This window comes from Dipteris shenzhenensis, chromosome 19 (genome assembly GCF_047967505.1).
Source record: "Dipteris shenzhenensis isolate YYH24624 ecotype China chromosome 19, Dip_SZ_1.0, whole genome shotgun sequence".
NCBI lineage: Eukaryota > Viridiplantae > Streptophyta > Polypodiopsida > Gleicheniales > Dipteridaceae > Dipteris > Dipteris shenzhenensis.
Window position 1 is genome coordinate 22,231,453 of NC_141614.1, and position 72,089 is coordinate 22,303,541.

The 72,089-nt window shown below is 41.5% G+C and overlaps 2 protein-coding genes across 2 annotated transcripts; both read right to left on the reverse strand.

Annotated features, from left to right (window-relative positions):
* Positions 1–6,853: 6,853 nt before the first annotated feature.
* LOC147890238 (tetraspanin-8-like) lies at positions 6,854–8,138 on the reverse strand. The gene is made up of 2 exons (XM_087390131.1): positions 7,556–8,138; positions 6,854–7,168 (listed from the first exon to the last, which is right to left on the reverse strand). Exons 1-2 carry the CDS (start codon positions 8,090–8,092, stop codon positions 6,893–6,895), a joined length of 813 nt encoding a protein of 270 aa, XP_087246257.1. The 5' UTR covers positions 8,093–8,138; the 3' UTR covers positions 6,854–6,892.
* A 12,207-nt stretch (positions 8,139–20,345) lies between these two features.
* Positions 20,346–59,732, reverse strand: LOC147890239 (receptor-like serine/threonine-protein kinase ALE2). The gene is made up of 8 exons (XM_087390448.1): positions 58,079–59,732; positions 53,845–54,711; positions 53,493–53,588; positions 52,981–53,352; positions 52,565–52,837; positions 22,423–22,812; positions 21,954–22,197; positions 20,346–21,803 (listed from the first exon to the last, which is right to left on the reverse strand). Exons 1-8 carry the CDS (start codon positions 58,164–58,166, stop codon positions 21,071–21,073), a joined length of 3,063 nt encoding a protein of 1,020 aa, XP_087246574.1. The 5' UTR covers positions 58,167–59,732; the 3' UTR covers positions 20,346–21,070.
* Between the last annotated feature and the right edge of the window lie 12,357 nt (positions 59,733–72,089).

Here is a 72,089-nt window from a genome sequence, read left to right on the forward strand (position 1 = left end):
TTTTCTTTAATGTTGATGGTTGAGACCATGCCACCATTTCTTACTGCCTCTGGAGAATATTTCACGCTTGACACATTCTCGGTAGTGATCACCAAAAAATACTTTGATTTGCACTCCATAAAATACCAAGCATGTTCAAGATATTTGAAAGACACCTTGGAACCAAAACTCGAAGCCATAGTTTTCTGCAAAGCAATCAAAAACAAAAAATGAGAATTATAATGATTTTCAAACTCAAAATATTAAAAATTTTGCTAATAAAATTTTAAAAGTTCAAATAAATTTTTTAAAATATATTTTTATATTTCTAAATACTATTTTTTTATCTAATATTTTTTTACATAAATAATTTAATTCAAAATATTTTATAAACATAGATAAGAAAATTTAATTTAAATTTTCTAAAATTTTATTTAATTTTTTGTAAATTTTATTTTATTTATTTAAATTGGTTTATATATATATTTATATATTAAATTTTTAATTTAATTTTTAAAATTTTTTAATTTATTTATTTAATTTTAATAGAATCTATTTTATTTAATTTTATTTTTTAATTTTATTTTATTTATTTATTTAAAATTTAATTTATTTTATTTTTTCATCTTTTTCTTAATTTTATTTATTTATTTAATTTTTTTTTTAATTTAAATTAATTTTATTTTATTTTATTTTTTGAATTTTTTGAATTTATCTTATTTTATTTTATTTATTTAAATTATTTTTTATTTTTATTTTTTTTTGTAAAGGCCCAAAGGCCCTTCGAGTAAGGCCCCAAGGCCCTTTTTATAAAAAATTTCATCCCTTTTTTTTTTTGGTTAATGGAGGCCCAAAGGGCTCCCTTAAGGAAGGGTTAATCCCCTTCCCTAAGGCCCCAAGGGCCTCCTGTTGTGCATGCAATGGGAGGCCCTTAGGGCCTTAGGGGAGGGAATTAACCCCCCTCCCTAACCTATTGCACGCGCAACAAGTTAAGGGGGGGATAATCCCCCCTCCTCCCTCCTCTCCTACTTGCCTCCTCGCCTCCCGCCTTCGCCCCCCCCTCCCCGCCTTTGCCTCCTACCTCCCCCCTCTCGTTAAGAAAATATGAATCAGTGTGCTTTTAGCCTATGTGCTTGTCTCTAATCAGTAGGATACTTTGACTAGGTAGACTTATAATTACTTAAAGTAAAGCCTTTGCAAAGGATCGTACCTAGTATTGGATATAAACAAAACATTTTGGAAAGCATATAATATATAGTCTATATATATCTAAACTAAACACTTTGGAATGCATATTTTATATAGTCTATATACCTTAAATCTTACACCCTAAATCTTAAATCCTAAAGTTCCCTAAATCTTAGGTTATACAATCTAAGCTCTTAAACTTATATAACAGTTCTAATTTCTAAACCATAAACCCTAAACCTTAAACCCTAACCCCTATAGCTTAAATTCTTAAACCTAATTTCCAGATCCTGAACCCTAGATTCTAGACTCTAAGCTCATGACCTTATATACTAAACCCTAAATCCTAAATCTTAAAACAATAATCATAAACCCTAAACCCTAAATGCAAAATCCTAAATCCTTAACCCTAAACCCTAGATCTTAAACCCTAAACCCTAAATCCTAAGCCCTTAGCCCTAAACCCTAAACCCTAAAACCATAATCATAAACCCAAAACTCTAAACACTAAATCTTAAATCCTATGCCCTAAATCCTTAACCCTAGATACTAAACCCTAAACCCTAACCCTAAAATACAACCAAAATTTAATGATTTTTTTCAATTTGTGCTATAGGTTTGATATATCCCCCAACCTGTTGCAAGTGGAACAAGTTGATGGTGCACCCAACCTGTTGCAAAAATCAAGGAATTTTCTTGATTTGTGGAACAGGTTGGATATATCCCCCAACCTGTTGCTCAACCTGTTGCTCAAGCAACAGGTTGGGAGTGCAATATCCAACATGTTGCACAAATCAAAAAAATTCATTAAATTTTGGTTGTATTTTAGGGTTTAGGTTTTAGGATTTAGGATTAGGGTTTAGGATTTAGAGTTTTGGGTTTAGGGTTTAGGGTTTAGGGTTTAGAATTTAGTGTTTAGGAGTTTAGGGTTTAAGTTTTAGGGATTAAATGTTTAAAGTTTAGGATTTACGGTGGTTAAGATATTTTGGTATTAATTGTTTAAAGTTTAGGATGTAGGGTTTAGGTTTAATGCTTTCTCTGCTAGTTTTAATATAAAAGTTATTAAGTAATAATAAGCTCAATAATTATTTATTGTGTCTTTTTTTGAGTTGTTAATCTATTTTTGTACATAAAACAGGTATTCACCCTAACAGAGGGTATGGATGTGGTGTTATATAAGAAGAATGAAGTGGTGGCTTTTGGACGAATTCATAGTCTTGATCCTATGAATGTGTGTCATTTCCAACATTGTGGTGAGAGAAGATGTGTAGTGATAATCATCAACATTGTAAATCCTGAAGTACATTTAAAATATCCACATGGAGACTTTGAAACATTGGGAGATATCTTACAATGTGACATATTTGATATGCAAGCATATAGAACGCTCTGGGACCAAGACAAAATTGTTCCAAAGACATACTTTCAAGATATCAAGAAAACTTATTTTGAGGGGAAAAAAGTAGAGATGTTATCTTGCTCCAAAGAAGTTTTAGCAATTGGCAACTTTAAGGGCTATGCTTAGAGTTTTCTCTATATAGTGAAGATAATTAAGTTGACTAGTGCAGATGTCATTCAAAATGCAATGGATAGTTCTTCACATCTAGACGTCCATAATACTACATCTCATCTACAAGCTCATAGTACTTGTAAATGGGGGTTAGCTTTCTTAAAATCAAGTTTACCCACGACAGTTTCCTTCAATATCATGGAAGACACAACATAATATTATCAGAAGAAAAGGACTATAACACAAATGGGATTCAAATTGATAAGAAGCTATAGTAGTGATCAAGAGTATCATAGTGGCATGCTCACAGGTCCTGAGGACCTTATAGTAACAGATGTTGATGCAGAAAAGGTTTTTTGTGTTGGAAGTGACTCAAATATACTCACTGGTATAGAAGACTTGTCCTGTGTTCCAAGTGACTCGAACAGGCTCACTGGTATAGAAGACTTGTCCTGTGTTCCAAGTGACTCGAACAGGCTCACTGGTATAGAAGACTTGTCCTATGTTGCAAGTGACTCAAACATGCTTACTGATATAGAAGACTTGTCTTGTGTTGAGAATAATAAGATAGGACCATAAAGAAAAATACTCAAAGATCGATGGGATAAGAGATGCAGTAACAAGAATTTATGATATTAGTGACAATGATCATGATGTTACCACTCGAATGCAGGGCAAAGGGGGCTGAGAATCTGAGACTTGTCATGTTGTTCGTAATACTATTGCTAGCATGCCAGAGAATATAGATGGGAGAATCTTGAGTTACAAAGGAGAAAGAGTTCAACCATAAAAGTCAAGAGGCATTGGTAACAAATTGACATCAATGAACATGTCTACCAGATTGCCATTTCCAAGAATTATAAGGCATCAAATAATTCTCAAGCCCACACAGCATTTGATTATAGAGATGAAGATTCAAGGGAAATGGATTTGATGGTCTTACAACTAGAAAATGCAAGACACTATTTACAAAAAGAAAGTATGTGAGTGTGAAGAGGCGAAGAATCATGGCATCAATACTAGAACCAAAGAGACATGTAATGTTATCCGAGGAGAATATGGAAATGATGCCTATGCGAGTTTGTTGCAAGAGACTTTGCATTAGAAAAGTTGGGAAAGATGCTTGTGCAGCCACGCCATGGTATTTGGAGTAAGACAATGCCTAATAGACATAACTATCTTCTTCAAGAGTTTTCATGCTTTCTTCATCAAGGCACTGATCAAGATTTGAGCACAAGACACTGTAAACCTAGATTGAAACGCATGGTTAATAGGAGACCCATTTGCAATTGAGGATATCAATGGTTACAAGGACTATCATATGGCACATATTGGACCATCTGGGCAGAGGTGAGAGAAAAAGTGGTTCATACAATTCATGATAGCCTCATCTTCAACAAACAATGCTAGATGGACGTGTCGAATGTCAACAACATCTTTCTTTGGGAATGACAAAGAAGGTCGTCCTAGAAACTGTCAATAAAACTTTACAAGACAAAGACGAGAGAATGATTTCACGATCAACCTTGTACAAAATTTGGCGTAGAGCGCAGAGAGGAAGCTATTTCACATGTCGATAAGTCCATGTGCATCACCATTGATGGCATGGACCAGAATACAACAACTTTCATATTTGTATATGACCCATTTAGTGCTCTAAAAGACCCAATTTTTTAGCTCAGTAAGTGAAGTTGAGTGGAGAGGATATGCTCCAATAAAAATTCCAAACTAGGAGAGAAAGTCCAAAAATTTTGAATAGTGTGTTCATAGTATTTTCATAAACTTATGGGTGTGGGGCCACTCTAGGTCGATGAGTTTTCCCAGAGAGATTCTCTAAGGGATTTGATAGAGCACTTTCATAAACATGGGTGTGGGCCCATTGTGGGTCAATGAGAGAGAACATTGGGATAATAGGTCGCCTCCCCAATTGTGATCCCCAATAGAGGATGGCATATAATGTTAGACAGATAGAGAGGGTAGAATGTGCATAGAATGAGGGCAGCTACCATGCAAGCTATAGACTAGATGTCACATGGATAGAATACATAGCTTTTTTATTGTTTGAGATGAAGGAAAGCCATAAGGGCCACCTTGGGTAGTAATGGATGGCAACGCCCCTAGAGTAAAGGGTGTATGGTGAGTGTATGGCACTACACGATTGTATGTAATACTAGTTAGAAAGAACAAGAAAGTACAATGTAGACCAGGTTGGTAGGTGCAACACGCAATTGCATCAAGTACCATGGCCTAATGTAGATAGATGGGTAGTTGTACTAGTTCAATTTGGCAACTGTGGCATATAATTGCATCAGGAAGGGTTGTGCACAACTAGATGGGTTGAAGATGGGTTGGGCATAGCCATAGGCCTATAGAAAGAGCATTATCTAGGCCATAAAAATATTCTCTAAATAAGCCTTCTTACAAGTTGATTTAGGACAACAAATAATCTGAGCTAATGAAAAACTTAAGGCTACTATTTCCAACTTCTATAGCATGTTGTAAAATGCACCTTCGTGTTTATAATGAAAATGTTACGATCCTCACAATTGCATAGATCTCCATCCGATTTGTGACACGGCTTCTTCTTTTTTGGTTTGATATATGACTTATTGAGGGGCATGCATGGAAAAATATTATGTTATGTCTTGGTAGTTCCTAATATGCTTATGAGCTTTTCATTAGTACTTCTAACAATCTAACCGCACAAATTCATCGAAGGTATTGCATGGCCATCAAAGTTGTGATTTTGTAGATAATTTTCTATACATATATCATGCATATCTCTCTTATAAAATTTCACACTCCATCACACAAAAAATTGTAGAATGAAATCTTGGAGTTGAGAACCTTCCAACATCCTATACCATTTAATTTGCATGATGCATCCAATACTTAATTCCTTTATAAGGAGGGGTGTTTAATCTAGGATAGAATAAAAATAAGTGACAATTTTACAGGAGAGCTCTAAGCATCTCATGTCTTTGAGTTTCTCGCATGTAGCCATTGGCATGTGTATGATAACCATGTATAAACCTATTCCTTGTAAGTTGCTTTCCTATGGCACTCCCATATTTGATTACCATCTACAAAACTCTCTCTTTCAATATGCCTATCAAGCACTTGCTATAATACTTTTTGAAAGCTTCTTACCTTTACATGTATTTCTCATTTGAGGGTCTTGAAACTTGTAGTTACATGCATATTGATGGCGATCATAGTTGGTGAGAAGTTTGCCTCTCTTCGTGGCATAAATCTTCAACTCATTTCCAAGGGGGTAAGGACCTTACACTCCTCCGCATTCCCATTTTTGTACCACTTTATGGGCGGAGGTTTGTGGGGAGAGGTTATATGCCTCCCTCCTTCCACTTTTTGATTTGAATATGGGCCAAGGTGTGCCTTGTAAGAAGGCATGGGAAGGTACAATACCAAATAGCGATTTTGAGTCTGTGTCTGTGTGTGTGTGTGTGCGGGAGTGTTTTAGTTTCTAAAAACTTGCCTTTTTCATTAAAAGAAGAGGGAGCTGTCCTTTGGTTTACATACTACTGGCTTGTTCCAATTATCTCCTTCCCAACTGTGGGATGAGCGGTTTGAAGCTTCCAAGTATCCTTTTAATTATCCTTGGGAGGTTGTGTTCATTGTCTTGAAAGTTAAATTGTTTGAGCATTACAAGTGTGAGTTGAGAGAAGTTTGTCAACATATGCACTTCATCTATAAAATCAAAGTATGGAAGTAACTCGACATGCTTTTTCAATAAAAAGATACATATAATTAGGACTTTGGATGCAAGAACAAAAATGTAAGAAAAGAAGAAGTGTTGAGATATGCATTCTCAATAGAAAGATACAAGTATATTTGAATTTGGATGCAAAACCAAAATGTGATAGAATAAGAAGAATGCTTAGGAGAACCATGTAGAGAAAGAGTGTAGTAGAAGAATTTTGTTTTGAAGAAAAAATGTTACATGGGAGGTCACAAAACTTGCACTTTTTTAGCAACTATATCTATAAATTGTATGAAAATCTCGAGATTTATGAAATTCTAGGAGGTTTTTGAACATTTTCAAAATATATTTTCTTTGAGCGTGTTCTCCAAGCAATGTTGAGATATCCCTAAGCTTTGAAAGGCATTTGTAAGGGATCACCATATCTCTGAGCTTTGAAAGCAAAGCAAGCAAGAGACCATACATCTCTGAGGGATTTGTAAGGCATATATTCTCTAAGCTTTGAAAGCAAAGCAAGCAAAGAGACCATACATTACAATCATGATCATCACCATCACTACGTACAGTATGCCTGCCGTCCTCCAATGCTCCATGGAAGATTGGATTTCTCCTGCCTTGCACGATTTGCAATCGTAGCATAGCTCCGTTGGAAGTTCTTTCCACAGTTTGCAGTCGTACGGCAGCGCTCTGATCAACGTTGCCTTCACTGGCGGTGTATAACTGCCCAAGTACGTAATGTTGCACACACTGGGCGGTAAGCAGCATCCTATCTGTACATCAAACGGCACGCAGAATCATGAATCCGTTTAAGAAATTACTTCACAGGCCATCTAGACCTGGTTCCGGATTGGATGAGCGAAAGTTGCCAGGCAGATCGTGTAGCAAGCTTTTGATGTTACGAAGCATGTGAGCGACAAAAGACAATGTTCACAGAAGCAACGCAGATATTGTATATGGGCGGGTAATGGAAATAGGCGATCAACTCGACTAGCCACGCTTCCGGATTGGACAAGAGCGAAAAACCATAAATTGCCAATCAGATCGTGCAAGGTTATGAGAAATTGGCAAGGATATTTGCTGAGAGCAACATGACAACGTTCACAGACGCAGATATTGTATATGAGCGGGTATTAACATCGCACAAGAGCACTCCCGACCTGTACTGGAGTCAACTTTGATCGATCTATCAGATAATTTTGATTAGTTCCGAAAGCGGGGAACACTCCCGCGCCGCAAATTTTTGGAGATTGTTGCAAACAATTCTTGACCTTGCTCCAGTAGTCCTTATCCTCCACACGATGCCGCATCCACTTCGGGTAATCTTGCAGTCTGTATTCTTTGTAGTTCTGTCCTTTCACCTTATGGCCCGTTGCAGGATTGGTGATTTCGAGTGCGAATATAGAAAAGCAGAATAGCAGGACAACAAGGCAAATTACTATCACGAGGTGCACCCATGTGGTCCACTCCAATTTGTAGCACGAGGCCACTATGCCAGCAAAAGATAAGACGAGGAGCAGAACGCCAATCGCTATGACAGGTCTCTCGAGGAAGGTCGCGCAATCAGTCTTGTTCTTGTTGGCCAGCCAGAAGCCAGTAACAAGGACGGGGACGGAAAGCAAGAGGCCAATGAAGTTCTGTATGAAAAGAAAAACTCTGTTGAACCCAAGATCATGGGTGGGTATTCCCTCCTCCATTCAGAGAAAGCTCTATGATGGCAAGCTGCAATTGTCTGTACGCTTGAGCAAGCTCGCTGATAAAAGTAAACAAGAGAAGGTCCAATTAGCTGAAGGTCTTTGCTACAGCAATGATCCAAGTGAAGTTGTTCGCCTGATTGAATTGAAGGCAGACATCGCTGGATAGATCGCTTGATTGCTTAAGGAATCATGTTGCTTGCAGGGTGGATTAATGCATGCAGCAAGCAAGCATTTCTCGCAATCTAGTCGATTACATTGTAATAGAACCTAAGAGGACTGCAATTGTAAATCTTCATTCCTGTGGATTGCTGATTGTTATTCATATGTTCGCCATAGCTGGATTGCTTGAGGAATCTTGTTGCTTGTAAACAGCATTACATTCTGCACTAAGCAAAGCTGCATTAGACTATGGCAACTGTGGCTTGTTTGAGGAATCTTGTTGCTTGTAGACTGAATTAAGTTTGCAAGCAAAGCTGCATTAAGCTCTAGCAATTACTGATATACTTTAAGAGCTGTGGCTTGTACACAAGTACAGTTTACATTAATTGCTCGAGATTTCCCTTCCCCTTGGCCTTCCGTACCTTGTTTTTCTCTTGGGCAAGGCACTCCATTGCCACATTGGACCATAATTCTTAAATGTTCACATAAAATATTTCAATTGCAAAATGCTCTTATTAAACTACAATTTTAAATCTTGTAAGTAAGGAGAAATGGGGTGGCGCTACTTTCCATCTTTTCTTCAACCATGTGAAAATGGAAATTTTCCATGGATCTCATTTCTAAACTTGGGTTCTTTGTGAATGCTATTTATATAAGCCAACTTTATCATGAGCGGCTTGACTAGTGCACACCCTATTCTATCCTCCAACTTTAATTTCATTGTCCGAAATGGCACACCCTATTCTAGCATCCAACTTTAATTTCATTGTCCGAAATGTTTTGGCTAGTACATATGCCATTTTAGGTAGGGGTGTCCATGAAGATCTGTGGTATGGTAACATTCCCTCACGTGCACGGAAATGTTGGAAGGACTATTGTTAGCATTTTATGTGGCTCAATGGATAAGGAAATGCGACGCTAATCCATGTGGATCTCAACAATGGGTGACATCCCAAAGGCTTGTTTCCTATCAAGCTCACTTACAAGATGGCATGTGCATTTATCAAAGCGGGTTTCTCTATTAAAATGTTAATATATTTTATAAACAAAACTTATATCTAAGGTGTTTAAAATCTGCCTTTAAAAATATATAAAGCTGATAGCATTTTATTAGTTACTTTTGGACTATGATAAAATTTTTGTTTTGAAAATGGACTATGCAAATGTAAATGAGAACCATATTCATATAATTGCAAACATGATCAAATCAACCCTAGGGTGGTCACTTTAGATAAAAATCCATAAAACATGTGTAAGCTAGCACACATTTAAAATAGCCTTATATTTAAAATTTTACGTTTTTTGGTGTAATACCCCTCTTCCTTAAGTATACTTGTTGTAATTCTAAATTTAAAGGTACATATGCATGTACCATAATTATATTTAAAGATAAGTTTTTTTAAGCTCGATAAATGGTCCGTAAATCCCCCAAGTTAAAAAATCTCCTTCCATTATTGAACCTACTACATGTTGTATAGAGTAATCGCCCTAAGAAGTCAATCCATAACTTCCTGATTTAATTAATGCATACTTAGTCTCCCAATGTTACATATCATCTAATCACATATTCAATACATGTCAAAATATCTTTAAACACATATTACAACGAGATCACAAGGCTCCATGTGTTAAAGTATTACTTCTTGATTTAATTAATGCATAATCGGTCTCCCAATGTTACATATCATTTAATCACAGATTCAATACACGTAAAAATATCCTTGAAGACATATTAGAAGGGGATTACAAGGCTCCATGTGTTAGAATATTTAATAGCATAACTTGAATCACACGAAAAGATACTACTATGATGGGTCACAAATTAGATTAAATCAATTATATGGCAAAGCTAAATTGCATGAAAAATGCTATACAATGATTTACAACTAACTAGATAATTCTACCTTTTTTAAACACTTCATGTAATATGAGTTGAGATTTGGGATTACAAAATGGCCTTATAAGGAATGGATTAGGGGAGGTTATATGACTAATGTGGTAGTTTCCTAATGAGGCTTAATTAGGCCCTCACTAAGGGAGTTAAGGCCATGATTGCACATAGCACTTTTGCACATCACCATGAACGGGGGCACAGCTCCCACCAAATGTTACATTTTGAGTCAAGATTCCCTATACAATGCATCTCTCATGAATGCTCCTCCCTCCTTCCACTCCTTCCTTGCTCCCACCCCTCTCCCACCAATCTATTCTTCCTCTTATTAGCTTGCTCCTCCTCCGTCCTCCCTCTACCATAGCACTCTTGCCCCTAGCTTGGCTTCATCCACAAAGAGACCCCTCCATTTCATAATATGATAATTGTTTTTGTACTATTGGAGATGCCAATGTTTGATCACTCGGTTATGATAAATTAGTTTTAACAAAGTCTCTCTTTATTTAAAGTACATTAACATTGTTATTTTTTAAAAGATTTTTTCACAAATGGGTTATTCTCTGTATTTTGGCCACTTCATATCTGTGAATCGACTTTTGCATGTCATTGTTATTAAGAATCAAAACTTGTTTACGGATTCATTCATCTCTCTTGTAATCCCTTTTCCTTGAACAATCTCACCTACCACATGATCATCTTTCTTGAAGTTCTTAAGGAGTGGCATATCAAGGTCCATGCATGCAAGGAAATCTTTGATATATACCAATAACTCTTGTACCAACCAATCATCTACCATGCTTTCCTTAGGCCTTGCTTTCTACTCCACAAATCCCTTTCAACATTAACTTTTCAATGAAAAACATCAAACAACCTTGGGGGAGTCATTATATGTAAACCCTATATGTCATGTGTGTTCAAGGTCTATGTTTAAATACCTTATTTGTGAATATCTTGTGACTAAAAGACACCTGTAAAAAATTAGTAACTTTTTTTCAAAATGTTCTTTTATGATACCCCTCTGTAAAAATGTGTCTATTAGAAACATGATTTTTAAATGCACTATTGTTTAGTGCATGTGATAGTCACAGTTTTTCTGTGTGACCCCCTCAAGGCAACGACCATGGATGATTTGTACAATTATAAATACCTCATCCACAACATACACAAGTAGGTGCACCTACATTGTGAGGAAAAGCAAGCACACTCCTTCAATGAATTCCACCCTTGCTTATTCAATCCTAGATCAGCATACTTCTTTTAAAGAGATCCATTTTTTTCACATGCCAAAATATGATTGGATTGCAATGTCACCCAACATCACTCATCAAATGCATGCTATATCCCAAAAGGATGTTTGATGCTCGATAGCAACCATAGCTCTTGAGGCCACTGATCTTAACTATATGCACAAACGTGTGTTACTTTCAAATAAATTATGTGTAATCATCAATACATGATGACTAGGTAACAAATAAAAAAGAAAGCATAGCTGTAAGGATTTACGACTATCATTGACTCTTGGTACTACATTCTAGTGCCTTAATTTGTTGCATGTCCCCTTGCTTTGCCCTAGGTATGCAAGGAAATTGCATGTTCTAGATAACAAGTCGGGGCTTTTCTCTTTAGCAAATCAATGCAAATGGAATGCAATCTGTAGGTGTCAGATAGGGAAAATAGGGAAACACACAACTTAGAAATTCAATTGCCAGAGAGAAAGAGAGAGAAATGAATGCACAAGGAATTGGAGATAAACTTATCTTGTACTGCTTAGCCAAAATGTCGATCAAATACAAATGGCTCAGATGCCGCCCTCTATGTGAGTTTTTGAAGAATGGCATTGGTACCAATCTCCATGTGACTTACACCAGTGAGAATAGCACAAGTGCAATTATCTACAAGCAAACACACATGGATTAGAATGGCACCGGCGCCATGCTTACCAATGTGAGTTTCCAAAGAATAGCACTAGTTCCATTATCCATGTCACTGACATCAATGAGCTTAGCACTAGTGCCATTCTCCATGTGATAATGCCACTATCCATGTCCACATATGGGTAACAAATATGTTCTTGTTGCCAATTATTATGCCACTAAGTGGGTTGAAGCCCTGGGGCACCAAGTCAATATGTAATATGTTACTACCCTCATCAAAATCTAGGGTATGGGGGGACAAAGTCCATATTTAATAGGCATCGATTTCCTTTAAAATTTTCAAATATGCAAGGGAAAAATATGAAAATTTCATGTCCCCCCTCACATTATGAAAAATATGCAAGACTTTAATATTTGTACATATTTTTCATAATGTGACTCGGCCCAAGGGGGGGTGTCTTTTGGATGAGGGGGGTAAAACAAAACAAACACTAAAATCTAAAAACCCATCTCCTTTCAAATTAATGTAAATTTTTCATGTGTTACCCAAATTTCAAGGTGTAAAGACATATTTCAAGCTCTTTTAGTGTAGAACACAACCATGTTAATTTGAATAATTACTACTCATGTCATATTATTAAATTCATCTCATACTCAAGATTTTGATAGGTTTTCTTACTAAAGGGAGTTGGCACCCCAGGGTTGAAGCTAAAGCTCTTCGGAACCTCTTTAGGACAATCATTCTGATGCTCATTCACCATCTTGTGAAGAATAATTTTGAGTAATTTATATGTTTCTTTGTCTTGTCAATGACCATCTGCACACATATAGTATGTTGTTGATATCTTGTGCTAAATGAGGAATTCATGATGTCAGCATTAAATGGATAAAGTGAATCCCTTAGTTGAACATGGTCTCAATGGGACACTCGTATCTACAAATGATATCCTCATACAAGAGTTGTGCAATGCTCAGGGTTGTGTTATCCCTCAAAGGCTTGTGGTTTGGCCCACTTGGTGACATAATATGTCATCACCATGATGTTTTTTTTTTTGAGATTCACAACCACCCTGAATGGACTGACAAAACTCAATACCCATTTTTGGAATGGTTCCCATTGGTAGGCCAACCATAATGGTGTCTGGTCTTGGAAGGTTTAGCCACTAATGGGATCTAGTCTAGCAAGGTTGGCCATCCAACTCATTCACACATGCATCACAATGTTTGCAATGTTTTGCAACTATAGCATGTATGGTGCTCCACCATAGTCCCACACTTAGGACCTTATGTACTATGACTTACATTGGAGAAATGACCACCTTCCACACCTTGATGGGCTTTCATCCATGACGATTTCTCTTTTGTGCAAAAGACACATCGTCTCAGTAAAGGACCATGCTCCCCTTTTTTGGTATAAGTAGCTTCCATGATTTGAGGTCAATCCTAGACATTGAACTATGCTTACATATTCGGGTAATGTCTAGTTTTTTCCATTTATTTTCTCGAGCCTAGCTGAGCTTATCGACTCTCATTGTACAAGCCTTCATAGTTTGTCATAGACAATCTTGTGTGGCCTTATGCATCAATTTTTGGTTCTTGAGGGATCTTTCAAACCTATTATCAAATTCTTTGGATTCATTAATGAGTGGATTCTCTCTCTCTTTGAGCTATCAAGTTCCTTGTTCATACTCTTTCACAATGGCCTCCACTTATCTAAGTATATCCATTAGTTTTTAAAGGTATATGCCTAGTTCTCTGCCTTTGATTCATCCTCATCATCATCTTCTTCCATCTTCTCATACCCAAAGGACCCCTTAGGAGGCACTTCTGTATCTTTAAATGGGGGAAGGGATTCTGGAAGGAGACCAAAATCTCTATAAGAAGCAAGATTCATAATCAATATCTAGAAATTGACATGGGGATTATGGAGCTAGAGATACCATAGGTAATTGAGTGTCTTCTTAATTGAATCAAGGAGAAGATCTCACATCTTGATCAAAAGGTTGAGGAGATGGGGATATCCTATCGAATGCAATTAGAGGTGCCTTGAAGAGGTTCAAGAAGATGCCCTTCTCTGGCTCAACCTTCTTCACTTAGGAATTGGTAGGGGGACTCGAGCTTCAAAATCATCGAAGTCAATGAAATCTATTACCTTTCTAAATTCTAGCACTCCTTGTGTAGGTTGCTTTGGAGTAGCCTATTCACCCTATTGCCACTCCCTTGCTAGGTCACTTGCATCATCTTGCTAACTATCTAGGGAGTCTAGCTATATAATCAATACCAATTGACTGGGACAAACCTTTTTTATTATTCAATGTCAATGACGATTCTCTCCATAGAGAGCTATTCCACCCTATCACAAGTCTTATTCAATAGAAGGATAGGTCAATGATGATTCTCTCCATAGAGCACTATTCCACCCTATCACAAACCTTATCCCCAATAGGAGGATTGAGATATGTTGAGACTCCTCCTGGGCCCAATCAACTACCTCATAGAAGGTGAAGATATTGTCCAAGATATTGTACTCCTAAAAATACCTCGATGGCATGTCATGAATGACATCCTCAAGGTGAGGTTGCAACCACAAGCTCAATACCATGGCTAAGATCTTGTAAGCAGTGTCCAGCAAGGTAATCGGTCTCTATTGGCAAATGTTCAACCTATCCCCCCCTTCACAATCAAACAAATCCAACCTTAACTCAAGGACTCTGGAAGGGAGATCGAGTTGAACATCACCTAAAAATCCAATCAAAGAGGGGTTGTGGGAGTGCCCCCAAAAGCACCTAAAGAAGCACAGTGTTAATCCATCCTTCCTAGGGCACTTTCGAGGCGAGAGGTCTTTAGGCCCTCCACATACTCCTCATCAATCAAAGGTGCCTCCACCTGTCTGCATGTCCTCTACAAGAGCACTGTTACAATAGGTGCTCTCGAGCTACAAGGATAGAGAGGCTACCCCTTGAACTATAAGAATGGCTAACAGAAGTCTCAAGTCATCTCTAAGATCCCTTGCAAGTCTGAGCACATCTGTCTCTGCTCACATCTCGCCTCCACTAGAGCCCTATTGAACAGGGGACAGTGGTCTTGAAAAACTACTTTGTCATTCTATTTCCCATTTAACCCACCATGCTTGTAAAGAATGTTACGAGAAATTAACTCAACTTATCTCAATGGCCTGGAGGTCGAGCCTTGCACTCTCATAGTGGTCTGCCAACCCCTATGAAGTTGGGTCCTACTCTCTAAATGGCTCTATGGAAGCAAGACCCTGTCTCCATGATCTCTTGTGCTCCTAAAGAGAGTATCGCTTAAATTCCTAGGACTCAATCTCCTAACTACTCCTCTGAAATGTATATGCCACCCAGATAGCCCAACCGGGCCTCAACACAATCTGTTGCATCTCCTCCGCTTTACTTTAAGCATCAAGGATTTGTAACCCTTCAGTCAAAGTCCACATTGGGGCTACTCTAGCTTAAGCATAATCGAGGAGTGGTCTAACATCATCATGCCTACCAAGATACCTCTGGCTCCCTCCAATTCCCCACATAGAAATTGTCTCAAGAGGCTCTAAACCATCATGCCTCCACTATCCGAAGGGGAAGTGAAGTCTACTGGAACCTTGAGAACCCCATCCCTCTCGGTCACGGCCAGTGATCGTAAAGATGAACTTATCCCTAGTGTTCCTCTCAGTCGTGGGCATGCCTAATGTTAAAGTCACCTCCAACAACATCTAGAAGGCTCTCAGTAAGCTACCTCCAAAAAGAAGGGCATTACTGTTTGTAAGTAAGGGCATACACATTTTAGATCTCAATCCTATAGTCTCCCAATCGTAAACTGATTCACATTGCCTGCCTTGTGATAAGCTCAGCCAAATCAAACACATTTGGGGACAATGCCTGGGAGACAGAGATGCAGACCCCTCCATTCTTGCCTACTATGGGGAGACAACACCTCAGGGCCTCTCCCTATGAGGAGACAGTGCCGATGTCTGATATCTGTTGCTATTGGGAACATGTGCTCCTCAATCAAGATAAAATCACTCTCCATCCTACCAGACCCCTCTACCACTCCTAATGAAGTATTGCATATCGTGGCTACTAGCATGCATAATCAGAAGCCTGTCCACGGTCCAAATCACCATGGTTGAACTCAAAGGGAAGGGGTGGTGGAGATCAAGGCCCTCCTATGGGTGGAAGCCCGAATGATAATTGTGGACTTCTGCGACTATGATGGGGCTATGGAAGGTAAGTTGGTCTATATGCATGCGACGGCACACCAAGGGCATGACAAGTATGCTCAATGGCTACCTTTAGGGGCCCTTACAACATCAAGGAGACCTTTGTACCAAGTTGGCTAGCGCACTACTATAATGCCCAATGTGTAGCCTGCTAGAGTTGAACCTTGGGCCATAAACAAAGCAAAGCAACTGTGAGGCCCAATATCAAGAAACACTATTGGAATATCATTGTGTTGCCATGGGTAATCCATAACTCCCTTCCCTGGGGTCCAAGTCCCACTCCTCCATGTGAAATAGCTGGTCCCTCATTATGAGATCAAAAAGCATGGGGTCCACTTCACTTCTCCCATGTAGGCAAAGTTGAAATCCCAAAAATCATGAGGGGGAACCAAATGTTCCAATGGATCCCCTCGCCCCTTTTTGGGACTGCAAGATCCAATCCATCATCTCCAAGGCAAGGGGGAAATCATCTGAGAGATCGAGATAGTTCCATAGTTCACATCTCCCCTTCCTCCCTAGCTTTGGTATCAAGGGGCCGTGACTCTTGTAGGAGGGAGGGAAGGTCAAGAAGTGAGAATGACTACAAGCAAAGGGGTAGAAGGAGGCAAGGGTACAGACGAAGGAAGGGCCTACAATGGGATCTCCTAAGGCCTCTAGTTTGTCAAAAAATCAAAGATCTCTCCTCAGGAGTCGGAGGCCGTCCTGAGGGGGTTGTTGTCCAAGCTAGCATCACTTGGTGTTTCAATCTGGCTTGATTCTCTGCGGCTAGCTTATCTTCGCATCTCACTTAGCATGCTACTTTCTCTCCATCCTAGTCCAAGTCCCCTCAAAAGGCTACGTACACCGAGGGGGCTTGAGACTTGTGTTGTTGCTTGAATAGATTGTGGGCTCTGTCCTCACAAAAACTCACGTTGCTACCTTGGCGAGGCTGAGGGGGAAGTTGCCCCAGTGGAACAACATCATTGGTTCCTCTAACAAGTTGTGCATTGTATTTACAAGCGCAAAGTCTTATTAAAGAGAAACCCCTAACATTAGCCACTGTGGGGAATACATAGGAACATTGAACATGATGGAAAATCTATATATAGATTCAAAGTAACTTTTCATATGTATCCTCTTAATGCCATATTTGTCTCAAGAACCATCCACCTATCGTTCACGATGGGTGTGCTTTTCAAAGTCCTTACACTCATGCGATAGTTTTCTTAAGATTAAAGATGCTAATTTCATGTCATACTAGACATGTAATTTGGAAATTATTGGGAAGCCATTGTTGTCTCATGAACCACTCTTAGAACACTACTAAGATTTTGACATTCAAAAACCTACTCAATCAAAGCTTTCACAAGAACATTGAAACCAATTATGCGTTATTATGCACTTAGAGTCAAGGGCATCAATAATCAAATTGCAATCGGCAAGAGAGACCGTGAAATCAAAAGAGACAATTGAAGACATACTTAGTCAAGCCCATTTATAATCCACCTATATTTCATAAGTGTGCTCTGCAAAATAATTTCTTACACTAATGAAATAATTTTCACAAGATTCAAAATGCCAATTGCATTATACTACACATGTAATCTTAAGTACTATCGGAAGGGTTATCATTGTTGAAAGATGTGAACGTACAAAAAGATGACTCAAGCACCCACAGAGTGTGTAAAAGCCAGTTGAAGTTATCATCCTTTTAAAATGAACGTAGAGAAACAACTAGATGACCCAAGAACACACAGAGTATGTAAAAGTGAGGGAAGCCACGTAGCTCTTTTTTGAACTTCCTCTCTAAAGAAGTGTCTTAGCTACTTTGTTCATGTGCATTTTTTAAATAGAAGTCATTGAATATGATTTTGTGCATTTTTTTTTAATCCATGTTAATTCATCTCTCTCTCTCTCTATGCAAAAATTTATTTTTAAAAAATTTATAATACCCCTCTTCCATACGTATACTTGTTTTTATTCTAAATTTAAAGGTCCCCTCTGTACATGTGCATGTACCATAATTATATTTAAAGATAAGGTTTTTTAAGCTCAGCCTACTATTGTACATGGTCCAAAGTCAAAAAATCTCCTTCCATTAATGAACCTACTGCATGTTGTATAGAGTGATCACCCCAAGACATCAATCCAAAACTTATTAATTTAATTAATGCATACTCGGTCTCCCAATGTTACATATCATTTAATCACACATTCAATACATGTTGAAATATCTTTAAACACATATTACAACGGGATTACAAGGCTCCATGTGTTAAAATATTACTTCTTGATTTAATTAATGCATACTCGATCTCCCAATATTACATATCATTTAATCACATATTCAATTCATGTCAAAATTTCCTTGAACGCATATTACAAGGGTATTACAAGGCTCGATGTGTTAGAATATTAAACTTCATAACTTGAATCGAACAAAAATATACTACTAAGATGGGTCACAAATTAGATTAAATCAATTAAATGTCAAAGTTAAATTGCGTGAAAAATGCTATACAATGATTTGCAACTAATTAGATAATTCTACCTTTTATAATCAATTCATGTAATATGAGTGGAGATTTGGGATTACAAAATGGCCTTAAAGGAATGGGTTATGAGAGGTTATATGACTAATGGCACAACCCTTAGTTTCCTAATGAGGCCTAACCAGGCCCTCCCTACGGGAGTTAAGCCCACGATTGCACATAGCACTTTTGCACATCACCACCATGAGCAGGGGCCACTGCTCCCACCAAACGTTAAATTTTGAGTCAGGATTCCCTCCACCTCCCTAGACAATGCATCCCTCATAAATGCTCCTCCCTCCTTCCACTCCTTCCTTGCTCCCACCAATCTAGTCTTCCTCTTATTAGCTTGCTCCTCCTTCGTCCTCCCTCTACCATAAAACTCTCTCCCCTAACTTGGCTTGATCCACAAAGAGACCCCTCCATTTTGTAATATGATTATTTTTTTGGTACTATTGGAGATGCCAATGTTTGATCTCTTGGTTATGATAACAAATTAGTTTTTACAAAGTCTCTTTCTTTAAAGTACATTAGCATTGGTATCTTTGAAAGATTTTTTCAAAAATGGGTTACTCTATTTTGGCCACTTCATATCTATGAATCGACGTTTGCATGTCATTGCATGCTCGATTCTTTGCGGCTCGCTTACATGCTTCTCTCTCTCCATCTTGGTCCAAGTCCCCTCGAAAGGCTACATCGAGGGGGTATGAGACTTGTGTTGTTGCCTCGACAAATGGTGGGCCCTAGCCTCACGTCATGGCTCTAACTCCAAATTGGACCTGAATCCTCACTATTATCCAATCGGAGTTTCAGTAGCAAGATCGTGAGCTTTGTCCAACAATTACGTAATCAAGAGATGGCAATAAAGAAAACATATTATTATCTCCCTCCTTATATAATAGATTTGCAAAAAGAATGAATAAAAGAGTATGCTTTTGGGTCAAATTTGAAAAGAGTGTTTTAAAGAAAACATGTAATTATCTCCCTCCTTATATAATAGATTTGCAAAAAGAATAAATAAAAAAGTATGCTTTTGGGTCAAATTTGAAAGAAGTGTTTGTCCTTTATATCAATCTAAAATCAAGGGCCTAAAATTATACACATGACTTAAGGAGAGCTCACAAAAGTTTTGCTTTTCTAGAAAGCACGTTTCAAACCCTTGGATCTTCATAAAAATCAGCACCTATAATCGCGACACATGGCTTAACAAGGGCTTAAAAAAGGAAAACTTCCTTACGAGAACAAAAAATATAAATAAGAGACCATAACTTTTTCTTATTTCTATTGGATATGAGCATCAACGTAAGTACATGGTGGAGACTAGCTGAGCCCTTTACTATCATCACTTGTGATTTCCGTTGTTGGTAATCTTTGGTCTTGGATTGCAACGGCTTTAAATCAATGATCATTGCAGTCCACTTTTGTCAAAAAAATTAAGCTCCTAAACAAAAAGCACCATATAATTTATTGTAACATTCAACAGGTGAGTCTCGGAAACCACATTTATCACGCTAGAATACGCTCTGTTGCAGCCATTCAAATGTTATTATAGAATTGATTTTCTCCTTCTAGATGCGTTAGGGAATCTTATTACAAAGATATGAATTTGTGTACTTGTAGCCAAGCCATGTAGTGTAATTGAATCTAGCAAAAGCCATGATGCATGCGAGTCCGTCAAAGTTGACACCAGGCTTTTGCAAAATGCAAAAGGACCTTAATCACTGTAATTATATAGAACGAGTGTCAACTTTCAGACTGGTTGCACTTTTGAATAGCACTCAATTCTTGAAAATTTTAGCTCTTTAGTCCACGTGACAAATTTTGGCAGACACATCTCCATGTACTTAACAGGATCTAAACACAAGGACCAGGTCTCCAAAACCCAGATCTTCAATTCACCAGAAGTGAATGTTATACAGACTAATATACATTTGGATCTGACTGATGAAACAAAATCGGTCAGAATGCCAAGAATTGCTATCAGTACAGGAAGATGCAACCATTTCTCAACACCTGTTGGCAAGGTTAAGGATGGATGGTAGAAACCTGCCAAGCTAGTACATGCTCTTGAAAGATTCAGCAAGCTGATTAAATTTTAAAAATCATGGTGCAGCCTCAATCACGTATCTTATTCTTTGCAAAAGACATGAAACATAGGCCACGCACCCCACAACCAAGAATTTTGAGTAATACCTTGCAAACTCTTCCCGCAAGTACTGTCAAAAAAATAGGCACATGGCCATCCTCTTTCACTGCGAGGCACTAACATCACGACGACTGGACAAGCTATAGAAAACTCTCTTGCATCTTTCATGGCCAAATTTCTAAGAAATCTCTGTCCAACCCAGTGCCAAACTGTCGGGTCAAAGCATGTTCACTAATACTCCCTTGTTCAACACCCCTTACCTTTAGCTTGCTTTTAGCTGTTCTTAAAGGGCCAGATAGGCTATGCCTTCTGAAAGAGCCAGAGTACATCGTAACTGACCTTGCAGTATCATACAAAAATGAAGCAGATCCATGTCTGCCTGCAGGTGCTTCTCCTGCTTGACTTGGTCCAGAGTCATAGTCTATGGAGACAAAGGAAGTGCTATCTGGAACATACTGAGCCTTGCGATCTAGCCATCGCTGCCCAGCTCTCACATCAATGTCAGCCGAAGAATCACCACCTTGACTGCCATTGGTAGAACCAGTGCCATTATTGACATCAGAATCGTTATAAACAAGCTTCAAAGCCTGCACCACCTCGCCCATGAAAGGACGATGCGAAACTTCTGGATGAACACACATCGAGGCAATAGCAGCTACTCGAGCCATATTGTCAAAAGGAACATTGTTCCTCAGAGAAGGATCGATAAGTAATTCTAATCCTTCTTTGCTTGCAAGAAGAGGCCGAGCCCAAGTGACAAGGTTCTCCTGTCCAGGGGGCTGTGACATATCAACTGGTTTTCTCCCAGACAGAAGCTCTAATAACACAACCCCATAGCTATAAACATCACTTTTCACCAGCAGATGTCCAGTCATTGCATATTCAGGAGCAACATACCTGGATCATAACAAAAAATGTTGCATCATCAAATTACTAATGAAATAAAAAATGTTATATCATCAAACTTCCAATGAAATAAACACCATGTTTGCTTGAAAAGGAGACTTCCAGCAAGAGAAATGCACAGATTCGAGCTTGAAATGTTACCCAAAAGTCCCCATAACTCTGGTAGAAAGGTGTCCACTTCCTTCATCTGGAGCAGCTTTTGCAAGTCCGAAATCTGAAACTTTCGGGTTAAAATCATTCTCTAGAAGAATGTTGCTTGCCTTAAAATCACGATGAATCACACGGGGATTTGAATCCTCATGAAGGTAAGCCAATCCTCGAGCTGCACCTAGCGCTATCTTCATACGCATTTCCCAATCCAATGGAGAGGACTCTTTATCCACCCCTAAAAAATATATACAAATTTCGTCAGACTCTTAGTAAAGCTGTATGAGTTCCAAAGGTTTAAAGAGGTATGTCAGATCACACCAACGTTTGTGTTTAATGGCACTCCGTCTGTTTAGAACATTCTGAAACAGTAGAGTGACATGGAACAAGGCACAATGCCCGTTTCCTTTTCAATTTGATAAGCAATATCCTTTCCTAATGATGTAAGCCATTAGAAGTATACCATGAAGATGTGATTCCACACTGCCGTTGGGGATGAGCTCATACACTAGGCAGCGACTATGCTCTTCTGTACATATACCAATTAGCTTCACCAAGTTGCGATGATGGAGACGACTCAACATCTCTACTTCAGCAATAAATTCTTTGCCCCCTTGCTGATCATCTCTTGTCAGCACTTTTACTGCCGCCTTCGTTCCATCATCTAAAATGCCACAATACACTCGTCCAAAGCCACCCTCTCCAATTATATTTTCTGGACGAAACTTATCAGTAGCCCTGTCCAATTCTGCAAAGGTAAATGTCCTTGCAGTGCTAGCATATGTTTGCATACTCGATGCAAATGACAACGAGTTTGAGCTACCAAGATCACTGGACAGCATAGAACGCCCACCTGTTGCATTCAAAGAATCAGGCGCTCTTCTCTCTCGCTCGCTCGCTCTCTCTCTCTGTCTCTCTCTCTCGGTGTCCTTCACACAAACACACACCATACCTCTGTTTCTTAGTAGTAACATACTCCACGTGCATACATTCCATGGTCAAAGCTTCTCTGGTTTTGTCATGCAGAATTACTGTTTCTTAATAACACAATGCCTGGTTCGTTACTTACATATTCATCCTCTAAAAACACAACACTTGGTGCAGTTTCAATCTCATGATAGTCACTCATAAGCTTGAAGACCATAAACTCCATCACGCATAGCACAGACTAGCTACTATTACATCCCCACTAACTTCATTAGCGCCCCTACGTGTGCCATGTGGCACAATCTACACCCAACATGCAATAGGAGTCAAGCCCCATTTTAGGGCTAGCAGTTGTCACATGCACCCTTGCACTTGGTTGCAAGGTGAACTGGCTACATCGACAAGTGCTGGTAGATCCCTAACCTAGGTGATTTTGTCATATGCCATGATACCATTGTGAGCCTTAGGCATGAGCTACGTAGGTTAGTCTCTCAAGCCTTAGGACAAGTCCTTGTTCACTAGCACCCACTGGAAAACTGGTTAGATTAGTTAGGTCCAGCCTTAGGACAAGTCCTTGTTCACTAGTACCCACTGGAAAACTGGTTAGATTAGTTAGGTCCAGCCTTAGGACAAGTCCTTCTTCACTAGTACCCACTGGAAAACTAGTTAGATTAGTTAGGTCCAGCCTAAGTTAGTAGATAGAGGAAGCCTTAAAGGCTACCTCTAGGCAGCCACAAGGGCTAGCTTTGGGACTGCCCTAGCAGCGAACAAAAGCTAACCAATCAAAGGTTGACTTGTCTAATGGTCCAAGCCAAAGGTTGCTAGTCAAAGTCAAAGGCTACTAGTCAGAGCCAAAGATTGACCAATCAAAGGTTGCTGTTCAAAGTCAAAGTCTGACCAATTAAAGGCTATTGGTCAAAGTCAACAGCTATTGGTCAAAGTCAACAGTTGACTACAGTCAAAGGCCCCTTTTCAAACATTCATTCCAACCTTCCTAGGTTGTACGTGCAGCATTACAATTGGGTTTGGACCAGCAAACGGAGGGAGGTTTGGTGTCTGTTTCAGCAGCTTTTCCTTTCAGTTTTACAGCTCGTTTATAGCTCTTTCTCAGCTCACCTTTCAGTTCTCATCTCTCAGCTTTCACTCAGTTCATCAAAGAATTACTCGCTTAAAATGTCTTCAAACAATGCCCGGCTCTCAGTGGAGCGAACGGCAATCTCGATGAAGTCAAATATTTCAACAATTCAGGGCATGATCGAATGTGTCCTTGGAAAGAAGAACCGTATCGCCGACACACTAAGTAGGAAGGCCTCCATACTGGCAATAGAAAGGGGCACTGTGCTAGAAATTCTAGAGAAAGACCTTGATTCTATGAAAACCCAATACGTGGATTCACCAAAGTTCAGCACTCAATATCAGTGCAAGAGCTCGCTCTCCGTTACTCAATCCAAGATGGGTGACTATTCTATAAGCATAGACTTTGTATGATCAAAGACAAGCGCCAAGCTTTGCTCCATGATGCCCATGACACCCTCACATGCGGCCATAGAGGCATCAATAGCACATTTGAGAAACCAGAGCGCTATTTTTTGTCACATCTGCCAAAAAGTAAAAGTATCCCATCTAAAGGCAGAAGGCTTGCTTCAGCCCTTACCGATATCCTAGAAGGTCCTTTTTAGAACATCACAACGGATTTTGTGGGACCCCTTTCAACATCTGCAGATACGCGAAATAGTCAATGTCTAACCAATGTTGGTTACTTTAGCAAGCTTATTCCGTGCAAGAAGACAGCCAACGCGGAAGACGTAGCCCGCTTATTTATCAGGTATTGGTAGCCAATTGGAGGATTACGACGGACTATTACCACGAACAGGGATTCCAAATTCATCTCGCATCTCTAGAGGGCTCTGTTCGAAAACTTTGGCACCAAGCTCCAGATGTCCAGTGCATTTCATCCACATACTGACAGACAATCAGAGATATATAATCAATTGGCATTTGACGTAACTAAAATCTTATTATCAGGATGCGCAATCAAATTGGAAGGAGTATCTTCCACTCGTATAGACCATACTGAACTATACGTTTTCATCGAGCATTGGCCCTGTTTCGCTTGTACAGCCCATACTGAGCAATACATATTCATCAAGCATTCGCCGTACACCGTATGAAGCTACTTTGGACGGGAGGTTTTCGTCACTCCTCACTAGGATGATATTCCGTCTCTCGAAGCCAATAAAACTACGAAATCCATAGTCGACATTACAGTCACCTCGCCGAAGCACAAGCAGCGTACATGTGCCAAGCCAACACGTCCCATCAAGATGTCAACTATAAAGAGGGTGACTGGGTTTATCTTAGGATTATTAAGCAAAGGTTAAAACAAGTAGGCAAGTGATGTCCCAAGTTCTCCTTAAGAAATATTAGACCATTCTTCATCGTTAAGAAGATGATCCACGTCTTTATGAAGTTGCGATTACTAGACACCTCGACATAGCATAACGTCTTTCACGTCGAGTGGCTGAAGCCTTATATTAGCTCAGCACTCATTGATATCACAAATGAGTAACAAACCCAAAGTGATCGATTATGCAAAAGTTATAGATTATGCAAATTCTCCTCCACAATTGAAGCATGGATCAAGAAGATGTATTCGCGAATTCTATACGAAGTTTTGAGATCGAGGGACCCATGAAACGGTTTGGCTAGATGAAAATTTCTTCCAAGAGTTCCCACAAATATTGGCAGACTACTTAGAGGCAATTACCGCCAAGTAAAGAAGAATAGAATGCCACATGCACACCTGCACCTAGGTGCAAGGTGACAACTGGTGGCTACATCGACAAATGCTAATAGATCCCTAATCTATGTGATTTTGTCATATGTCATGACCCCATTGTGAGCCCTAGTCCAAGGTCAATTAGGCACAAGCTATGTAGGTCAATCTCTCAAGCCTTAAGACAACTTAAAGGTCATACAATTAGCACCAAGTTAAGAAGAGTGGAATGTCACAGGAACCCCTGCGCCTGGGTACAAGGTGACAACTAGCTACATCGACAAGTACCTAATCTAGGTGATTTTGTCATATGCCGTGACCCAATTGTGAGCCCTGTTGGTAAACTAAAAGGAAAGCATGGAGTGAACACAAACTGAGAATTCTTGCTTATGGAATGAAGAAAGGTGAGGTTCTTAAGTAGGCACCTCTTACATGATCATTGACATCACTGATGACCTCTGAGCTCCATAATCATCTCCTCAATCTGCTCCTAGATTCTCTCAATCATCCTATGTGGCTTCTACCACCACCTAACAGTGCTTATGGGCACCTAACTGTGCCTCTAGCACACACACATAGAAACCAAGGTGTGCCTGGGGCATACACCTTGAGATATCCCATCATACCCCCCCTCAAGGGAATGCCTCAGGCTATGTCAAAGATACATCTAGTCTCATAGTTTCTCATGCCATCTCATGGTGGTCAAGGATAAATCTATGGCTAGGTTCTCATGCTAGCAAGGGGTTCCCAAGGGAGTGAAGTAAACAAAAGGGATACAAAAGACCTTCCAATGGTTATCTCCCCTGCATGTACATGCACACAATGTCTGCAGGAGGTACCATGGAGCAAAAACACATACACATGGCCTACATCATATGGTGACCAGAGGTGTTTACAAAACACACACAATAGTTTATTTCATTCATTTTGGAGGACTATCCAAGCTGAGTGCCTTGACTCAGCATAAAAAAAAGGAAGATCTGGAGCATATATGGAGATGATTCAAAAAGCATAATCTTCATAGGATGCCTCATCTTGTGGAAGCACATCAACTGAAAGTAGATTGGCAGTTTCTGACTTTCAAGTTGCTTCCTTTTTTGCTCTACAAAACTTTTCATGATGATTGTTTTTGCCACAGCGTTTGCATGGATTGATCTTGAAGCAGTCTCTTGAGAGGTGATTGCAAGGTGAAAACTTGCCCTTCTGGATTTTTATGGCATAGGCTGTGTCATTGCCTTTCCGGAGTTCCATGTGCCTTTCTTCTTCTTGAAGAGCAGAGATAAGACCTTCAAGATTAGGATTAGGAAGATTTTTCAAAGTGGTAATAACATGATCATCATCTTCAGGCATACTCTTGAGCAACGCTGCCATTGCATCATCTGTAGTGATAGCAGAGTTGATAGAAGCAAGTTGAGTCATGAGACTCCGCATGTAATTAACATGGGTGGCCAAAGGAGTGCCACTAACCATCTTCAATTCAAAGAAAGCAATCTTAAGTGACAATTTTGAGATGTGAGAGCTAGCACCAAAAATAATGTCAAGCTTCTGCCAAGCTTCTGAAGGAGACTCTAAGTCAGAGATGTAATGAATATAGTCATCTCCTAAGGCAAGAGCAATGATGCCATAGGCTTTCTCCTCTCTAGCAGGATCTCTTACCGGGTGTGTCGGAGCTGAGGATTCTCTAGCATTGAAGGCTATTGAAGAAGAAGTTGAAGCCGGTTTGACAAGCCCCCAGAGGTTTTCCCTCATCAATGCAAATTTAACCTTCATCTGCCATGTGTGAAAGCCCTTACCATTGAACTTATTCATATTCAAGATGGTAGCCATGAGAGGCTCTCTTACATGATCATTGACATCACTGATGACCTCTGAGCTCCACAATCATCTCCTCAATCTGCTCCTAGATTCTCTCAATCATCCTATGTGGCTTCTACCACCACCTAACAATGCTTATGGGCACCTAACTGTGCCTCTAGCACACACACATAGAAACCAAGGTATGCCTAGGGCATACACCTTGAGATATCTCATCAAGCGACCAATTAGACACGAGCTATGTAGGTCAGTCTTTCAAGCCTTAGGATAAATCCTTGTTCACTAGTACCCACTAGAGAACTAGTTAGATTAGTTAGATCCAACCTAGGTTAGTAGATAGAGACGGCCTTAGGTAGGCCACAAGGGCCAGCTTTGGGACTGCCCTAGCAGCGACAAAGGTTGACCGTTCAAAGATTGACTTGTCACAGTCAAAGAAGCTCGCTTATAGCTCTCATCAGCTTTCACTCAGTTTACCTCTCAGTTTCTCAGCTCCATATCTCAGCTCTTCCCGTCCTCAGTTTCTCAGCTCCATATCTCAGCACTTCCTGTCCTCAGTTTCACCTCTGTTGGCCTCTCTAAATCACGCAGTTACTCATCTTCAATAGCCTAGCACAGTGGTCTACATTGTGAGGGTAGCCAGAATTAGCCTTAGTCGAGATTGAGTTGCTTCTCAAGCATTCGTGGATCAGCTCTCAATGTCGAAGGGTCATCCTCGGAGTTGCATTCGTGCTCGCTGAAGGAGTGTTGTTTGTATTTCATAGTTCTCTAAGTACAAAGCAAATTCTTCCCTATTGGGGAATGGGCACCCTCAGTGGGTACAAGGACCCAATCTGGTGTCGTCTACATTTCTCTACCCCTAAAACTCTCTCTCTTCCTCTCTATGGTGCAAACACGTACGCCTCACAAAATGGTTTAAAGAAGGTCTTGCTGCGATTACACGATCGTTAACCGTTGCATGTTACAAAGGTGGGGCATTGACTCTTATACTCCAACAGAGTTGTCAAGTTCCTTACATAGTCAATCTGTAGCCGAGATATGCTACAGCGTACTGCCCTTACTCCTGACATATTAGAAGGTCTGCCCCCAGACTTGGAAGTTCCTTTCAGCATTGAAACCCCATAATCACAGGAGAGGACTCTTTTTAGCTGTCCAGAAGGAAAGAAAATGGTCAACCTGATAGGTGGACTAAAAAACAAAAGTTTTAAAAATGATCCAGTCTTAGATGTTTCTCCTTAAGCAAATTTTACATGGCCCCTAAACTGATGCTCAGGATGTTCTTTTACTGATTTTCAATCATACAATATACTCTTGTCTAGTTATTTGTAGTGAACACGGAATATAGCTTTCCTTGTTTTATTTGGGCAATTTGGTGCTATGCTAGGACTTAAAATGCTAACAATCTGATGTTTTGGAAGACAAGGAAGAAGTAAGTGGCTATAAGGGAAAGAAAAGGGCAAAAATGGAAAAGGCACAATAGGAAAAGGATTACAACAAAAAGGAAAAAAGGGAAAAGTACACAAGGAGAAGGGAAGAGCTGAAAAAGTCAGAGAGGGAAAAACATGACAAGAAAAAGCAGAAAAGAGGATTGCAGAGTGGGAGAATGACTAATCTGAAAATGTAAAGAGGAGAAAGGGAGAGAAGGAAAGGGATCTAAGGGGGAAGCAAGGTAAGAAAAGGGAAGAGGGAAAGGTAGATCCACAACAAGTGCTTGTTTGGTATGATTTGATTGGAGAGGTTCTGAAAGAAATTAAGGCAGAAATAGAAAAGACAAAAATGGAAAAGGCTGAGGGTGAAAAGGAAAACGTAAAAAAGAAAAGAGAAGAGGTAAAGACAGATGAATAGCAAGTGCCTTAGCAAGGGCATTCATCTTCGAGTATGGTAAGAAGAAACCGATATTATTAGCTAGCTCTGAATAAAAAAGGGTTAAGTCCAATTGGTAGAATACTATGATGTAGAAAAGGGGGCAGGGGCAGAAATAGAAGAGGGGAATAGAAGAGTGGAAGGGGGGAGAGAAACGGGGAGAAGGAAGGATATGAGAGAGAGAGAGAGAGAGAGAGAGAGAGTAGGAAGAAGGAAGAAGAGTAGACAGGATGACATGTCACATCAAAAAGTAATACAATGAGTGGTGGATGTTGACATATGTAGTCCCTCCACATTTCCCACCAACTCCCACTAGGGTACCACTAAATTGGCCCCTTTTTCTTGCTTCATTACAACCATCCCTTCTCATAGAATTTTGCCCTCATGTAGAATTTTGCCCTCAAAATTACATGCTCGGGCTGTCACACAAGGATGCTGAGACAGCAAAACAATGCTGATCAGCCTGGTTAAATATAGGGGTACTCCTGGACGATGCTCTCAGGCTGCCATGATTGTTCATCCAGGTAGTCATTTCCATCTGATGATGTATTCAACGTATACCTTGTTGCGAAGTACTCTATTTCTGAAAGGATATAACCCCCGTCAGCCATAGGTGGCAACTCTGGAAGAATGTACACATGCTGGCCTAAATGTGATCTCAGCAAAGACACATGAAATACATTGTGGATTTTGGAGGTGCTTGGTACCTCAAATTGATACGCTACTTCCTCAATCTTGCGGATGATCCAGTAAGGGCCATAATAGCGATGAGCAAGCTCTGTATTGGTATTACCCTTCAATGAAGCATAACAATTTTTGTGGAGACGTAAATGCACACAATCCCCTTCCATGATAGGTGATAGTGCCACAAGTAATTTCTTAAACTACTCGTTAGTTAAGAAATTGAAGTTACTTGAGAGTCCAAGTGTCCATAAATATGTGGTCTCTCTTGCAAAGGGCAGTGAGAAGGAACGTTGGGACACAATGATACATGGTGTATAGGTGGACATTTAAGGCTATCAGGATGCCTTGGATTTTCAAGTTATGCATCTCCACAGAGAGTTGGGAGTGCCAACGCATACAACACACACACACACACACACACACACACACAAAGAGTCAACACAGAGTGAGCCAATGGTAACAGATACAGTAGGGGGAAATCCTAAATAAAGGAATAGAAGAAGCTCCAGAAGATGCCCTATAGTGAAGGAAGGCATGGCCACCTATAGGCTTGGCAATGGCCAACGCAGGGGCTATCACATGACTGACCCCAGGAGCTGCCAACCGACCCGGGCCAAGATGGTTGACACAACATGCTGGTCAGCATAGTCTCAAGGTTTTCAAAAACGGGAAAATGGAAATGGGCGAGAAATGGTGTTTCTGAGTTTCGGCCACCAAAAGAAATAGTGGAAACAGAGTTTCGATTTTTAAGGTTAATAATAATAATAATAATATATATATATATATATGTATATATATACATATATATGTCATACAACAAGGCTTGAGAAAACAACAAGGAGGAGAGGAAAGGGAAAGGGCTAAGGAGAGCAAGGAGAGGTTGGAGAGGAGAGCAAGGAGGAGAGGAGAGGAGACGAGAAAAAGGAGAAGAGATTGGAGAGGAGAGCAAGGAGGGGGGGCAACGGGCTGACGGGGGGCTATAGGATGAGAGGAGCGCAAGAGGACATGCTAGAGAGGGAGAGCAAAAATTTCCCTACCCGCCAATGGGATTCTTACTCAATGGTTGAGGCAAGTATGTGTGTGCTAGGGTGTGTGAGTTTGACCTCTGGCAAGCCCCGAAGGCACCGCCAAAAAAAAACTACCCTATCTGAAACGCCATTTCGGGTTTTGAAAATGGCGCTGAAACAACGAACCATTTTGGGTGCCCACAAACGTTGTTTCTAGGCACTATGCTGGTCGGTTAACCGGACCTGCTACTTAGTTGACCTAAAAGGTCAAGTCCCAAAATGGGCTGGGCCTCTTGCCCTGCAAACTGAGCCATAGTGCCCTACCAAATAGTGTATAAATAGGGTTAAACACTCGGTCAAACCTATCCTGAATAGAGCAGGCAGACCCACATACAAGCCCTCACTCACTATGAGATGCACACAACTTTAACACCCTCTATGTAGCTCAAAGTGAGCAAACAATCTAAAGAAGCCCGCTCATGAAGATTCCACCATAGACCCTCCAACGCTATAGGAGTATCCGAGGAGAGCTCTAGTTAGCTTGGATTCTCGAAGAAGTGCTAACCATGAAAGAGTCATTGTCAATTGGAATTTTCCAAGCTAGCAGCACTGCGTCCCAATGGAGTAATGTGAATTGTGGAACACACCACATTCAATATCCCGACAATGAACTCATCACATATAGGAACCCCATACAATGAACTCAAACTCATCTGTCCAAAGTCTTTGCAACCCCAAACAATGACCTCGAACTCATCTTGTCCATAGCTCCGCACTATTACCTTGCTTGCCAGACTTGTAACTCATTAGGGCCAAAGGCAGCCTCTCTCCCATCCACATGCTCTCTCTGACTGTGACCCCTTGGGGGGTGGGGGGGACCTTTAATTGTCAAAAATTCGGTACTATCTTGTGGTCCTTGATGGTCATAGCTCCTGTTGTTTTTGAACCACTTGCCTAGTCAAAGTCTGATCACAAGTCCTAATCCTAAGACTTACCCTTGGACTTGCAATCCCTCGCCAAATGCCCTTCAACCACAGTTGTAGCACCTACTTTTGCTCTTCTTGGCCTTGTGCTGAGATGTAAGGGCCTAACTGCCACTTGGAGTGACCTGCAACTTGCCCTGGAACAACAAAACTGACTCCTCAAGCAATTGGGAGCAAAGCTCACCAAAATCAAATTGGTGTGTCGTGACCTGACACTACAATGCAGAAGAAACCATATCATATGCTGGTGGGAGCTTGGTGAGAATAAGATCTACCAACTCAAGAGATGTCAAAGCAGCTCCCATTGACAAAAGCTAGTCGAGGATGACCTTAGCCTTCATTAAGAAAGGCTGCATCGTATTACCACTGGGGAAGTCGAGACTATAGAACTGCCCTGAAAAGTAACCGCTCTCGTCGCTGAGTCCCTTACATAAAGATCCTCCAGATTGGACCAGACTACTACCAGAAAAACCTCTAATGTGAAGGTGTGCATCAATACTAAGTGTGCCTGTCAGTCACAATCCTCCCAGACTGCTAGCTCTGCAAGAAACTCACCCTTCTTGGCCTAGGTCCAATTCTTCAGGTTCATCCGACGGTCTCGAACCCTTGAAACAGCTCCCAAAGCCCCTTGTGAATGAACCAAAGCTTGAGTTGAAGCCTCCAATGAGAATTAATTAACTCCGTTCAACTTGTCCAGATTAGGTCCAAAACCCTTGTCAAAACAGCACGCGAATACTAGCACCTGCTAGGAAGACTATCGCTCAATGGAACATCCTCAAAAATACGTCGCAATGCATTCGGCATGCGTCTACTTACTAACCTCGCTTGGTCCCAGGCCAACTTGCTTGAAATCTGATACCATGTGAGATTTGTGCATATAGTGCACAGAGAGACAGAGAGAGAGAGAGAGAGAGAGAGAGAGAGAGAGAGGCAATGGTAACTATATACGCAGAGGAAAAAACCCTAAACAGAGGAATAGAACAAGCTCCAAAAGATGCCCAGGGCCCTCCAATGAGGGAAGGCATGACCACTTACAGGCCTAGCAGTGGCTGACCCAAGGGTGACACATACCTAGATGAATCCAGAAACATTCCCAAACTCATCCTCTAAAAACACAACATAGTGCAGTTTCAATCTCATGATAGTCACTCGTAAGATTGGAAACGTTAAACTCCATCACGCAAAGCAAGGACTAGCTACTATGACATCCCCACTGACGTCATCAGCTCCCAACAGTGAGTGTAGACCATAGTATAAAAATATGCTCTCACACATACAAATCCACACACCCATACATACTTGAGCATCCCTTTATACAAAGTCTTCATACTGAGTTTCTGTCGGCACTCCGGAGGTGAAGGGCAGACTCAGCCATGACGAAAGCTAGCACTAAAGGAGAAGGCCAATCAAAATGTAGTCCAAAATCTCTTCATTTAAGCTACAACTGCTTGTGAAGTCTAAACGATTTCATTTTAGTCTCTCCCAAACAAGCATCTAAATCTCGCCGATAAGGCAACGCACCATTTAAGATAAAAAGAATTATCGCAATACCAGCAAGCCGCAACATGGACAAAAACTTGCATGTCTGGTGAAATTTGCATGTCTGCTAATACGACGGAAGCATACACCTAGATGATCTGGGAACATTCCCAAACTCATCTTCTAAAAACACAGCACAGTGCAGTTTGAATCTCATGATAGTCACTCATAAGATTGAAAACCATAAACTCTAGCAAGGACTAGTAAGGGCTGCCACATGGCCGACCCCAAGGTCATTAACCGACCGAGGCTGGGTCGGTTGGATTAAACAGCCCATAAATAGGCATAAACACTCAGTCAAACCTATCTTGAATAGGATAGGCACACCCACATAGAAGCCGTCACTCATTATGAGATGCACACAACTTTAACAACATGATTTACCCAATGCACCATTTATTTGTTTGATGGAATTCGAACAACTTCTACACCAACGAGAATGCCCAATATATATCTATCGACTTACTTTTGTTGATAATTTTATTTCTTATGTATCTGAAAGAAGTAAACTTTTATATCATATTGTTAAAGCATAAAGCTTCTTTTAATGATTTAATGGTTGAATTAATAGAAGGTTTTTTGTGTGATTTACCTAATGGTTTATCCTATAAAAAAGGAGTATATCATTAAATAAATATATATTATGGATCTACCCCTGTTTGTAGACCCCTTATAGACTTAGTCAAATAGAAGAAACGTGAGAAGCAAAAACAACTAATAGAATACCTTTAAAAAGGCCAAATTCAACCAAGTAGCTTACCTTGCTCTTTACTAGTACTATAGATAATATGCACTTATGCATAGATTACCGAGATCTAAATAAAATCACAATAAAAAGATAAGTATCCTAAGCCTCGCATTCATGAGCTCTTTGATCAATTGCAAGGGGCTGAATTTTACAAAGACCAACTTAATATCTGGATATTACCAAGTAGGATTAGAGAAGAGGATGTCCTAAGACGTCATTTTGTACTAAGAATGAGCATTATTAATTTAGAGTAATACCATTTGGTTTAATGAATTCTCCGAGAGCTTTTATGACACTTATGGATAGTCTTGAGGCCAAGATAATATCCTTATCTATAGTAAAACGAGGAAAAAGCAAATGGGACATTTAAGAAAAGTGGTCCAATTGCTTAGAGACAACTCTCTTTTTACTAAAGGATCCAAGTGTGAATTCTTTGCAAAAGAAGTGAAGAACTTGGGACATCTTATGCCCCAAGAATGGATTCATATAGATCATGAAAAGGTAAGGGCCATTTTAAAATGGCCACATCCTCAAACCTAGAAGAATTACAAATATTCTTATATTTGTTTGGATTTTATGGGAGCTTCATCCACGACAATGCTAAATTTGGTGTTCCGATGACGGCTCAGCTTAAGAGGAAGGGAAGTACCTTCATATGAGAGCAACCTCAAAAGAAGAGTTTGAAAAGTTGAAAGTAGTTATAGTAGTAGCTCTTGTCTTAAAGGTAGTGGATCCCAATGAACCATTTGTGGTTGAAACAAATGACAATGAGTTTCTTGCATGGGTGGTACTTTCACAAAAAAGTTGACTAGTAGCTTTTGAAGCTAGACCATGCTCCATGGAATTACTCGGCATATAAGAAGGAATGTATGCTATAGTTTATGTTTTAAAGAAATGGAAGCACTATTTGTACAGCGTTAAGTTTGAGATCATTTTTTGTTAGCACCAAGTGGATTTTACAATTAGCTTAAAGAAAGAAAAGCTAGATGGGAAAAAATAATGCAAGAGTTTTATTTTCAATTCACATATCAAAACATGTAATTTAAAGTGGTAGCAGATTCCCGACGATTGCCAATGGTTTCATTGAAGAGTCACATGGAAATCGTGACATACAACAAGTTAAAAATATAGTATTGAAGATGGCAACTAGCTCTACAAAGGTAGAGTATGTGTCCCAGATAATTATGACATAAGGCACCAAATTCTTTTTGAGTGTCGTGATAGTCCTAGTGCTGAACACTGGAAATTCAAAATGCATATGCACTTCTGAAAAGGCAATTTTTTTGGCCTGGAATACATAAAGACTTCCCAGATATGTATTGAAGTGCCAAAAATGCTAGTTCAATAAAGCTGAACGCCTCCTACATCCCTTAGAGATCCCAAGGACATAGAGGGGCATAATTCTAAGTGCATAATCGTGGATCGGTTGACCAAGATAGCTCAATTTGTTCCAACCAATGAAGAGGTTAAAACTCTCGAATCAGTAAAGCTATTTGTGGGCATATCTATAGATTGTATCAGCAAAGCTATTTGTGGGTATATCTATAGATTGTATGGCCTACCACTCGGTATTGTTAATGACAGGGACAACAATTTAACAACCATTGTTGAGGAATTGTATTTATGAGGTTGGAAATACTTTGAATATAAGTACTAGAAATCATCGACATAGTGATTTCAAACTAAACAGGTCGATCAAGTCATTGAGGATATGCTTCGAGCATCTATGAGTAAAAGGTAAACTAATTTGGAACAACATTTGCCAATGTTACAATTCACATACAATAGTGCCAAGCATTCAACTATAGGTTTTCATTCATGATGATGTAGGATTTCAACCTCGAGCCCCAATTGCAGTGGGACTCGAAAAAGAGAAGATTCAGGCGACCAAAGACTTTCTTGAATATATACATCAAATGCTCAAATTGGCTCATCAAATGCTCAAATTAGCTAAAGATAGCAATAGAAAGGCTCAAGATAGATCTTCAAAAACCCTTAAAATGGGTAAGTGTCCAAAGTTGTCTCCTAGGTGTTGTCAACCATTCTTAATATTTAAGAGAATTGAAAAACTTGCTTACAAATTAGCCTTACCAAAAGGATGTAGGGTACATCCAGTTGTTCATATAAGTAGGCTAAAAAGGAAGTTAAGAGTTGATGACAATCTTACTAGAAATGAAATCTTAGTTGAACTCATTGAATATGTATCTTTACCACATGAACCCAAAAAAAAATTTAGATGGACAAGAAAAGAGAAAAAGACAAGTTAAGGGGAAAGATAGACCCGAAGAGAGTTCAACATGGGAAAGGTTACGCAATCTCCAAGGCATAGTTACAAGAAACGGCCGTTTCTTGCCAGGAAACGAAAACGGCGTTTCTTGAAAAAACGCCGTTTCGTAATCTGTTTTTTTTTTCGTTTGCATTAGGGGAGGGAGGTGGTAGTTTTGTTGGGGGTGGTTGGCTCTCTTTTGATTAAATTATTTTTTGTCCTCTTTTGATTAAAACGTTTTTCGTCGATTTGTCACCTCTTGTTGTCGTTTTCGTCGCATCCAGTGCTGTTGCTCAACATCATGCTGCTCTCCAACCTCTCCATCTTTGATTCCTGGGCCCTGGCACCTGCATCCTGCTCTCCTCTCCATCCCTCCATTCTGCAGGTTGCTCTCCACCCTACAGGCTGCAACCTACTCTCCATCTTGCAAGCTGGTAGTTGCTCTCCATCCTCAGCCTGCTCTCCATCCCTCCACTACCTCTCCTCTCTTACCTCTCCATCCTCCTTCTACCTCTCATCCTTCTCCTCCGACTCCTTCTACCTCTCCATCCTCTTTCACCTCCCCATCCTCCTTCTACCACTCCATCCTTTCTCACCTCTCCATCCTCCCTCTCAAACTTCCGATTGTGATAACTTCAAACTTGTTAGAACTTGGAACTTAGAACTTAGTTCATGACACATGTTGATTGTTGAAGCATCATTCATGGATAATAGATGATACGAGATAGATCAATCATCATAGGAATTTAGAATCATATAAGCATGCATGATGCTTCAAGTATAGATAATTGTATTATGTATAATTTGCACTCTATTGATAATTGTAGTATGTATAAAATAAAAAATTTTATACATTAATTGTACCATAATGCCGTTTCTTCCATTTTCGTTTCGATAGAGGCCGAAAACTCATTTCCCCAGTTTTCCCCATTTCCATTTCTCCCGTTTCCGTTTCTTCCGTTTCCGTTTCCGTTTCCGCTGGCAACAATGCTCCAAAGAAGGTTCCCCAATTTTGTTTTCCATCACGTAAAACATTTTTAAGGGGAAGGAAATTATATATTTATTATCACAGAAGCCCACGGCTTGGCTATGGGAAGGTGGGAACCAAAGGGCTCAACAATGTTGCATTTAGAAGGTCTCTTAGGACTTGGGTCTAGGTTAATTCCTAGGCTCAGGCATTAATGAAGGGGTGCAAACGAGATCCACTTGCTACTTGTGACACTCAATAGTGTTAGAAATTACCCAACAGAGGGTATGCACAGCGGAAGACTAATAGTAATGCCCAAGAGCTCACACAGTGCGTGTGGGATGTGGAATCACAAACAACTTATGTGCATAAAATAGATGTGCAGACTCATCAATAGAAAATGAACCAGCCAAATAGAGAAACCACCAAAATAATATATTTCCGTCCAAAACTATGGACACGATACAAAACAAATAGATCCAGAGTCCCACCAATGGTGTGGTCCTCTGAAATTACCACAAGGTACTTCTCCTATCTGCTGGCTATCTCTAGACTCGAGCCCACGTGCTCCACCTTGAGCGTAAGTAGACTTTCCATCCAGATCCCTTCCACCTTGCTGTCTTTGCACCAGCCTAGGTGGGCAGCACTCTAAGCTAGGTCTGCAGCTCCTGTGTGCTCCCTTTACCTCCAGTGATGAGGCCTAAGGCAAGCTCCCTGCTGCTCCTTTCTCCTGGTACTTGTACTGCTCCAAGTGATGATGAATGAGGCCAAGGGCCTCTCCTTTTATAGGCACAAGGGCTGCCCAAAAAACCGACCAGCAGCCTCAAACTGGACGACCCAAACATGCCGACCAGGCTGCTATAAAACTGCCCTAAAAGGGCCCTCATAACTAGGGCCTCTGGCCCACAAAACTAGGGCTTTGGCCCTCACTTCAAGGTAGGGTCCCAGCCCCTATGCAGGCCTGCCTGGCTGTCTTAAATGGGCTATAAATATGCCCTCCCAGGCTCAGTCCCTTGCACCCCTATTTGCTGCTGCTCCTGACCTCCTGGGTGCCCATTCTCCAGCCCCGTACTGCTCCGTACAGTTGTGTGCCACCTGTCCCGCGTCTTCTCTAGATGTGCTGCCCACATGACAGCCATGATGCTGTCCATGTGGCAGCCCTTTTCTCTCTTTTTCTATGGGGTACTGCCCTAGGTCTCCCTCCCTCATGCTCTCCTCATATGGGGGCTTACAAATGGGGAGGTGACCATTCCAACACCCCTTCTCACCGACACATCCAGGCCCAATGCCAACATGTCGACGAAGATGCTCCAATAACTCCCTGGTCGTAGTCCTATGGAACTTTTTGATGTCGAAATCTTTTCCTGGCTTTTCATCCAATGGCTCCTGCTCCACCAAGTCTGGTTCCGCTTCCACACACCATCATGGTACACAGGTCCATCTTTGGTAGCACCTCCTGGCACCACCTCCTTCAGTCACGTTCTCGCCTTTGAACTCGAGCAATCCAGCCGTCACGATCTTCCAATTGTCCCCCTCATAATGAGTGAACAACCTGGAGTCTTCCAAGCACCATGCTCTGAGGGTCTGTTTCAACCCGTCCTTCCTTTGGCAAGGTCTGCAACAAAAGTACATCTCCAGATAACCTAGTCCGCGAACTTTAAACGCACCTGACTGAACCTGAATCACACTCCTCGCAAGGGCACAATCCTCTAGTCGTGGAAGTCGATTCCCAAGAGCTTTTGAATCAGGGTCGTCCTTCAGCAAGGTCCCTGCCTTCAGGCTCCCACACCTGTGAGCCTCCTATTTGGGCTCTCATACCATGTTAGAAATTACCCAACAGAGGGTACGCACAGCAGAAGACTAATAGTAATGCCCAGGAGCTCACACAGTGTGCGTGTGGGATGTGGAATCACAAACTTCTTAACTTAATGTGCATAAAATAGATGTGCAGACTCATCGACAGACAATGAACCAGCCAGATAGAGAAACCACCAAAATAATATATTTCCGTCCAAAACTATGGACACAATAAAAAAGAGATGGATCCAGAGTCCCACCAATGGTGTGGTCCTCTAATCTTACCACAAGGTACTTCTCCTATCTGCTAGCTATCTCTAGACTCGAGCCCGCGTGCTCCACCTTGAGCGTAAGTAGACTTTCCGTCCAAATCCCTTCCACCTTGCTGTCTTTGCACCAGCCTAGGTGGGCAGCACTCTAAGCTAGGTCTGCAGCTCCTGTGTGCTCCCTTTACCTCCAGTGATGAGGCCTAAGGCAAGCTCCCTGCTGCTCCTTTCTACTCGTACTTGTGCTGCCCCAAGTGATGATGAATGACGCCAAGGGCCTCTCCTTTTATAGGCACAAGGCCTGCCCCAAAAAACCGACCAGCAGCCTCAAACTGGCCGACCCAAACATGCCGACCAGGCTGCTATAAAACTGCCCTAAAAGGGCCCTCATAACTAGGGCCTCTAGCCCACAAATCTAGGGCTTTGGCCCTCACTTCAAGGTAGGGTCCCAGCCCCTATGCAGGCCTGCCTGGCTGTCTTATATGGGCTATAAATATGCCCTCCCAGAGTCAGTCCCTTGCAGCCCTATTTGCTGCTGCTCCTGACCTCCTGGGTGCCCATTCTCCAGCCCCGTACTGCTCCATACAATTGCGCACCACCTGTCCCGGGTCTTCTCTAGATGTGCTGCCCACATGACAGTCATGATGCTGTCCATGTGGCAGCCCCTTTCTCTCTTTTTCTGTGGGGTACTGCCCTAGGTCTCCCTCCCCCATGCTCTCCTCATATGGGAGTTTACAGATGGGGAGGTGACCATTCCAACAAATAGGCCATGGCAAGGGTGCATTTGCCAGCCAAGTCCTTCTTGAACTCCAATCTATTACATCTTGGGGAGTAAATATGTCTACTTCCAACAAGCTTATAAGATTGGAGCTTCACCAATATGCAGCATTCGTAGAGAGATTATGGTTCTCACTTGTTGGGCTTAAGGTCCTATAAGTCATCATCAATTTTGAAAATCTCATATCAGCATCAAGTGCGTCAATCAGTTTCATCACAACGGATATGTGATTTGATATAACAAAGGAAAATTTTAGTTTGGCTTATTTTAACCATGGAGTTGGGAAGCCATGCACATAACCAATAGCTATGGAATCTGAGGATTCAGGAACCAATCACACCATAGAGTTTCTACTCAATTTCCATAAAGCTTGTATCTACCATCTGTTTCAACGAGACATATGAGGCAAGCTTCTCAGGAGATGACTTTGTGGTAGAGTTTGCATGGTTTGAGAATCAATCAATTGGGATTGAAACTCAGTGTCGGAAGATGGCGGTTGATGTTGAGAGAAATCTGAAGAATGAACTCCAAGTTGGTTTGTTGCAGCCATTGCCCATACCAGAGGACAAATGGACACACATAGCGATGGCTTTCATCACAAGATTGCCTTCTACACGATTGGCGATGGGGTAGCATCTATGTAGTGGTGAATAGACTAACAAAACAAGCCCATTCCATACCCACTAAGACCCAATATTCAAATCACAAGTTGCTTGGCAGTTTCTTGATCACATGTTTAGCAACATAAATTCCCTTAGGAAATTGTGAGCGATAGAGATGCAAATTTTATGGATCATTTCTGGCAGGGATTATGTACAGCAATGGGTACTGTAATCACCCCTAGCATATCTGGCAAGCTTCTAAGAAGATGACTCTTTGGTAGAGTTTGCATGGTTTGAGAATCAATTTGGCCATTCGGATTGAAACTCGTGTCGGAAGATGGCGGTTGATGTTGAGGGAAATCTCAAGAATGAACTCCAAGCTGGTTTGTTGCAGCCATTGCCCATACCAGAGGGCAAATGGACACTCATAGCGATGGATTTCATCACAGGATTGCCTTCTACAGATCGGGGATGGGGTAGCATCTATGTAGTGGTGAATAGACTGACAAAACAAGCCCATTCCATACCCACTAAGACCCAATATTCAGCATCACAGGTTCTTGATCACGTCTTTAAGCAACATAGATTCCCTCAAGAAATTGTGAGCGATATAGATGCAAAATTTATGGATCATTTCTTGCAGGGATTATGTACAGCAGTGGGTACTGTAATCACCCCTAGTACTCCACACCATCTTGAGCCTGACAGTCAGTCTAAAAGGTTGAACAAATGGGTAGAGGAATACCTATGGCATTTCTTTCATGACACCCAGAGGTCCTGTGATAAGTGGCTTGCACTTGCTGAATCTTGCTACAACAGCACTAAGCATCTCTCCATTGGAATGAGACCATTTGAGGCCATTCCTCAATTGCAGATGTGGTTGTGAAAAATCAGCAAGCACAACATGACTTGGAGAGGTTGGAAGCTCTTCTACAATTGGCTAAAAAGAATTTGCAAGATGCCCAAGCCAAGCAAAAGAAATATGTAGATGAACATAGGAGATACTTGGTTTTCAAGGAAGGGGATTATGTGCACTTGCATCTCCACAGAAATTGTTATGCTTCATTGAAGGGTAATATCAACAAAAAGCTTGCTCGTCAGTATTATGGCCAAGATCATCCATAAGATTGGGGAGTAGCGTATTAGTTGGAGCTACCGAGCACCTCCAATATAAAGAAAGTTCTTGGAGACAAATAAAACAATACTGAAGACTAATGATAGCTGAAGAAGAAATATATATCACCAAAGGAACTCAATACAAGAGAAGGTATGAGAGAGAAGCTTTGGAGGGAGCAAACATCAGTCCTCCAGGGCAGCCAACTGTAGTGGACTTCTGCACTAGCTCCACAAGTTGGAACTGAACTAGATTTGGGACAGCAAACTGATGCAAAGGTTGCTGCAGATCTGGAGCAAAAAGAACAGTAGATGGAGCAAAAGATCTGGAGCAGAAGTTGGGACAGATCTGGAGCAGAAGTAGGGGGCAGATCTGAAGCAGAAGTAGGGGCAGATCTGGAGCAGAAGTAGGGGACAGATCTGAAGCAGAAATAGGCACAGATCTGGAGCAGGAAGGAGGGGCAGATCTGGAGCAGGAAGGAGGCAGGAAGGAGAGGCAGAAGAGGAGGCAGCCAGGAGGCAGAAAGAAGAGGCAGAGAGGAGGCAGCCAGGAAGCAGGAAGGAGGCAGGAGCTCAAGGTGTGCAGGGACCTCAGGAGGACAAGTGATGATGGAGCACCTAGGCCCCCCCCCTTTAAATAGGGAAGGGCCAGTAGGTCAACCAGCTGGTCGGCCCAGATCTGGCCGACCTGGCCAGTCTGGTCGGCCAGATTTTGACCGACCTGGTCAGTCTGGTCGGCCAGTTTTTGGTCGGCCAAAATGTGGCCAGTTTTGGCCTCCGATTCTGGGCTCTGCTGGGGCCTGTTTTTGACGAGGTTTTAACACAGTGTTTTGGTTTTGATTTTCGTCTTGACGGAGATTCACCTGTGGCTTTTTACCTGTATTTTATCTGACCATTGCACCAGTTTGGCCTTTGATTATCCTGTCCTCTAGAGTTGGAGATTGCCTGGCTTAACACCCCCTCTCAATGTCCAATGTAGAAGGGAGAAGCAAAGAGTTGTTCCAGGGGTGATCTATCTTCTTCATCAGCTTTTTTTTTTTTTTTTTAAACAAGAGGGTTTTCATTTAGATGAAGATGCCTACAAAGTAGGTTTTCATCTTCACTAAATGCCCACATGATGGTACAATCAAAAAGTACAAAAAAGAAATACTTTAATGAGTGCCCTCGCAGGGGATTTGTTCACTTCCTTAAGCACAAGTACACAAAAACTGCCAAGTAGAAGGAGGCGGTATACCAATCCCAAGCCGTGGGCTGAGATGCTCAAGAAGTCGGTTAACCGGCTTGGTAAGAATGTCAACATGATTATCGATAGCTGGAACATATACCAATCGAATAGTACCTAATTCCACTTGCTCGCGAGTAAAATGAAAGTGGACGCCAACATGTTTGGTGCAGTTGGAAAAAATGGGATTGCCCGCGAGAGCGATGGCACTTTTGTTGTCGACGTAGAGGATCGTTGGTTCAGTACAAGGAAAGTGTAGCTCTGCCAGAAACTGCCGGAGATATATGGCCTCTGTGGTACAATCATACAAGGCCCAGTATTCAGCCTCAGTAGAAGAGCCAGCAATAGTTTCTTGTTTACGGCTGGACCAAGAAACAGGTGCCGAGCCGAACGAGAAAATGTAGCCGCCATGAGAACGACGATTGTCCGGGTCGCCAGCCCAGTCGAAATCAGTGTATCCCTGTAGTGTTAAAATGGTCTGAAATGTAAACCATAAGAGTAAGTACCACGTATGAACCGCAAGATACGAATACATGCATGCCAATGAGTGAGCTTAGGTTCATTAAAGTACTGACTGAGAATGGAAACTGAGTAAGAAAGATCCGGACGAGTGTGAATGAGCCAGAGCAGCTTGCCAACAACCTGACGATAGAGATGTTCATCAAAGGGAGGAGACTCCAAGTCTTTTGAGAGCTTGACTGTGGGATCCAAGGGAGTGGTAGCTAGCTTAGGCTCGTGGGGAATGATCTGATCAAGGAGTTGAAGAGCATATTTCTGTTGAGAAACAAAGATGCCACCAGAATGCTGAACAACTTTCATGCCCAAGAAATAGGAGAGAAGACCAAGATCGGTCATCTCGAATGTGGTGCTGAGTTGAGTTTTAATGAATTGAAGTGTGGTGGTGGTAGAGCCCAAAAGCAAAAGATCATCTACGTAAAGTAAGATAAAGCAGACCCCCTCTGAAGATTGATGTATATATAAATTTGGACCACAAGGAGTGGAATGAAACCCATTAGTTTTGAGGAAGGTGTCTATTCGATGTAACCACAACCGAGGTGCTTGTTTAAGCCCATAAAGAGCTTTGCGGAGACGAAATGCCTTATTTTCATGGCCAGGAGGAGAAAATCCTGGTGGGGGAGCCACATAGACTTCCTCATCAAGGTAGCCATTGAGAAAGGCACTCTTGACATCCATCTGATAGATAGACCAGTTGTGATGAGCGGCTAGGGCGAGAAGAAGACGAAAGGATGTTAATCGAGCAGTAGGTGCAAAGGTTTCCTAATAATTGATACCATGTCTTTGGCAAAATCCTTACACTACTAAGCGAGCTTTGTACTTGTCCAGTGTTCCGTCGGCTTTGAGTTTTGTTCGAAAGATCCACTTGGTTCCTATGACCTTTTTGTGACTGGGTCGATCGACCAAAATCCAGGTCTCATTGCGATCAATGCTCTCAAGCTCTTGTTCCATGGCACGATGCCACTCAGGATGTTGAGCTGCTTCTTGCCAAGTGGCAGGTTCAGAATGTATGATATAGGCTGTGGTAAAAATGGAGGCAGTGGTAGTGGAAGAAGCTGTCCGGGTAGAGCGTCGAGGACCGGGAGGAGGAAGTTCTAAGGGAATAATCCCAGAATCCTTCATAGTTTGTCGATACCAACGTGGCAGCAGGTCGTGAGAAGAGGATTGAGGAGAAGCAATGGGTGGAGAGAAAGCAGTTTCGGAGGGAGAGAAAGAAGTTTCAAGTGGAGAGATTTCGAAGGGAATGGGAGTAGATACGTCATCAGCAGAGAGAATAGATGAATTTTTTAGAACATCTCTTTCATCGAAGACCACATCACGGCGAACCAAAACTTTGTTTGTGCGAGGATCAAATAAGCGATAAGCTTTGGCTTTCGCTGAGTAGCCAACTAGAAGTAGAAGTTCAGCACGAGGTTCTAGTTTACTGCGAGTATCATTGGGAGTATGAGTGTACACGCGGCATCTAAAGATGCGGATATGAGAAATAGAGGGTCGGTAGCCATAGAAGGCCTCAAAAGGCGCCATGTTCGGGATGGGCTGAGTAGGGCAACGATTAAGAAGATAGACAGAAGTATTCACAGCTTCTGGCCAGAGACGTTCAGGCAACTCGGCTGCAAAAAGCATGGAACGGGCCATGTTCATGACTGTGCGCTGTCTCCGTTTGACACGAGCATTTTAGGAGGGCAAATTGGGAGATGTAAGATGGAGTTGGATACCATGCTCATGAAGGAAGTGAGTGAATTCATGGGAAATGAATTCATCACCATTATCACTACGAGCAATCCCAATAGACTTTCCCGTTTGGTTTATGACCAATCGAGCCCAAGTAGCAAAGAAGAAAAAGTGTCAGATTTCTCTTTCATGAAGAACACCCATTGATATCGAGAGTAATCATCCACAATTAAGAAGAAATATTGTGAGCCATTCAATGAAGGAACAGGAGATTTGCCACTAATATCGAGGTGGATTAGACGCAATATCTCACTGGCTCGAGAAGAGGAATGAGAAGGAAAAGGAGTTCGGCTTTGTTTGGTAATTGGCATGGATGGCAAATATCTTTGGCTCGCAATAATTTAGGTAGGCCATCAACCAGATGATCCCAAGACATTTCATATAAAGAGTCATAGGACAAATGTGCCAGACGATAATGCCATAATCGTTCTGTGTCAGTTGGATCTTTCAAGGTAGCAAGACCATGAAGCCGATGAAACTCAGAGCCGGTATTGGAGGGAGTCTCAAGAAATTGAGTTATGAGGTACAGACCATGAGGTTGGGCTTCGCCCCGAGCTAAAAGGAGTCCCGATGTCTCATCTATGATTTCGACATGCATCTTTGTAAATAGGACCGTGTGACCAAGAAGGCAAAGTTGATGGACGGAAAGAAGATTGACCCCTAATTGGGGGACATAAAACACTTGATTCAATTGAGCAAGATTAGGGCCTTTGTCGGTATCAAATGTGATTGAACCAACACCATGAATAGTAGCAACAGAGTTATTGCCACAACGGACTCCCCCTGATGCCGGTTGGCGAGAAATGAAGAGATCATGATGAGGGGTCATATGATGAGTGGCTCCACTATCCACAATCCAAGGGGCTTTAGAGCCACATGGAAGAGTATGAAATGCTGATCCAAATATGGATGGGGAGGAGTCAAGCTCGGTGATATGGATCAAGGCTTGACAAGTGAAGTCTAGAGAATCTCCAGTCGACCAGTCAGACAGGCCTTCGGGAGCTATAAAAGGAGGGGATGGGGTGAAATGATTAGTGACATGGCCCTGTGGTCTCCAAAGACCAGCGTTAGGTGGAGGAGGACCACTCCTAGGGCGCCAACGAGGTGACAGAGGAGTCGTGGTGGGGGGCTGTGGAAGAATGCCTTTGGCTTTGGAGCGACATTCATCATCAACATGCCCAACTTTCTGGCAATGCTGACAAAACCTATTCTTTTTGGGAAGGTTGTGCCAGGCGGGTTTAATACCAGAGGAGTTATTGGAGTTAGGAGTGGGAGAGGGCTTCCCGGAGCTGAGTTGATCTTTTTGAATCCTGGAGAGAAGAGCCTCCTCTGAAGCAGGAACACTATGTTTTTGGTGGACCTGAGAGTAAAGACAAGCATAACGCAAAAGTTGACATTCGAACTCATAAAAAGTAGGAAGAGAGGGTTGAGAAATGATTTGCTGCATAAAACTAAAATATTTGGGCAAGAGTTTGTTCAAAAAGAAAGTAACTTGGTCATCCTCGGATTTGGGAGGACCACTTGTGGCAAATTCAGCAACTAACCGCCGGTAGTCTGCCAGTTTGACCTTGAGATCATCGTCAGCAGTGATCTGGAATTGCTGGAGATCGTGGTCAAGATTGATGCGACAAGTGCGATCTCGAGCTGCATAGCGGTCAATGAGATGTGCCCATCGCTCAGAGGCAAGGTCAAAATGTTGTAATTGAGTAAAATTCAGGCAAAAGACCTTGCATGATTTCGACAATGGCAGTGGCATTACGATGTCGCCACGAGCGAACTACCTGATAAGGATAAACATGAGGATCAGGTTGCGGTTCAATACCTTGAACAAGTTTCCATAGGTCTTGAGAATCAAGCACATGGCGCATGAGATTTGACCATGTGGTATAATTAGACCCGTTAAAACGAGTCATATCAGTAAAAGCATGTTTGGCTGTTGCAGAGACAGGGTGAGAGGAAGAATGGGAATGATAGGGAGAAGCAACCGGTGGAGGCATGAGAGAATTCAGAACAGGAGCGGAGTGAGAAGAAGGGAGAGACGGCACCACCGGAGGAACAAAAGGATTCGGAGAAGGTCCTGAGGGGGAGGGATAAACATGAGAGGCGGGATATGACATGAGAGGGGAAAAAGGGACAGCGGGAGAGATAGAGGGAAATAAACTATAGGAGTCCAGTGGCATGGGAGAAGATGGAGGATGAGAAGCCACTGGAGGAAAGATGGCAGCGGAAGTTATGAGAGGAATGGGAGGGAAGGAAGAATGAGAACCAAAAGCAAACTCATTGTCTGACGCATTTCTCCTTTCTCGTCTACATGTATGTGTATGGATCTGTGTCCTCGTGATTACTCGTTCCTATGCCTTGCATAACAGATGGAGTTGCACCAAGGGAATAGGGCAACATACCTTGCACTGATTCTTGTGGGATAGGCACTGTCGAATAACCCAATGTTCTCATGCCGGCCTGTCCTCTTTCGTCAGGGTATACTTGTTCTTCGTCGGCACCAAACTTGAGATGTTGCTCTGCTTCTTCTGAGTTGAATAGAGGTCCTTGTTGACGTATCGGAGAAAAACGTGGAGAAGTAGAAGCACGAGGTGTGCAGATACCTGCTTCAAGTTCCTTCCATTTCTGAAATTCAGCAAATTCTTTAAAGAGTTTGGAGAGGTATTCATCACCTTCGATCCTTGTAGACTCTCTCTCGACATATGACGAGGGTGGTGGTTGAATAGAGGTCGATTCAGGCTGAGATCGCTTCGGGGAAGAAGGAGAAGACATCTTCAGTTGATGATCTATCTTCCAAGCTTTCCAGGTCAAGGCTCAGGTGTCGATAGGCACACCTTGCTCTGATACCATATAAAGAAAGTTCTTGGAGACAAATAAAACAATACTGAAGACTAATGATAGCTGAAGAAGAAATATATATCACCAAAGGAAGTCAATACAAGAGAAGGTATGAGAGAGAAGCTTTGGAGGGAGCAAACATCAGTCCTCCAGGGCAGCCAACTGTAGTGGACTTCTGCACTAGCTCCACAAGTTGGAACTGAACCAGATCTGGGACAGCAAACTGATGCAAGGGTTGCTGCAGATCTGGAGCAAAAAGAACAGTAGATGGAGCAGAAGTTGGGGCAGATCTGGATCAGAAGTTGGGGGCAGATCTGGAGCAGAAGTTGGGACAGATTTGGAGCAGAAGTAGGGGGCAGATCTGAAGCAGAAGTAGGGGCAGATCTGGAGCAGAATTAGGGGACAGATCTGAAGCAGAAATAGGCGCAGATCTGGAGCAGGAAGGAGGGGCAGATCTGGAGCAGGAAGGAGGCAGGAAGGAGAGGCAGAAGAGGAGGCAGCCAGGAGGCAGGAAGAAGAGGCAGAGAGGAGGCAGCCAGGAAGCAGGAAGGAGGCAGGAGCTCAGGGTGTGCAGGGACCTCAGGAGCACAAGTGATGATGGAGCACCTAGGCCCCCCCCTTTAAATAGGGGAGGGCCAGTCGGTCAACCAGCTGGTCGGCCAGCTGGTCGGCCCAGATCTGGCCGACCTGGCCAGTCTGGTCGGCCAGATTTTGACCGACCTGGTCAGTCTGGTCGGCCAGTTTTTGGTCGGCCAGAATGTGGCCAGTTTTGGCCTCTGATTCTGGGCTCTTCTGGGGCCTGTTTTTGACGAGGTTTTAACACAATGTTTTGGTTTTGATTTTCGTCCTGACGGAGATTCACCTGTGGCTTTTTACCTGTATTTTATCTGACCTTTGTGCCAGTTTGGCCTTTGATTATCCTGTCCTCTAGAGTTGGAGATTGCCTGGCTTAACATCCAATATCAACAATGTGTTTCACGTGTCTTCGCTGAAACCTATTCGTTACTAAGGTTAAGAGGTGAGGGGATCCCAAGGAGATCCTAGAGTACTGCCAGCTCCTCCACGCAGGAGGAGACTCCACAGGTGAGGGCAAGCAAGGAAGAGGTGTGGTTTCTCTGAGCATCATGAGCCAATTAGAGACCCCTTCCACTAATGGGGAGCTTGTTTGCGGCCCTCAAGGTCCTCGAAATGCAGAAATGCCCAAGTCCCTCCTATTTTCCAAGAGCATCTGGGCGCCCGATTGTGCTTGTCTTTTCAGGAGATTTTTTACTTAGGACGACAGCCTCAATCTCTCACCAATGGATTGATTTGTTTGATCCTGAAGGGGCGATTAGTGACCGACATTCGTCAGTGAATGCATCTAACAACTAAGTACAACTGGGAGCTGACATATCACATATGATATCTGACCCATAACTCATCAAATAAATTGAGAACTGAGCATGGATGAGATAATATCTCTCAATGCACCTGTTTGGCAACTCGTCTTTTGCCTTGTACGCATCAAAGGCTGTGCTTTGACTTTTTTGAAGTATGCGCATTTGCATCTTACCACGTTCATCAAGTTCCAAAATGTCATCCTGTTTTTTGTCCAACGCATGCATCATCAGGCCTGTGTTTGCAATATGGTTTCCTCTTGGCCAAGCCGTGACAGCATCGAACCATGGTCAATGGTGCGAGCTCATGATCACAATTTTGGGTCGTTATATCTTACTATGGAATCCCCACGGGCGTTCTCACGCAGCACTGAACAATGGGTGTAGACCATTGTAAAAGCATATGCTCTCACAAGCGTATCCACATACCCCACATTAGCATTTCTATAAAGGCAATAGAGACCAAGGGTAGACTAAGTCATGGCGAAGATATGAAGAGAAGGTTAACCGAAATGTATATACCTAGATGAATCCAGGAACATTCCCAAACTCATCCTCTAAAAACACAACATAGTGCAGTTTCAATCTCATGATAGTCACTCACAAGGTTGAAAACCATAAACTCCATCATGCATAACAGGGACTAGCTACTATGACATCCCCACTGACGTCATCAGCGCCCAACAGTGGGTGTAGACCATAGTATAAAAATATGCTCTCACACATACAAATCCACACCCCCACACATACTTGAGCATCAAGTTATACAAAGTCTTCGTACTGAGTTTCTGTCGGCACTCTGAAGGTGAAGGGCAGACTCAGCCATGATGAAGGCTAGCACTAAAGGAGAAGGCTAATCAAAAGGTAGTCCAAAATCTCTTCATTCAAGCTACAACTGCTTGTGAAGTCTAAACATTTTCATTTTAGTCTCTCCCCAACGAGCATCTAAATCTAAATCTAGCTGATAGGGCAATGCACCATTTAAGATAGAAAGAATTATCACAATACCAGCAGGCCGCAACTTGGACGAAAACTTCACAAGGTGAAATTTGCATGTCCGCTAATACGGCAGAAGCATATACCTAGATGAATCCAGGAACATTCCCAAACTCATCCTCTAAAAACACAACATAGTGCAGTTTCAATCTCATGATAGTCACAAGGTTGAAAACCATAAACTCCATCATGCATAGCAGGGACTAGCTACTATGACATCCCCACTGACGTCATCAGCGCCCAACAGTGGGTGTAGACCATAGTATAAAAATATGCTCTCACACATACAAATCCACACACCCACACATACTTGAATGTAGCCCACATTCTCTTCATCCAAGCTAGAATTACAAGTGGAGATAAGGGTATTTCGTTTAGTCCCTACAAAACTAATATTCCTGAACAAAAAGGCTTTGGAAAGGTAGGTGATGTACAACATACCGCTATAGTAAGATACAATTATTGCAATATCAATAGCCTCAACTTGAAAAAAACTTCACAAATTGAAGTAAACAACAAACATACGCTCGGACTTCATCTTGAAAAACCAAAACGGTGCATAAGGCGGTGTAACATAAGATTGAAAACCATCATCATAGCAAGGCCGAGCAACTAGCATTCACACTACGCCCAACTCACTGTGTTTTCTGGGTGGTTTTACAGAAGGTCAGTGTGTGAAGTGTGAGTGTTGTGATTGTAAACTCTCTATCCTGAGCAATAATGTGCTTAATTTATCACCAACGTGGAAAGCATGATGATTCATCACTTCAAGAATTAGCCTATTAATAGGGTTAGGCTTGGCATTTTCGGTACATTGGCTACATTATCTCATTCTTGATTACCCTATGGTGATGTGTTGAAAGTGAGATCCAACACAAAATTGTCAAGAGAGGTTCAATTGTTATCAAGAGAATGGTGGAGTCGTTTTTCTCAGTGGTGCACCATAGTGTACAAAGGTCAAACCATCAAATATGGAGTCACTGTCAAGTATGGCATCCAACCACATAGTTCGCTCTTTCAGAGTTTTGGTGCATGTAAACAAACGTGTATGCAATGGGCTACACTGAACTGTGCATGTATTCTGCATACAAAATCGTGAGCCTTGTACAAACTGTCACTGTAGGGTTCCAACAAGGTCAAGGAACCCTCTGCTGCACCAGATTTTCAGCTCCACGTGCCTTAGGGAGAGGCTTAGGTAGGCTACAGTAGGAAGAAGAAATCCAAAGACGCACATAGGTCGGGAAAACTGTACTGGAAGGGGGGGGGGGTATGGGGAGCTGGAACACCCCCAATTGTCTGTCACCTTAGCACTGGACAGCCCTAGTTGACAAAGGAAGAACCTACTTGCATCATTCCAGTTAGACCAACTGCCATTATTTTCAGCACACTTTATAATATTTAGTGCAATTTTGTTTGCATTCTGTACTTTGAGTTTGCTATCGGCATTTCAAGCTAATTCCTGGAAGGAAAGCTACAGCTCTAAACGTGTCCTTTCATAATAAATGCCTCCATTCACCATCCTGGATAGTCTCCCTATTATGTCCTTCAATCTTCCATGCATTCTGTATACACTCTAGATATACGCACACTGAGTTGACATCAAGCGGTCAGGTTCCTATGACACAAATCAAACGTACAATGCCATCCAAGAGCCAAAAAAATCACAATCTTTACAGTTATAACCACAACTTGCCCGATTTATTCAAAATCGCCACTATAATAGGAAATCATCAGTGTTGTCTATCAGTTGGCACGCCCGTGAGTGCTACTGCGGGAGTGTATGTGCGAAGATTCATACCTGATCTTTTCGTTCGAGCTGATAATAGCCCAGGCTCAGCAACAGGAGGGGCCGCAGCACGAGGGCTATACTTCAAGACCAAAAGACAGATAGCTCCGAGACAGATTACAACTCCAATTGCTGACGATAGTGCAATCACCGCAATGGTTCCAACAGCTAACTTGTGACTCTTTTTACTAACATTAACGCCAAAAGGCTGCTGATTTGAAGCTCCGGCAGTCCCCGTTGGCCCTCCATTGTTGGCTCCACTTGAAGGAGGTGAAGGTGGAAGACCTTAAATAAGGACTTCAAATGATTAGCCATCCGAATGTTCACATCACTGCATTGACAGCAAACCAAATTGTATACCAACATAGAAGCTTCCCAAATGACAAAGTATCAGAACACAGTTCTTTTTCACAAGTGGTATACAGTACCTGGATAGCGGACAAACACCACACTGTAGTTGCCAAACAGAGTTGCATTTAAAGGCACTTCATGATTCCAAAACTTTTGAAATATGAGAAGTGCAGTTAAGTTGTCGAATTCTTGATCCAAAGGCACTAGATTTATGTCTACAACTGACATATCCTGATTTTTAACGTCAGCATTGGCTCCCATAATGTCAACCTGACTTTGTGGGAGTAGCGTACCCTCAGCAACCTCTGCTGCAAGCTCAGAGATCAGAGGGAAGAGAGCATATAATGCCACGCTCATTTCAAGCTCAACCTGGATTGGACGTACACACCCACATGGTGACATGAAAGGAGTTTTTGTCAGAGGAGGTGCACAGTTGAAAGCACTGCAATCTGCACAAAGAAGATTGAAACGAACATCAAGGCTGCCACTCAAGTCCAAGTGATGGTTATTATGGACCTGCACCAGAAAATCAAAGATCTACATTACAGTGGCCAGATGATCCGAATTATTAAAGAAAAGAGGTTTGTACCTTCATTTGGTGGAGGTGGGGGTAATGACATGGGACTGTGGGCAACAGGAGGTGCAGGAGCTTTTCTGGGAGCTAATGGAGGAACGGCCCTATGATCTGTACAAATGAAGCATGCATCAAGAATAATATTCCTATGTACCTTCTTTTAGTAACTGAAACAGAGAGTGCTGTTTTGAGGCATCCAATAAGCAAGAAACGGCCCTGCTTTCTTCATTTATAAAATTCTTTGTTCATGCTTACTGAGCCCAGAGACCATTCATTCTAGATTAAGAGACGGAGGAAAATTTTGTAGAAAGGCACTTTCTTCAATCAATAGAAGCAGCCAAAAAAGCAAGACACGAACTGAACTTACCCGGAGGAGGGTGCATTGGAGTGCTAGAATGCCCATGTGCAGGTGGTGGTGGAGATGGGGATAGTGAAGGAGGAGGAGCATGAGGTGGTCTGATTGGAGTACTGGGATACCCATGGATAGGTGGGGGTGGTGGAGAATTTGCTGCCTTGGGTCCTTGTCCTACAGGTAGAGGAGGAGGAGGAGCATGATGGTGTTTATGATGGTGCCTTCTATGGGGTGAATGCCCTGGAGGATTGGGTGGGGTAGCAATAGGTGCTTTGTGTGAAGCATTAGCAGGAGAAGCTGCTTTGGGAGATCCATGAACAGATGGAGACACTGGTGAACTTCTTGGAGATGATATCCGAATTCTTGGTGGATGGTGGCTTCTAAACCCCGAATGATGATGGACAGAAGGGGTAGTAGTAGGCACACTAGTTGGAGGGGGAAGGGCTGGAGAGGAACTTGGAACGATCAGCTGATGAGACCTCATATTTTGTGAATGGCTCGAGCTTTTAGCATGAAGATGTTCATCAAAAATCCGAAGTGGCAAAGAGGGGTGATCTGGACTTCCCAAAAAGTTTTCAGAAATTGGAAAAGCATTGAGAGATCTTCGTACTGGATATGAAGCGGAATTCTGAAGGTAACTAGGTTTCTGTAGATGAGCACCATGAACACATGAAGAAGGGCTGTTTTGTAACTCGTTGAGAAGAAAAATGTGGACAGCTGTATTGCTCATCTGCCAGTGTCCTTGATCATCCCGCATAATTTGAAGCCTGTCGACAGCTTTTGCCACATCATGATATACTGCTGAATGACTACTACTCAAACAATCAGAAAACGTATTACACTTTCTTAATTCAGTTTTCCTCAGCCTGTCCTGCCCTCCATCTGCACAGATGACCATGTGACAAGCAGAATCCCAGAACTAGTTAGCAGAAATAAAAACCACCACATACATCTACAACTTTGCTGCTAGTGTGTTTTCCTTTTATAAACGAGCCTAGATGCTTTATAATTTTCCTGTCAATTGCATTAGCACACATTGCTTTATCCAGAGTGCTATGGATTTGATTCATTAGGAGTGGTTATCAATACCAACACATACGATACTCCACTGTCATGGCACACTGATATTCGCATATCATAGTTGTCACTGCAGGTAGTGCACGGACTTATATGTGACTATTTCCAACATGGGGTAGAAGTGCCAGAGGTAGATTTGTGCCCTAAGAAGATTGGAATTAAGCATTTTATGGTTCATTTTAGTACAAAGGAAGGCTGCAACTTGACAACTGTTATGTTTTCAGTTCGAATACTCCTTACAAAAAAATAGCGCTATCATTGCTGGTCCAGGGTATATAACAAACTCCTTCAAAGAGTAACTCATATGTTATTCTTCTCTTCCTTGTCTGCTGGAGGTCGGAAACTAAGAGAAAAAATTCAGCAGTTGTACTCCTTCCCTCTCATTTTGTCCATAATAACAATGAGGTCTAACCCACCTGTAAGCTGGCAGGTATAGTCCATCTGGTTGGCAAATTGTGAATCTTCCTGGTTAAATAACTAGGGTTTTGCTGGCTGGCAGCAAAAGCAGTCAGACCCCTGCCTTAAGTCAGTCCCTACCCTAGTGCATGTACAGTACATACAGGTCAATGCACAGGTGATGGGCTTAGGGCAGACAAAGAAGGCCAGGACGTAGCAGTACAAATATACAGAAGCAGTATATCACATGCAGTCTAGAGAGCTTAGAGACTTGAAGGGACTAGATACCTGATAACAAGGGGAGCCTATACATGCAAGAATTGGGAGTCAAATAACAGGTAGCATGGGATTGGTCACCTTATACTCAATAAATGTTTAGTGACATGGCAATCAATTGTGCAATTCATGTGCATCTGAGCGTACTCAATATAGCAAAAGCATCCTCGAGAGCTGAGTGACTCAAAGAGACCAGATACCTGAAAACAAGGGGCCCTACAAGGAGTCAAACGGCAAGTAGCGTGGGATTCGTCACCTTATCTTCAAAATTGTTGAGTGACGTGTAGCAATGGATTAAGGGAGTCTTGCACATCCAAGAGCACTCATTTCCGTAGGGCCTAGAGTAACTGCCTGATACATCAGCCTAACAAAGTACTGAGATGGTCAAGAATGGTACTCATTAGGTAGAGCATCATGGGTCTGTATGTATGTGTAATGGCAGATGAAAATGAGATTTTGAGGATGAATTTGTCATACACCTAGATGAATCCAGGAACATTCCAAAACTCATCCTCTAAAAACACAACAAAGTGCAGTTTCAATCTCATGATAGTCACTCATAAGGTTGAAAATACTCCATCACGCATAGCAAGGACAAGCTACTATGACATCCCCACTGAAGTCATCAGCGCCCAACAGTGGGTATAGACCATAGTATAAAAATATGCTCTCACACATACAAAACCACACACCCATACATACTTGAGCATCCATTTATACAAAGTCTTCATACTCAGTTTCTGTCGGCACTCCAGAGGTGAAGGGCAGACTCAGTCATGACGAAGGCTAGCATTAAAGGAGAAGCTAATTAAAAAGTAGTCCAAAATCTCTTCATTCAAGCTACAACTGCTTGTGAAGTCTAGACAATTTCATTTAAGTCTCTCCCAAACGAGCATCTAAATTTAGCTGATAGGGCAACGTACCATTTAAGATAGAAAGAATTAACGCAATACTAGCAGGCGCAACATGGACGAAAACTTCACAACGTGAAATTTGCATGTACACTAATACGGCAGAAGCATGTACCTAGATGAATCCAGGAACATTCCCAAACTCATTCTCTAAAACACAACAAAGTGCAGTTTCAATCTCAATCTCCTCTAAAATTAGGATACTCATGAGAGAACAAGACGGATAATGTTAACAATATTGGAAAACAGTTGCAAGAGCTAAGAAGACCATGCATTTACATTGAAATGTAAGCTGTAAACTGCCCAAGAAATGTGACACAAAACCCCTATTAAACGTTAAGGCTACCTCAAACAGAGGACACAATCACCAGCTGAAGGTAGCCTTAAACACATTAGATCTTTGCTTCAGACGTCGTGTTAGACAATCTCAAGGCCAGCCTGAAGTGAGCCAACAAATTTATCTGGTTGGCAGCCTTGTCCAGATCTAAGAACGGTCTGCATGCATACAGAGTATTCTTAGCATGAAGAAGACCTGCATGCAGTTATGAAGACCATGCATGTGCATTGAAATATAAGCTGTAACCTGCCCAGACATCCCCAATAGCTTAATGTATACAAAAATACATATTCGACTAAAGACGCCTCAAATAACGGAGACAATCACCAGGCGAGGGTAGCCTTAAACACGTTAGATCTCGCTTCAGACGATGTTTAGACAATCTCAATACCAAACTGAAGTTAGCCAATGAATTCATCTGGTTGACACCATTATCCAGATCTAAGAATGAGTCCCCCATGAAACATGCCTTCCTTTTCTGTCTGGGATTAAGTACCATCTATTGACCCTTTGAAAAAAAATATACAAAGAGTCGAATGTCTCTGAGGAGCTAAAGGTGAATCCTTCTTGCCTTGCAGCCTTTTTCTGCAGGCTAGAAGCAGTGCCACAATATGAATTCAGTCAATTCAATCCTAATATGAATCGTGCTTCTTGGGGTCCTGTCTCACTGTCTATGGTGACACAGGGAGCAAGCTGCGAACAATATGGCTTCTGACCATTTCATCCTAATATAGTTTCAAAGTTTAGACACATCACTGACTGACTGTTTCTAGACGTAACTTCCGTGTATGTGTGTGTGTGTGTGTGGTGACCTAATATGAATTCTAGGAATCCAATCCTAATATTAATCGTGTTTCTCGGGGTCCTGTCTCACTGCCTAAGGTGACCCAGGAGCAGCTGCCAACAATATGGCTTTCATCCTAATAAGCCGTGCTTTTGCTCTCACCTAGAAGCCGTTTAACAGTTACATGCAGTGCAACACGAAACGATGACATTAGTATAGCTGGGTATCACTGCTCGAAAGGTTTCCTACGATGTATGAATCTACCAATTGGCAATCAAGTTTCCTTCGAGTGATTTAGTAGCCCATAGTAAAAACCAGTTTTTAAAGACTTGTATGTTTTCTTCTTGCGCCCATTATTTCGTAAGTCTGCTTAACAATGCAACGAAAGCATCTTTCAATACTTGTGTCAAGATCGGTACGAAAAATTAGGAGTCCGCCTGTATAGTTCGAAAAATGCAAGACCTGTACCTTGGCCAAAGCCCTGAGAGCTCACGACGAACAGTAGTAGTACGTGTAGTAAACGAACCATCCTTGAAAACCCTTTGTCCGGAGACATGGCAAGGTACTACAACCCCATTAGCTGCTTTCGCTTCAAAATGCTACTCCCATTTTTCTCTGGAAGCCTTCATGTCTGCGACTGATGGTCGCCAACACTGATAGTAGAGGGAGGACAAAGGTGCAACTGAGTAACAAGAACTTGAATGCCATTCTCTGCCACAGGAACCCCCCATTTGCTCACGCAGCCAACGTAAGTTTTTCTTTCCCTTGCCATAACACGTCCTGCAAGAAAACTAGGCTTGCGTAGCCCCTGTAATTCAAGCTGTCGTCGATGTGCGCACAACAGGTCCGCTCCCCCAGAGGATATGCCTAGGAAATTTCACGAGCATCAGATACAGTAACCAAATGTCGATCCCGCGATTTCCATCATGCATAGTCCTTCGTCACAACTTTTAGCGTGTGCAGGGTGAATAGTGGAGCTCCCCTTTCATCATGTATCCTGCAGCTCTGAAACCTACTAATTCTAAATTGCAGCGCCTGCGACGCACTCCTGAACCTTCCTGATGAACAGCAGATCCGTAGACCTGTCCTTAGTAAATGCCTGTAGAACTAGAACGTAGCTCATAAACACCACTGTGAAGAACAAATGATGGGCATTCCGAAAGAAGTTGGGCGCAAAACTTCGCCTGTCGAGGAGCTCATAAGAGCGGAACGAGGATGGAAAATGTATGTAGTCTCTGACAGGAGCTGAAGGCTGTTTTGAGAGGGGATGTCTCGGCTCCCTGCAAGTGCTCAACGCGAATAGGGGGGACGCAGTTCATAAAGTAGCATGTCAGGGAATGCAGGGAGAGGAGCTCACTGGGAATGCGGGCAAAAACGGAGGTAGGCGGGGAAGGGAAAGGTAGGACAAGAGAGGAGGGAGCTCTAAATGCGAAGCAGGTGCAGGATCAAAGGCGGGGAAGAGTGGGTTGAATACATCGGGAGGAGGGAAGGAGTTGGAAGATCAAGAAGAGAGAGAGAGCAGGCGAGGGAAAAGGGCGAAGGGAGCGATGGCTTGTTGCTTGCGCTCTCTTGCTTGCTTGCTTGCTTTCACTGTCACCGTGAATTTAATGCAGGCACGCAGGCAAACCAAGCGGAGGTGAGCGTTGATTGGCAGCTACAAAGGCTCCGTAGATGATGGAGGAGCTGGGAGGGAGCTGGTGCGAGCAGCAGCTTGCTGCTGTTGAGAGCTCTAACTCATCAGATGAGAGGGAATAGGAGCGTTAAAAGCGGTTTGTTGTTGTGGTTGGAGCTACAGCAAAGCAAAGGATTTTCAGTTGGCCGCGAGATGCGCGCACCGAGGATGTCACGGAGAGCTGGGCGATGGCAGGATTGGCAGAGACGAGTGTGAGAGGGAGGGAGAGAGAGAGTGAGCTATGGCGGCAGAGCTGTGTTTGCTAACTTTCTCTGTGCCTGGGAAGCTAAGTAAGTGTGGCTGTGGACGAGCTGTCGCTTCGTCTCTTCTTCTTCTTCTTGCTTCGTCTCGACGAGGAATGCTTTGTTGTGTAGTAGCACAAGCATAGCAAAGCGCAGATTTTGCCAGTCCCACTAGCAATCCAACAGTCGCAGGGGATGTAGCATGCGTTGTTTGCAGAGGCATAGCAAAGAGCAGATGTTGCTAGTCGCAGTAGCAACAATCAGCTGGATGATGCATCAGATAACGTGCTCGGGTGGGCAATTGGCAGAGGCAAAGAAGAGCAGATGTGGTGTTGTGATTGAGCAAGAGGTGAAATCCAGTTGCTGGCGATTGGCAGAGTGTGTTGCGTTTGAACTTTGGAATAGAAGAAGCAAAGCAAAGAGCAGATTTTTGTAGCAATCCGACCATGGCAGGGGATGTAGAATGTGTTGTTTGCTGGGAATTTGCAGTGGCAAAGCCGAGATTTTTCTGTCTCTCTCTCCACCTTTACCCTTTCATCCTCCTCCCCTTCTCTAGTTCAAGCCAAATTTGCTCTCCCCAACTAGGCGCCCTTCTTTCTCTCCCTCCACCTCCCTCCATTCAATCACGCTTGCCAGCACAGACCCCTCTTCCCATCTATCCGTCTTTTTGGGTCTTTGCTCAGGTCCATCATCCCCTCGTGAGACTCTGAGAGAGAGACATCAAGTTTTGCAGCGTACACCGTCGTTGACTACGGTAAAACCACTCAGCCTTAGCACATTGTGCCTAACGATGCGGCCATTTGTAAACTTAAAATTGCTCTGCTCCCAAGTATGGCTAGCGCCCGGGCTAAAAAACAGGGCTGCAGGAGCAACCTTTTCACGTACACAGACACAGATAGAGAGAGAGAGAGAGAGAGAGAGAGAGAGAGAGAGAGGGGGGGGGTGAGGAGAAGATGATTGTAGTGTTTGCTTTCTGAATGCAGAGAGGAGAAGATGATTGTAGTTGCAAGAAAAAGCCCAAGCACGACTGATAAGCAATTCAAAATTGCAAAGGCATCCGACAGACATGGCCTTCTCTGCAAGAACCAACTCTCCTGCTGCTCAGCATTCTTATTTTGCAGCCACAGCCATTTTCTTCTAAAGCACAGAAGGGATGATGGGAGGGGTGGCTGGGAACAAAGCCAATCCTTAATACATTCAGATTAAACCCTGCCCAACTCGTGCAAGCACAAAGATATATGTGTGTGTGTGTGTGTGTGTGTGTGTGAAGCTAAGTATTTTAAACAATGGATCATGTGGAGAAGTGAATGGGAGGAGACAACTCATCCAAACAGAATAGAGACAGATTTGGAAAACTCTTGTGAGAGTGTGTGCATTTGCAGAACCCTCGCCCATTAGCATCTGGGCCCTGAGAGTTCTTTTTTATGAGAAGTGGTCAGACCATTATGACTAGCTTTTTTGCTTTTTCACCGTATGGGAGTTATTATGGATGGATGGGAGCTGCTGGCCTCTCTGTTTTGTCCTGCCAACTTTGCCTGCCAGTTTCTCTTCCTTTTTATATACTATCCCTCTTCTGGTTTTCCATACTTGGTACTCCGTACAGTTAGCCAGGTTGCAGATAGGTACAAAAGCTCTACGGTTTGAGGCTTGAGCCCTCCAAAACAACATATTACAGGCAAGCAAGTCTCAAGGACAGACACACAGGAAAGCCTCTCTAGAGACTACAGTTATTAACAATATACAAAGCTTTATGTGGTTGAAGATCAAGACACAAAATTCAAAATCCTCTCGGGAGTGGAAGGACAGAAACTGCTCTTGAAATAGTAAGCACCTGGCAGGACTGCAAGATTGCATTTGCCCCTCATTTAGCTAAATTTGGAACCCAAAGTCCACTTGATAGATGACCCTTTTCCTAAAATTGCCACCTCACCGCCCACACACACACAATACACTTTGTTAGTGGTAAGGGACCTTGATGCTGAAAGATAACGACCCCATATTTCACATGCTGATCTTGAAAGCTCTCACTTCCTTCGGATGGGCAACAACATCATCCACATCGCCTATCAAGGCTGAATCACTTCCATGAGGCCCGATTCCCATGTCGACTCTGGCATAATAACTTATTCCGAGTGGCACTTCCAGGTCCAATCATCTCCACGTTCCATGAGGTGGGAGCTTCAGCTTCCCTAGCAATTCCAATAATATGCTTTAAGAATCGAGGTGCCCTCGCTCCGATATCCACATCTCTCCATTCCATCCCCTTCTATTCCAAATCTTGAATAGAAAGTTGTATTACTTCAAGAAAGTAGCTCGCCCATCGATGATGAAAGCCTTCTTATAGCTTGTAGAGTTTATCCTCATCTTTTTACTATTATAAAATACACTCCAAGGCTTTTTTAACCCTCTATCGTGTGCATTCTTCCTTAGTAGTTCGCCTAGTAATTATTTGTATCTTGAGCCTTCGTCCATTCAAAAGTGCTCCTTCCTTTTTGCACATCTTTTTGCACACTTTGTTGAAATGTATGCCTTTTGTTCCATAAAAAGCCTTCTTTTCGCATGTCGACCGTCATGTCATCATTTGCTTTAATCCTATAACCTAGCTTTTGTACTTATTTTTCTTTTATGCCCTTATGGAAAGCAATTGTTAGAGAAAAGCCAAACACAAGAGGCCATGAATAATTAGACCAACAAATTCAAGGTCTTTGATGGAAATTAGTTTTCTTCTATTAAAAGAAAGGAAACCCTCAAAATTGAATAGTATAAACCTCATCTCACATCATCATTTTTTATGTTTTGTACTTCCATCAACCTACATGTATATGCGAGTATAAATTCCAATCCTATCATCCATAATTTCATATACCTAGTATTCAAAGTTTTGATTTCATATATTAATGGGTTCCCATTATTAGGAGAAGTCTATTTGCTCATTATTACAACATTAAATGTTTCTTATGTAGGATATGAATGCTTCATCCAACAACAATTGAATGACTTAAGTCTCAACCCACTAGTGGCCCCAATCATGAAGGTTTTAACACCCACATGTACAAGAGTCCACTAAGAATTCTTTACTAGCCATCCCATCACGTGTCTTTTTCCTTTTTTTCAATGCCCTAGAGCATATGAAATATTCATAGATTTTCCCCATTTCAAGTGGGAAACTTGAAGAAGTAGAGTATGCTTCCCTCTCACTCAAATCATTATTTTGTGTATGAACCAACTACTTGTAAACGTTTTTATTTGCTATACATATAATGTTTATTTTGGTGTGCTCCTTCTTAAAACTTACATATTAATCTCACAAATGCCATATCAACACAATTGTAAATTGCCTAAAAGATTATATATTAAACATGTAAACTGCATAAGCAATCCTACAAATAACATGTGTGGGGATAATAAGTATTTACATCCAATGCATCTTCTCCCTTTTCCTTGAACTTACGAGTTATCTCCATGATATGGAAGTCAAGTTGTATATATTACTTACAACTTTATAAACTTATGGAACATCAGAATAGGAGCCTTTTATATGGCTTATAAGAAAACATCAGTCATGGCTTAACAAGTAAGCTTGCTTTTGAGAACATTCTTGATGGCCTTCTTATTATAGCTTTGTAGCTCCTTTTCAACATCAAAAGATTTTGTAAATTTAACATTTGGTCTTGTTTGAGTGATCCAAGATCTATAGTGAATTTTAACTCTTTCAAGAATTTGATAATCATATATTACTGTATGGATAAGTAAGACTTTCACAAGATATCATACTGTGATACCCCTTGGAGGAAGTCATATTTTAGTTATACATTGCACACGCACACACTTGCACACATTTTGCACATATGAAGCCCTCTTGCTACAAGCACATGGAGATAGCATTTGCATCTACATGCACACACATACACACACATGCACCCATAATCCTCTAGCCACTGCCCACTATAGTCCAAGGTGTAGTGCATTTTGACCTTGCATTGATGTATTGAATTCTTCATACACTTACGAGTTGAAGAGCAAATCAAAAATATAGCCTCTCCTTGTGCTTTCTCCATCAATCAAAGAAAATGTAGCAAAATGAAAAAAAATACTAGCTTCTCGTAATTCTCCACATACATCATGAATGAAATGGGATCCATTTCAAATAGTTCTAGACAAATCTCTACATACACAATGATATCCTAGCACTATGCACCTAAACATATAGCAATAAATGAAAGTAAAATTATTTCTCACACAAAGATGTTCTATCAATAAGAATATCCACAAAGGGGTTACAATCTGATAAGTTATAGAAGCCGTTCCAATGCATTGAATCTCAACATATGAAGTTGTTGTAGTGGTATAGACATTGAAACATGAGTACAAAGTCTTGAGTTTAAGTCCTCGTACTACAATCGAAATAGTAGGTGATGTTGCAAAAGAACCTGGAATTTCAAGTTTCAAAAATCAAAATAAAGGACAACTAGTTTTGGCCACCCTTTCTTGCTTTTCAAAATAGCTATCCTTTCTTGCTTCTTACCCAAAACAGGGTAGCCTAGATGAGCTACCCTTTATGGAGAAAGGGCAGCCTTAAAAGGTAGTCCAATAAAGTAAGGTGGCCTATAAAGGGAAACCACCTAAGCTACCCTGTATATGGTCTTAAAGGGTGGCTTTAGGTCACCATATCAAACCATAAATCTTGTAGTGTTTTTCCAATAAGACTCAGAACTTACAACCTCAGAAGCCCTGCAAAGAAGAAAAAAGAAAAACTCACTATAAAGGAATGCAATACTGGCCAAAATAAAAGAATCATTACAATCCAAATGTAGTAGTTTCATATTTAATAGTTTTTTAGCTTTATTGGAAGGGTACCATTGGATATGAAATCACATATCAAAGTAATTTAGACTTCCACAGGTAATATTGGTTCATGCTAGGGTCTGAGGCCATCTCATGGCTTTGCAAGAAGCAGCATGCAGTGGTTGTGCCCTCAATGGAGGTGGAGTACTAGTTAACTTGCATGGCATCTTATGAGTCATTATGGCTCAATTGGATTGATATGAAGGTCTTCCAATGGACTCAATTGATTGATATGTACAATGATTACTAGAATTGCATTTTAATATCAATAAACCTACCAGGGAAAAGCACGTTGAGGTGCATCACTACTTGATCTCCGAGCTAATTGAGAGGGATAATAGAACTAATCTACTTCCCAATAGGGGAGAATGGCATCAATATCTTCACCAAGCCTTCGGCTTGAGAGCGAACGAAGGACCACATGTAAGATGGACCAGAAGGCAAGTGATGCAAAAGCTCAATCTAGCTAAAGTTGGATATCGAATGTTAACTCAAATAGGGATCCAGAGAGGAGTTTGTTCTCTCAATTTTGGAGGCTCTCCCTCTTTGTGCAAGGTCTATCTCAATTGCTTTCTGGCTAAGGGAGAGAGTGGGGAGCTTGCTTTCTAGCTGAGAACAAACTCCCTTTCTCCCATGTTCTTAGCCTCTCAAAAGGTATAAGTATCTGGCCTCACTCTCCAGGATAGTCTTAAAAAAGTAGACAAAAGAAGAAATTGGTTTGTCACTAACCATGAGGAAGGAAAAGGGGGGACTGCTTTAGGAGTTCTCTCCCACTATGTGGGTTGTATCCTTAGTGAGCAGGTTGACACCAAGATAGATGGGTTTCTTTTACCGTTCTTTTTAAAGGTCATTGGTTTTTGGTCATTTCCATTTATGCCCCCAACAGTTATCGAGAAAGAAAGAGCACTTGGGACTCTCTAGATGCTGTAGGGAATAGAGGTTTTCTCCTTGGAGACTTCAACATGGTGGAAACAGCCAAGGACACGTGGATGGAAAAAGGTTCAGTAGCTAAAGGATCAGAAAGAGATGCCTGGGAAAACTTGAAAGAGCAATTCCATTTTGTTGACACAAGCAAAGAGGGCACTTTCACTTGGTGCAAAAGCCAATCAGTCCTCAATAGAAGAGAAGGAAGTGTAGACATAATTTATTTATCACAATGTAACTTTGGAATGGGGAGGCCTTCCTCTTCATGGTTTAAGGCTGATCCTAAACTTTTCTGCCTTAGAAGTGTTTCATGAAAGGATTACAAATATTTGGGAGGTTTGCTTCACTGAGCCTATACCAACTCAGGTCTCCTGGCTTGAAGCGGTAAAAAGAACTTAATGCAGGCTAGATGGGTCATGGCTAAAATCAGAGCTCGCAAAATAAATAAAATCAGAGCTATCATCAGTGATTTAGAGAGGGATGCATTAGGAAAAAAGGGAGCTCATTTTGGGGCCTTTTGGCCAAAATGAAAAATAGCTCTCAACCAATGGCCATAAAGCCAACGTAACGTGGGGAAATTATAAAAAATTTGAATTGTATCTGGATTGTCAGAGCAAGAAAGAATATTTTATTCATGTACAACTATCAATAACAAATAAAAAATTTGGTCGAGCTATTGACACGATTCTACTATCTGACAATGTCTCATTCAAAATACATCACCAACTGAAATGTGCTTTTCCCCCAAACTACTCTCCCCTCCCAAATTACTCTTCTCTCTCTCTCTCTCTCTCTCTCTCTCTCTCTCTCTCTCTCTCTCCCTCTCCCTCCCTCCCTCTCTCTCTACCTCTCTCTCTCTCTCTCGGTTGCCTCCTCGTATACATTCCTTCAACCTGTAGATTGGGTTTCTTCCTACGAGTTTTAGGTGGCGACAGCAAACTAGAACTTCAAGTACTTCTAGGATCAAGGTACAAGAGCAAGCTCTTTTCTTTGTCAATCTCTCTCTTTGAATCTAATCTATTCTTGTGCAAAACTGTGTGTTTATCAAAATGTTGCATACTAGAATATAACTTTTGCAAGTTTTTCATAGGTACGGTAAACCATTGACAGGACCTCGCTCTTTGAGAAGCCTTCTTTATCAAAATATCGAGGAGCAAGGTACAACAGCGAGCTCTTCATTTTTTCAATCTCTCTTTTTAAGATTTAAGATGTGATAGTGTTAAGTTGGATAATATTCTTTCAGATTTTGGTGAACAAGAGTGTATTTATAAAGATGCTGCAGAATGAAATATAAGATTTCGAAAGTTTTTCATGGTGACGACAACACAATGATTGGTCTTAGTTTTTCAGGAAGCTTTGATCATAATATTGAAGCCAAGGTACGAGAACGATGTCATTGCTTTTTTAATCTCTCTCTTTGATAATATTCTTGAAGTTTTGAATAAGAAGATCGTGCTTATGCAAGAGTAGAGTATAATGTGTGCTCTTTGATATGTCCATTGAGTTTTCAGGTGTTCGAGTAAAAGTTTGGATACTAGTCTCAATGACATGCATCAATAATCAGAACCGTTCTTGTGCCAAATGTCGTGTTGATCAGACTGTTGAGGATGAAGCTATAGATGTGAGCTCTCTCACTCGTCGACCTCTTTCCTCTATATCTTCCATCGATGTTGCCAACAAGGTTACTGTTGATGGCACTTGGCAAAGACTCACTATATCAAAAGGAAGTTGGGTGCTCATGCAACCAAACAGAAGGAAGAAGCCACTTTTAAGTAATCTCTTTTTGGCATCTTGGAAGGGTAGGGTGAAAGGTTTTAGAACCAAGGAGGGGATGAAATCAATAAAGGAAATATTGGTTCAACATGTATACATGCATAGAGAGCTTGTGTTGCGAGAGAATTATCCACAACTTATCTTCTACAACACAAGCCAAATTGTAAGTGGCTTCATTGAATGTCTTTATTTTTATTTCAAATATATATTCTTCATCTTATGAGCAGTGGCAACCTACCGAATGCATTTTAGGATTCATGGATGTGTTACATGGGTCCATAGGAGAGTTGCAATATCAAGGTAGATCGGCAGCATAGTTAGCTCAGTCAGGAGTCTTTTTCTATGAAGGTATTGTAATAGAGTCGTATAGAGCTAGGTTGTTTTCAGAAGTACAACGATCCCTACGACCAGGGATTGCTAGTAGAATCAACAAATAACTATTTTCATGCCAATAACAGTCTTTGTAGATCTATTCAATAAATTTTTTATCAAGATTTGCAAGACGATGCTCACTTATAATGCAAATGGTGTAAAAGAATTCTTGATTTCTTGGATTATGGTTGGGACATGATAACATCCAACCAAGTATACTGTGATTGCCACTCAAAATTTCATATTAATATTTTACTATAAACGTAGTAGAATGATTGGGAACCAACTAGTTCCAATGGATCAAGATTTGAACTCTTTTGGTGCTGAGAATGAAGCACTAGATATCACCATTAATGAGAATGACAATTTATTGGGAATTATATCACTTAGACAATGCTACACACTCGCTCAATTACGCCAGAACATTTAGGTGGAGACAGAGGGTAGTGTTGCAGAAAGATTCTCATTCATTCAGAATAACAAGAAGGTAAACAAAGAGTTGAATATGACACAATTTTTTAAATTTATTCTTGAATAAATTTTTGATTAACACTACATGTTGATAGGTATTGTAGCGAAGGGAAAGGAGAATTCTGTGTAGAGATATCCCAAATGGAATTATTGAGATAATTCAAAATTCATGATTACAGGTATGAAATGATTATTTGCATAGTATACAATTGTGAGGCAATGAATAAAAATTAAATATTATATTGTCAAACAAATTGATGATTCTCAGATAATCAGTGCCGTGTAGGCGATGGTGGATGCTATAATTCTCAGACAATCAGTGTCGTTTAGGCGATGGTGGATGATCCTATGAAGAAGGTTGACCAAGGAGCTTCTGTTGTGCCTTTTCCTCGTACACCACCTTCTCTTCCATGTTTTGATCTCGCATTTGCTCTAGTATTTGAACCTCTCTAGGCTCATATTGTTGGAATCAGAGAAGCTCTACTATAGTTTTGGCTCTAAAGTTACAGCCGTATTCAGCATTGTAACTATATTTTTTATTATTTACAAACAATAATGGAGAATCAGTTTCTTTGGTATTGTAACAATTTGTCATTAAAAAATTGTAATAGATACATCCATATTTATAAGACAAGTCTCTCTCTCTCTCTCTCTCTCTCTCTCTCTCTCTCTCTCTCTCCCTCTCTCCCTCTCCCTCTCCTCTCTCTCTCTCTCTCTCTCTCTCTCTCTCTCTCTCTCTCTCTCTCTTGCTCTATGGATTACAAACTAGAGTCTCGTATATCGATGAATTTCATTAAATGTCATTATGCATTACAAACTTCCAAGAGTACAATAAGCCTCAACTCTCAACTAGGAGGCTCTGAAGTTTGTAAAGGATTCTCAGGTCCAACATCAGTAAATGGATGGGGAAGGGGCTCACGATCCTCAAGTCTAGGCTTAGTAGTTTGAGGGGTTGGATGAGGGGCCTCATGTCCAAGTTCGGAGGCATCTGAGGATGGGCCTTAGGGTCCTTTAGTCCTGTCAAAGGATCCTCGTCTTGCTCTGGAGTGAGGTACTCCATCAATTTTGAGCTCTGTCCCTCGTCTAATTTCTTAGAGCTTTCCTCCTCTCTGCTTTTGTCTTGTGGTAACGAGGAGGCGTATTGAAGGAGATCTACAATCATCCTAGCTCTGAAGTTTAACACAAATTGATCATCATAGCATTCTTCTGTCATCTGCAAAAACACAAACAAGACTTTAGTTTCAAGTTCTGTGTTAAGATTTATGTTATGTATAAATTTTAAATGCATCAATAATGGTACTTATAGGACCTGATGTATCTTTTGACAAATAAGCCTCCAAAATGTACTTTGTGTTTATAAGGACCCTCCATCCACAAGAGTGGGCATCGTACTATTGTGGCATTTGAAAACCATCCAGTTGCTTGTAAGCATACAATTATTCTAATTAAATTTAAAAAAGTACTGAGAGGGCAAAGGATTTTATGTCTTACATCCGTGTAGCGGTTCAATTGCACCCAACTTAGATGAAATTTTTTCGCAGAAATCGATTGCAAAAGATAGTCTCTTCAGATCATTACAAGTTGCATATGTGACTGTGAATAACTTTCTATAAAATAAATAATTTGTTATTTAAAAAATTGCAATACTTATTTTATGCATTGCAAATTCACTTATAGATTGATCTCTCGATGAGTATGCATAATTGAATTGAAACAGAAGCATCCTTTTAATGGCAGATGTACTATAGCTAAACAATAATGTCGACTTCATTTGACAAATGCTGTAAAGATTAGCATTTGTGGATTGAAAATAACAATCTAGCTCCTTATGCAATCTACTTACTAATCACTTACTCTGAATGGTAAAGAATGACAATTAGGGTCATAGATTCGAAATTGCAATATGTGAACCAATTAGCAAGCTGGTCCACCGGATCCCTGAGATCCCTCATTTTGAAGGAGATAGTTGGGTCCACAATATATACCATACCTAGAATCTCCTCATGTAACTTTTTTTTGAGTAAGATGCAAATCAACACAGGAATTCAGAATAGTATTCAAAATATGTGGTTGTCTAAATCGATATATAAAAAGGAAAACCCACCTGAGTCCTGCAAGGATAACTATATCGGTAACTTGTCCTGCAAAACTTATTCTTACTGCAGGTCCCAGTGTCTTAAGGTGCTCGAGAACATGTTGCCCTAGCTTTGTAGTATCTAGATTAGTGGACGAGGTATGAAGATGCTTGGTGTCCTTATATTTCATCCTTTGCACCTCCTCGAAGGTTTTTTTTACTCTTGTTTATCCATGAGTCACTTGAGTGACTTCCTTTATAGCCACCTCATCTTGTTTTGGCATTCAAGCAGGTGGTATAAGCAAAATGTCTATCATCTTCATGTCTGCCATATCTATAGCCTTCAAGAGTTTGTCATATCTCCATCTAACCATCCTTAAAGTGGTGATATCTTTTGCCATGATTGTCACCCTATGGCCATGGGCTGCAAGAAGAAATGTATCCTGAAAAAACTCTATGAAAAAGTCCTCGGCAGCCACCTGCAATGCCCGAATAGCTGTTCTTTGCCACCAGTATCCAAGGCCCACAAAGTGCATATCATCACACTAACTTGCCTAACAAGCCTTTGAAAAGGAGCCTTGGGAATACATAGTCCCATGGCTTTTTGGGCCCTTCTTATCTCCATTAAAGTATTGACCTTCTATGTAAATCTTCTCTTTTTTGCTTGTTGGAGAAGATGCATTGGCTTTCCTTTTCTTGGATGTGAATTCTGTCCTCTAGATGTTGCCAATTTTGCTATCAGGGAACCCCTGTCTATCTTCCTGGTAGTAGCCTTCGTCCTTGCCATTGTAATTTATGCTAAATTGCATCGAGATCATAAAACATAAGTCCTAAGTCCTCTCTCTCTCTCTCTCTCTCTCTCTCTCTCTCTCTCATGAAAGGCATGACAAAACACAGTGTAGGCATGAACATAACATAATTCTTTATCAAGTTTTATGTAGCCTTCTATCCCCTCTATCCTTTGATGCAACTATTGATGGATAGCATGGAGTAAACTCTGCAATCAGTCTAAGATTTTTAATTTATCAAAGTCAACACGCTTGGGCCAAATGACAAATACTTGGGCACTTGTGGATGCTAGGGCTGAAGCTGCAATGCTTCCCTAGCATCCCCACCCAGAATACTATCTTGCTAGTTGGTGCTAGTTCACTGAAGATACTGCCTATTTTGCTGATGGAATGTTGTATCACTGAAGATGGAATGTTATATCATTGAAGATACCACCCGTTCTGCTCTGAAGATACCACCTGTTCTGCTAGTTCTTTCATGGAATGTTATATCACTCAAGTGCTAGTTCTCTGATGGAATGTTATATCACTGAAGATACCACCTGTTCTGCTTTGGGAGACAAATAGAGAAATTTGTCTCTGTTTGTCTATCTCGCTCTCTGTTGAATGAGATAAAGAAGGGGGAGAGAGAAAAAGAGAAAGTCAACTACTTCAAAGTCTCCATACTTAAGAGAGAAGCCAATGAATAAAATGCCAACTGAGCAAATCATTTTTATTCAAACTACTTTATTCAAATTTATAATAGAGTTTGGAGATGTCAAAGTTGAGCAAATAAAACACCATAAAAAGGAAGTGTGTCTGCAAGTTTGAATAAAATGATTTGCATCTCTGTCTCTGTCTGTCTATCTCTCCCCCCCCCTCTCTCTCTGTCTGTCTCTCATTCCCCCCCCCTCCTCTCTCTCTCTCTCTCTCTCTCTCTCTCTCTCTCTCTCTCTCTCTCCCTCTCTCTCTCTTTCTCTCTCTCTCTCTCTCTCTCTATCTCTCTTAGTTCTACATGTGCACAACTTTGAAGTTCTCTGTCTCTCTCTGTTTATCAGTTCTCTGTCTATCCCTCTGGCTATCAGTTCTCCCTCTCTCATTTTTGTGTTTGTCTCTCACTTCTCTCCCTCTCAGTTCACCCTCCCTCACTTCTCTGCCTCTCTCTTCTCTTTCCCTCCCTCACTTCTCTCTCTCTCTCTGTCAGTTTAATGTCTGTTTGTCTGGATGTCAGTTCTCTGTCTGTTTGTTTGGCTGTCAGCTCTCTCTCTCTCTCTCCATCTCTCTCTCTCTCTCTCTCTCCATCTCTCACTCTCTCTCTCTCTCTCTCTCTCTCTCTCTC

Bases quoted from the DNA above. Each gene is read 5' to 3' on its own strand.
- LOC147890238 (XM_087390131.1), bottom strand. From the start codon at position 8,092: ATGGAGGAGGGAATACCCACCCATGATCTTGGGTTCAACAGAGTTTTT. The intron at 7,169-7,555 runs GTCGGGAGTGCT...TTTGATGTACAG, and splicing joins CAAAGTTGACTCCAGTACAG to ATAGGATGCTGCTTACCGCC.
- LOC147890239 (XM_087390448.1), bottom strand. From the start codon at position 58,166: ATGTCTCCGGACAAAGGGTTTTCAAGGATGGTTCGTTTACTACACGTA. The intron at 53,353-53,492 runs GTACAAACCTCT...TTCTTTGTGCAG, and splicing joins CCCACCTCCACCAAATGAAG to ATTGCAGTGCTTTCAACTGT. The intron at 52,838-52,980 runs GTACTGTATACC...TCCTTATTTAAG, and splicing joins GGTGTTTGTCCGCTATCCAG to GTCTTCCACCTTCACCTCCT.